This window comes from Scyliorhinus canicula, chromosome 13 (genome assembly GCF_902713615.1).
Source record: "Scyliorhinus canicula chromosome 13, sScyCan1.1, whole genome shotgun sequence".
NCBI lineage: Eukaryota > Metazoa > Chordata > Chondrichthyes > Carcharhiniformes > Scyliorhinidae > Scyliorhinus > Scyliorhinus canicula.
The window spans coordinates 142,266,331-142,338,419 of record NC_052158.1 but is presented as its reverse complement, the minus strand read 5'-3'; the positions used below and the strand labels follow the sequence as shown (position 1 = coordinate 142,338,419).

The 72,089-nt window shown below is 42.2% G+C and overlaps 2 protein-coding genes across 8 annotated transcripts; one reads left to right on the top strand and one right to left on the bottom strand.

The window, feature by feature from the left end:
- Positions 1 to 38,209: 38,209 nt before the first annotated feature.
- Positions 38,210 to 56,489, bottom strand: LOC119975885 (zinc finger protein ZIC 1). 4 transcript variants are annotated; one of them, XM_038815794.1, is made up of 6 exons: positions 54,010 to 54,239; positions 53,186 to 53,356; positions 45,200 to 45,328; positions 41,526 to 42,504; positions 39,782 to 39,945; positions 38,210 to 39,304 (listed from the first exon to the last, which is right to left on the bottom strand). In XM_038815794.1, the coding sequence occupies exons 4-6, from the start codon at positions 42,499 to 42,501 to the stop codon at positions 39,107 to 39,109; spliced, it is 1,338 nt and encodes a 445-aa protein (XP_038671722.1). In that variant the 5' UTR covers positions 42,502 to 42,504; positions 45,200 to 45,328; positions 53,186 to 53,356; positions 54,010 to 54,239; the 3' UTR covers positions 38,210 to 39,106. The 4 variants fall into 4 exon arrangements, with proteins under 4 accessions (XP_038671722.1, XP_038671724.1, XP_038671723.1 ...); XM_038815796.1 differs by lacking the exons at positions 53,186 to 53,356; positions 54,010 to 54,239 and adding an exon at positions 56,469 to 56,489; XM_038815795.1 differs by lacking the exon at positions 53,186 to 53,356.
- On the top strand, positions 45,101 to 61,738 carry LOC119975884 (zinc finger protein ZIC 4-like). 4 transcript variants are annotated; one of them, XM_038815791.1, is made up of 5 exons: positions 45,101 to 45,241; positions 50,226 to 50,259; positions 52,199 to 52,259; positions 56,077 to 56,685; positions 59,871 to 61,738. In XM_038815791.1, the coding sequence occupies exons 4-5, from the start codon at positions 56,214 to 56,216 to the stop codon at positions 60,305 to 60,307; spliced, it is 909 nt and encodes a 302-aa protein (XP_038671719.1). In that variant the 5' UTR covers positions 45,101 to 45,241; positions 50,226 to 50,259; positions 52,199 to 52,259; positions 56,077 to 56,213; the 3' UTR covers positions 60,308 to 61,738. The 4 variants fall into 4 exon arrangements, with proteins under 4 accessions (XP_038671719.1, XP_038671718.1, XP_038671720.1 ...); XM_038815790.1 differs by having other exon boundaries at positions 52,199 to 52,275; XM_038815792.1 differs by lacking the exon at positions 50,226 to 50,259 and having other exon boundaries at positions 52,199 to 52,275.
- Positions 61,739 to 72,089: the final 10,351 nt, after the last annotated feature.

Sequence of the window (72,089 nt, the reverse complement as noted above, 5' to 3'; positions counted from 1 at the left end):
GCCACGCCACGTAAAAGTCCTGGCGTTCCCGACACAAACAGCAGGAGAATTGCCAGGTCTGTGGCAATTGTACTCATAAAACCAGTTAAGAAAATTTGGATATATAAGATAAACGGCAGGACCAAATATTAATGGCAAAATGAGATGTGCTTATGGCACGGTGGCACAATGGTTAGCACTGCTGCCTCACAGCGCCAGGGACCCAAGATCGATTCTAACCTTGGGCGACTGTCTGTGTGGAGTTTGCACGCTCTCTCCATGTTTGTGTGGGTTTCCTCCGGGTGCTCCGGGTTCCTCCCACAGATCAAAGGTGTGCAGGTTAGGTGGATTGGCCAAGCTAAATTGCCCCTTAGTGTTCAAATGGTTAGATGGGGTTACTGGGTACCAGGGATAGGGTGGGGGGAAGAGTCTAGGCAGGGTGCTCTTTCGAAGGGTCGGTGCAAACTCAATGGGCCGAATGGCCTCTTTCGGTTTCACTGCAGTGATTCTATGATTTATTTCCCGTTAATTTTATACAGAACACTTGAGGTGAGTCAAACTCAGATGATACAAATTCCAGTTATGTAAAAGTTGTCAACCATCCCTGCCAGTGGAATAGCAGATCCCATGGAACAATGCCTGTAATAAACTGAAATTCCACACCAGTAACTCCAGATTAGATGAACTTCTCCAAACTTGTCACATGACCACGCCAACCAAGCTGAGTGGAATTAGATGACACAAGAACACAAAACCATGGGGCTAGCCATCATTTCACATTGAGATCACCTTGTATGTGCAAAGCCTGCGAGTATGGCTAAACCTGTGAGAAAGTTAAATGTGTTGTCGATCACAGAGAAGGTGAACGTGATACAGCAAGTGGAAAACCGGTCCACGAAGTGGAAACTAGACATCGCAAAGGAGATTCTACCATCCAGTTTATCCGACATTATGAAACATGAGGCAAACATCTTTCAACAGTTTAACAACCGGACACAGGGGTTAGCACAGATGCTTTACAGCTCCAGTGTCTCAGGTTCGATTCTCGGCTTGGGGCACTGTCTGTGCGGAGTCTGCACATTCTCCCCGTGTCTGTGTGGGTTTCCTCCAGGAACTCTGGTTTCCTCCCATAGTCCAAAGACGTGCAGGTTAGGTGGATTGGCCATGCTAAATTGCCCTTAGTGTCCAAAAAAGGTTGGGTGGGGTTATTGGGTTATGGGGATAGGGCGGAGGTGTGGGCTTAAGGATGGTGCTCTTTCCAAGGGCCGGGGCAGACACGATGGGCCAAGTAGCCTCCTTCTGCACTGTAAATTCTATGATTCATTCCAGCAAGGAAGAAGTGGTAGCCTTTCCCAACATTGAAGAAGCCCTGCTGACATGGTTCACGGCAGCCGGAGCAGAGTCCATTCCCATTTCCAGACCAATCTTACTGGAAAGGGGAGCCATCCTGGCAAAGAAGCTGGAGGTCATATGGAGTTCACCCTCAGCAACAGATGCCAGGACTGATTCAAGACAAGGCAGGGCATTGCCTTCTGCTTGGTAAGTGGTGAGGGTGTGGTGGTTACGGCAGCAATGACAGATGACAGCTCCAAAGTGGTCTCCTCCATGTCTTGATTGACTGTGCACTGTGAAACATTTTTAACACAAATGAAAACAGACTGTTTTCCATCTTTTGCCAAACCACTCTTTGACGTTTAAAGTTGAAACATATAATCATGGAAAGTAAAGCAAGGAGTGCGTCATCGCTATGCTCTGTGCCAACGTAGATGGCACCAAAGCACTGCTGTTCCCTGTGAGAGGAAAATCCACATTGCTTCACAAATGTCAACACTACCCAGGCAGTATGAGGCTAAAAAAATGTCTGGATGACCTCCAGCATTTTTGAGGCAAGGATCAGGAAACTGAACAAAATGTATCTGTGAAAGAAAAGGAACTTACAAACAACTTCTCCATACACCCTGTCCATACACCCTGACATTGGTGGCCTCCCCACACCACAGCCAGGCTCCAGCCATATGACTAAGCGATAATTAGGAGCCTGAAAATTCACTACCACTGGCCGAAGATCTCCCAAGTAATCAAGGGCATCAATAAAAAGCAGGAGTACAAACCAACTTTTCTGGAGGTCATGTTCATGCTGAAGGAGGCATGGAAGATCGCGAAGGAAGTAACAATTGCAAACTGCTTCCACAGAACCAGGTTCAAACCGCTCACCATTGCTCAGGGCATTGAGGACAAGGAGGAGCAGGCTGAGACCAACTAACATGGCACCAGCATGGAAATTCCAACAGAAATAGCCATGGAAACTTATGCAGAGACGGACGGTGCCACAGAGCTGACAGGTGATACAATCGGTGATGCATTGCGTTCTTTGACCGAGGATCTTGAAGAGGCTGATGACCCTGAAGAATCTGATGAATGACCCCCGACCCCACCCCACCCCACCTGCCACCTGTTTCCCAGGCCGATGCTGCAAAGAGATATTCCAGAATCTCGCATGGCAACACGGGAATACTGAAAACATGTTTGACTGCATTGACGCCATGGTGAATTGTATTGTGCACGTCTGAAGATACCACGTCAAGCAGAGTTTTTCCAGACATTTCCGACACGTCCGACATTTATCAATGCAAAGTTCCGGCCTTTTTACAAGTTCATGCCATTGAAAGGTGTGAACAAAAGAACAAAATCTTTTTCACATATTTATTGCTTTATTGAGTTTCATTTGACATTCAAATCCTATGTTTTTGACACAGATCCTGTTTGTAGCCATATCAGGTTACGGGGAGATGTCTTCATGTGGGAAAGCATCAGCTATCTCAAAACGCTCAACACAAATTTGTCGGTGGATCCCCTGCGATTTGCTGCATGGGGGTTTTACTGTATCCAATCTGACTTATTACATTCCTACATGAGCTGTCACTAAACTTCATGCCATCGTCTGTTTAGTGTTGAGAATACTCTGTCCAAAAATAAACTACATTTCCAGTTTAATGCGAAACAGCTTCGGCTAGGTTGTGAGCACTCTGGCCTTTGCATCAGTGGCTTGAGGCCCCATTGCAGAATATGGCCACATAATCTGGGCTGGTACTTCAGGGCAGCAGATTATACAGTGACACATTATCAGAAGTGGCAAAGTTTTCAAAAACAGAAAAAAGCATGAACATCAATGTCAACATTGTGTAAGTAACTGCCTGAACAATCCTAGATTTCTGTTTATGTGTGCTTTGACTGATTGACATGAGTTTACCAAAGAATCAATCTGGGTACAAATCAACATTGAACTACTCTCGCCAAATATAATTTCTGATTTTCTACTTGTGAGATAATAAGATCAAATTTTCCAACAGAAAAACCTTGATAACTTCATGAACTCATGACAGGAGACTTTTAATCAATTAGGACTAGTTCTGTAATAAGGCAATTTCTATTGAAAGGTTTGATGTTCAGTCCAATCTCATAATCCTTTGTACAACTGTTTTCTTCCCCGTTAATTTATCTGCTTCACATTTATATTAAGATATGGTATATTCTGACATAATTTCAGCCAAACAGGAAGCACGATTGTTTCTTATTTCATCAAGTCTAAATTAGCTAAATATTGAAATGAACCTTTGGGAAGCCAAACAAAATATTTCAAGCAAATAATGTGTATATCCAATGCTGCCGTGAGATAGGACACAATGCAGAGAAAATCAACATTTCAGAATATGAGACAACAATTATTGGAACTGAAAGGGGAGGTTATTTAGTCCTTAATAATAATCTTTATTGTCATAAGTAGGCTTACACTGCAATTAAGTTACTGTGAAAAGGAAAAGTCCCTAGTCGCCACAATATGGCTCCTGTTCAGGCACAAAGAGGGAGAATTCAGAATGTCCAAATTGCCTAGCAGCACATTTTTTGGGACTTCTGGGAGGAAACCGGAGCACCTGGAGGAAACCCACACAGACACGGGGAGAATGTGCAGACTGCACAGATAGTGACCCAAACCGAGAATCGAACCTGGGACTCTGGCACTGTAAAGCAACAGTGCTAACCACTGTGCTGCCGTGCCGGCCTTTGAACCTGCTTTCTCATTCATTAAGATCGTGACTGATCTGGTTGTGGTCTAAAGTAATGGTGGCAATGCCACTGAACTGGTAATCCAGAGGCTGAGGGTAATGTGCTGGGGAAAGGGGTTCAAACCCTATCATGGCAGCTGGTAAAATTTAAATTCAATTAACAAATCTGGAATTGTAAAGCTGGTCTCGGTAATGGTGACGATAGAATCATTGTTGATTGTCGTAAAAACCTATCTGGTTCACTCGGAAAATAAATCTGCTGTTCCTACCGTACCTGGTGTTGGCTACATGTCACTCCAGATCCACACCAATGTGGTTGACTCTTAACTGCCCTCTGAAATGCTGTGGCAAGCCACTCAGCTCAAGGGCAATTAGGGATAGGCAACACATCCTGGCTTTGCCATGAAATAATCCATTTTTAAAAACTTTACTTTGCCCGAATAACCCTCGATTTCCTTGACTATCAACCCTCTGCCTAACTCTGCCTTGAATAAGTTCAAGCTTTCTTCCTATGATGAGCCCCAAATCCCAGGAATGAGTCGAGTCAAATCTCTCTGCATTGGTTAAAAAATAATTATATATATTGTTTTCAAATAAAGAGACCATAACTGCAGCTGATATGGTCTCACCACAACCCTGTACAACTACAGTAAAATTCCCTACTTTTATATTCCATTCCCCTTGAAAAAAGTATCCCCATTCTCAATGTTGGTGGAGTTCAGCACATCAGTGCAAAGATATGGTTATAGTATTTGCAGCAATCTGCATCCAGGTGCCGAGTGAATGATCAAACTTGGCCTCCTCCAGAGATCTTCAGCATCACAGATGCCAGTCTTCAGCCAATTCAATTCACCCCACATGATATCAAGAAACGGCTGAAGGCACTGAGAGCTGCAAAGGCTATCGGCCCTGACAATATTTCGATAATGATACTGAAGACCTGTGCTCCAGAATTTTGCATGCCCCTCGCCAAGCAGTTCCAGTACAGCTACAACATTGACATGAACTCTACAATATGGAAAATAGCCCAGGTATTATGTCCTGTACCAAAATGCAGGACACATCCAACCTTGCAAATTACCATCTCATCAACCTACACTTGATCATCAATAAAGTGATGGAAGGGGTCATCAGCAGTCTTACAGCAGAATTCACTTAACAATAACCTGCTCACGGACGCTCAAGAGCGACTCAGCTTCTGACCTCATTACAGCTTTGGTTCAAACATGGACAATAGCGCTGATCTCGAGAGGTGAATGAGAGTAACTACCCTTGACAACATGGCAACATTTGACCAAGTATGGCATCAAGGAGGCCGATCAAAACTGGAGTCAATGGAAATCTGTGGAAATCTCTCCATTGGTTGGAGTCATACTAAGCACACAGGAAGATAGTTGTGGTTGTTGGTGTCAATCATCTGAGTTCCAGAATTTCACTGCAGACTTCTCCCGGGTAGTGTTCGAGGCCCGACAATCTTCAGCTGCTTCAACCTTCCTTCCATCATAAGGCTAGAAGCGGAGATATTCACTGATGAGTGCACAATGTTCAGCACCACGCGCAACTTCTCAAATGCTGAAACAACTTATGTCCAAATGCAGCAAAACCTGGACACTGTCCATGCTTGGGCTAATATGTGGCAAGTTACATTTGTGCCACACAAGTGCCAGGCAATGACCATCTCCAACAAAGATAGCCTAATCATCACCCCTTGACATTTAATGACATTACCAGCACTGAATACCCCACTACCAAAATTCTGGAGTTTACCATTGACTTGACAAAAAACAGAACTGGACTAGCCATATATATCCTGAATCCCCCCCCCCCCCCCCCCCCCCCCCCCCGCCCCCAACCAATGCCTGTCTACCAGCTACAAGGTACACGTCAGGAGTATCGGTAACTGCTGTAACTGTACCTTGCCTTTAATACATTGGCCCTTTAAGACCGGGCTTGGAACCCTGGGGGATTCCGCCTCTGGCTCCGCCCCCAGGAAATGGTATATAAGGTGATGCTCACTGGGCAGCAGGCTGTGAGCACACTTCTCGGCAGCTGTCTGGTTCTCTGGTAATTAAAGCCTTTGAATTACCAATCTTCTCTCCTGTGTCGTAATTGAGGGTATCTCAGCTGTGATCGAAACTTTTCAGCTGTTTGAAGTTACTCTTCAAACTAACATATGTCAGGCAGCACGGTGGCGCAGTGGTAGCACTGCAGTCTCACGGCGCTGAGGTCCCAGGTTCGATCCCGGCTCTGGGTCACTGTCCGTGTGGAGTTTGCACATTCTCCCCGTGTTTTCGTGGGTTTTGCCCCCACAACCCAAAGATGTGCAAGGTAGGTGGATTGAACACGCTAAATTGCCCCTTAATTGGAAAAAATGAATTGGGTACTCTAAAAAAAATGTACATTTTTTAAAAAACTAACATATGTCAAATGACAATTTAAAACGGTGCATATCTGGTTAGTGAGAGCTATAAGCTGCTGTTCTTCAAAGCTAAATTTTAAATGCAGTTAAGCCTGCCTATGTTGGACTGGACAAAATTTTAACATTATCTGTACCATAACTATATGGGAGGTTTCCTCATAAAAACTGGAGAATCAAAGTTTGGATGTAAAACATTTGCTAGGGAATTTACATTGGCACAGGACATTGTCCGTTGGCAGGTTATTGCCATAGGTTGATTTGTTGCTGTATAAAAAACAATAGTGACAAAACTGATTGTCACAGATAGTTGCTGGAATAATCTGGTATTGGTGACCAATAAAGTGCAGTCTTTGCCATTGTGGGAAACATAGACTTTGTTAGGATGCTGTTTTCAGCCGAGTGAGAGAGAGATTCAGAGCAGGCAACCTGACAGTGTGCAACTCCAGCATTAAAGTAAATTAGAAGCTTTAGTAGTTAAGTTAGATGGGGAAACTGGAGTCTTAAAACTGCAAAGGAATTTGCATATATGTTAAAGTTAAGTTGATTAAGTTAAAATATTGAAGGACGGGCAGCATGGTGGTACAGTGGTTAGCACTGCTGCCTCACGGCGCCAAGGACATGGATTCGATCCTGGCACAGGGTCACTGTCTGTGTGGAGTTTGCACATTCTCCCCGTGTCTGCGTGGTTCTCACCCCCACAACACAAAAGAGATGACCATGTTAAATTTCCCCTTAACTGGAAAAAAATAATTGGGTGCTCTAAATTTATAAAAGAAAAAAACATATCAAAGGATGTCATGAGTCAAGAGACCAGGTTCAAGGAACTAAGACAAAGAGAAGACCCCAGAAGTCCCAAGATACATGTAAAGACAAACTGACATGTGTTGAATCTTTATATTGTACCATATCTCAACTAGTAATGTAAAATATCAATCTTTGTTGCTTAATAAACATTGTTAGTGATTGTTCTTTTTTGTCAATAAGGTTATTCCTTAAGAAGAAGTTATTAATCTGGAGTTTACTATCGAATTCAAATCCCAACAATGGGTTATCTTTTGTTGAAAAATCAGTTACTTTAGACAGTCTTATCTTTGAAACTCAATCATGAGCAAGTGCCTCTTCAATATTTGCCAGATAAGCCGATATTTTTTGAGTCAAATGTCACTAGATGAGCACTGCGTAAAATACTGAAGATTAGAAGTATTCCTGAAACAGGCTGCTGGAATCATAGGATCAGGAAAGTCATCATCTTCAAAGTTCTCGCTATTCTTATTAATTTCAGTCACGGTTAGATTAAAGCTTTGATAGAGATCAGGCTGTTCAAAGTGTCAACTGTGATATTGTTAGACTGAGGAATCTCAGCAGAGATTATTCCAGCTAGCTCCATCAAATGTTCTTTTCCTTTACAGACCACACCTGCATGATAAAAGGCTGTTTCAATATTGTGCTGAGATAGAATATTCCAATGACTAGCAACTAACTTGAAGATGTCCTGCTAATTGACTGAGAATTCAGTCTTGCTTTATAGTCATAGTCTTGCCAGAAACTTCCCATATTGGCCACTGAAAAGTTGCATTCATCAGCTGATGATTTGAGTGGCATTCTTTAAAAAATCAAAAAAGTGTCAGATTCAACTGGTTGGAAATTCAGGTTGCGCAGGATAATTATCAATAATGATGAACATGTTTCTGAGCTGATGTTTTCTGATCAGAGATCACAGGTTCACCCCAAAGATTATAGAAGTCATCCAGGACATAGGAACAAAATGGTAAATGATGCCTTCAGCAAGTACCAAACATTTTGTAAAAGGGTGACTGCTCACTTTAACCCCACCAACTTATTGATATTGTCACCCAGAAGAGTCACACATTCCTTGCTCTGCTTCCCACCTACACACTTCCTATGCAAAAGCTGTCAGATGGTCCTGGCAATAACTTCCAGAAAACTCTTACTTCATTGAAGTTGAACATACAACAAAGTTAGTACATTTGAATTATTGCAGGCAGAGTTGATGAAAGCTATTCTTTTGTCATTTTAGAGTCATTCATTGGTTTATCTGTGAGTTCCAGCATGAACTGTTTCCATCTCCTGATCCATCCTGTTGGCTTTAGTGAGATCATTATATTTGATTTTTTTTCTGCAGTTTTGATGGATTTTTACAATAAAATTGTACTGAAATTCTGGGGAGATTTTAATTGCATACTGCCTTGAACTATTCATGAAGTTCTCCCCCAGTGTCACCATGTTTAGAAGTTTCAGGTCACTTATGAAATCTCATCTCCACTTCTGATCCATTTCAAGAGGGTTTCCGTTGTTCTTTAGTGTAAGCCCCATTGATGTTTGTAGTTTTTGGTGATGTTTGACTGAGTGACACAACATTTCTTTGCTAATTCAATCTGGGACTTTGACCTTTTGTCCAGAACACTGGTAATTCTGTGCTCATAGTTCAAATTCATATCTATGCTCCTTCTTTTATCTGAAAACATTTTCACAAAAATGGCTACTTTTATGGGTGTTAAAATGTTGCACTAGAACAGCATCTCTAAATAACAACCCGCATTGGAAGTGCTAGGCTTGTCAGAAGAAGGTCCAGGCAAGCCAATCTGTGGTCATTGAAATTAAATTAGAACAAACGCACCCTATTTGTGACTCCTTAACAACTATAAACCATTCCAATTTCTATAGCTTCATACCATCAACTTAAATATCAACATATTATGGCTGGTAAATACCTTCAGAATATGTTCATCAGCTTGTTTATGTCCATAAATAAGTTATAAATGTAAAGTGCAATAACCATCATGTTCTTCTTTAAAAAAATAGATTTCCTTGATATATTCAAAAACAGGTTTGTAGTCATTTTGTTGTTAATTTGTGATTATTACAAAATTATTCATTTTCTAATCCAATATAAGCTTCTCATCAGCAAATTGTGAAACAAATAAAATGCCACCTCATGGTGACTTAAGACACATGTTCAAGAAAATTAGGTGGTGACGAGTGAAATGGAAGGGCAGGAAATCCACAATGGAAGTTTTATATAGAACATAGAACATAGAACATTACAGCGCAGTACAGGCCCTTCGGCCCACGATGTTGCACCATCCTGTGAAACCCTTCAAAAGTCCCTCTACACTATTCCCTTATCGTCCATATGCCTATCCAATGAACATTTGAATGCGTTTAATGTTGGCGAGTCCACTACTGTTGCAGGCAGGGCATTCCACGCCCTTACTACTCTCTGAGTAAAGAACCTACCTCTGACATCTGTCCTATATCTATCCCCCCTCAATTTAAAGCTATGTCCCCTCGTGCTGGACATCACCATCCGAGGAAAAAGGCTCTCGATGTCCACCCTATCTAATCCTCTGATCATCTTGTATGCCTCAATTAAGTCCCTTCTTAACCTTCTTCTCTCTAACGAAAACAGCCTCAAGTCCTTCAGCCTTTCCTCATATGATCTTCCCTCCATACCAGGTAACATTCTTGTAAATCTCCTCTGTACCCTTTCCAATGCTTCCACATCCTTCCTATAATGTGGCGACCAGAACTGCACACAATACTCCAAATGCGGCCGCACCAGAGTTTTGTACAACTGCAACATGACCTCATGGCTCCGAAACTCAATTCCTCTACCAATAGAAGCTAACACACCGTACGCCTTCTTAACAACCCTCTCAACCTGGGTGGCAACTTTCAGGGATCTATGGACATGGACACCGAGATCTCTCTGCTCGTCCATACTACCAAGAATCTTACCATTAGCCCAGTACTCTGTCTTCCTGTTATTCCTTCCAAAATGAATCACCTCACACTTTTCTGCATTAAACTCCATTTGCCACCTGTCAGCCCAGCTCTGCAGCTTATCTATGTCCCTCTGTAACTTGTAACATCCTTCTACACTGTCCACAACTCCACCGACTTTAGTGTCATCTGCAAATTTACTCACCCATCCTTCTACGCCCTCCTCCAGGTCATTTATAAAAATGACAAACAGCGACGGGCCAAAACAGATCCTTGTGGCACACCACTAGTAACTGGACACCAGTCAGAGCATTTCCCATCAACCACCACTCTTTGTCTTCTATCAACTAGCCAATTTCTGATCCAAACTGCTAAATCACCCTGAATCCCATGCCTCTGTATTTTCTGCAATAGCCTACCATGGGGAACCTTATCAAACGCATTACTGAAATCCATATACACCACATCAACTGCTTTACCCTCATCCACCTGTTTGGTCACCTTCTCGAAGAACTCAATGAGGTTTGTGAGGCACAACCTACCCTTCACAAAACCATGTTGACTATCTCTAATCAATTTCGGCAGCAGATTGAAAATCTGCACCAAAAAGTATAACATGAGCTCAAGGTGACAGGAACGGAGAATTAATTGACCATTCTCTTGAAGTTTAATTGCCCAATGTCAGGAGGACTACGAGCAAATCCAGCAAAATTAGAATATAGAACAGTACAGCACAGAACAGGCCCTTCAGCACTCGATGTTGTGCTGAGCCTTGTCCGAAACCAAGGTCAAGCTATCCCACTCCTTGTAATTCTGGTGTGCTCCATCTTCCTATCCAATAACCACTTGAAAATTCCTAAAGTGTCCAACTCCACTATCACAGCAGGCAGTCCATTCCACACCCTAACCACTCTCTGAGTAAAGAACCTACCTCGGACATCCCTCCTATATCTCCCACCCTGAACCTTGTAATTATGCCCCCTTGTAACAGCTACATCCACCCGAGGAATTAGTCTCTGAACGTCCACGCTATCTATCCCCCTCAACATCTTATAAACCTCTATTAAGTCGCCTCTTATCGTCCTCCACTCCAAAGAGAAAAGCCCCAGCTCCCTCAACCTTTCCTCATAAGACCTATCCTCCAAAACAGGCAGCATCCTGGTAAATCTCCTTTGCACCCTTTCCAATGCTTCCACATCCTTCCTAAAGTGAGGTGACCAGAACTACACACAATACTCCAAATGTGATCTCACCAGGGTCATGTACAGTTGCAGCATAACCCCACGGCTCTTAAACTCAAGCTCCCTGTTAATAAACGCTGACACACTATAGGCCTTCTTCATGGCTCTATCCACTTGAATGGCAACCTTCAGAGATCTGTGGACATGAACCCCAAGATCTTTCTGTTCCTCCACATTCCTCAGAACCCTGCCATTGACCCTGTAATCCGCATTCGAATTTTTTCAATCAAAATGAATTACCTCGCACTTATCAGGGTTAAACTCCATCTGCATCCTATCAATGTCTCTTTGCAGCCTACAATAGCCCTCCACCTCATCCACTACTCCACCAATCTTGGTGTCATCAGAAAATGTACTGACCCACCCTTCAGCCCCCTCCTCCAAGTCATTGATAAAAATCACAAATAGCAGAGGACCCAGCACTGATCCCTGTGGTATACCGCTGGTAACTGGTCTCCAGTCTGAAAATTTTCCATCCACCACCACTCTCTGTCTTCTATATGATAGCCAGTCACTTATCCAATTGTCCAAATTTCCCTCTATCACACATCTTCTTATTTTCTTCATGAGCCGACCATGGGTAACATTATCAAATGCCTTACTAAAATCCATGTATATGACATCAATGGCTCTACCTTCATCTACACATCTAGTTACCTCCTCAAAGAATTCAATCAAATTTGTGAGGCAAGACTTACCTTTCACGAATCCGTGTTGACTGTCCCGGATTAAGCTGCATCTTTCCAAATGGTCATAAATTCGATCCTTCAGGACCTTTTCCATTAACTTACCGGCCACCGAAGTAAGACTAACCAGCCTATAATTACCAGGGTCATTCCAATTCCCTTTCTTGAACTGAGGAACAACATTCGCCACTCTCCAGTCCTCTGGCACTATCCCCGTGGATAGTGAGGACCCAAAGACCAAAGCCAAAGGCTCTGCAATCTCATCCCTTGCCTCCCAAAGAATCTTAGGATAAATCCCATCTGGCCCAGGGGACTTGTCGACCCTAAGGTTTTTCAAAATTGCTAATAAATTCCTCAGAACATCTACCTCCTCCAGCCTACCCAGCTGTATCACACTCTTATCCTCAAAAACATGGCCCCTCTCCTTGGTGGACACTAAAGAAAAGTATTAATTCAACACCTCTCCTATCTCTTCTGACTCCATGCACAAGTACCCATTACTGTCCTTGACCGGCCCTAACCTCAACCTGGTCATTCTTTTATTCTTTTATTTCTCACATAAGAGTAAAAAGCTTTGGGGTTTTCCTTGATCCGACCCGCCAAGGACTTCTCGTGCCCCCTCCTAGCTCTCCTAAGACCTTTTTTTCGCTCATTCCTTGCTACCTTGTAACCCTCAAGGAACCCAACTGAATCTTGTTTTCTCATCCTTACATACGCTTCCTTTTTTCTCTTGACAAGACATTCAACCTCTTTTGTGAACCATGGTTCTCTCACACGGCTATTTCCTCCCTGCCTGACAGGGACATACCTATCAAGGACACGCAGTATTTGTTCCTTGAACCAGCTCCACTTTTCATTTGTGCCTTTCCCTGACAGTTTCTGTTCCCATCTTATGCTCCTTAATTCTTGCCTAATCACATCATAATTACCCCTCCCCCAATTATAAACCTTGCCCTACAGTATGGCCCTATCCCTCTCCATTGCAATAGTGAAAGACACCTAATTGTGGTCACTATCTCCAAAGTGCTCCCCCACAAACAAATCTAACAATTGGCCCGGTTCATTACCCAGTACCAAATCCAATGTGGCCCCATATCTTGTCAGCCTTGTTGCTCGTTTTACTGGAGTGTGATTAACACGCCTCCGTTTAAAGGCCGTGTGCTTAACAATACTATGGCTCTGTATGTGTAATTATGCTCGGAGTCGCCAGGTGTCGTATTGAGACATCGTCACAAGTATATCAAGGTCAGGTTCAAAGTAATAAATCCGTACACCGATTAGTAAGTCCAAACGATTGGTCTTTATTATAACAAATATAATAAATACACATGCATACGCTAAAGAGACTAACTTACTTCTAATACTAAACAACTAAATACTTATCTAGACAGGAACAGGCAAGGTCAGGGAACAAGGCCTTCGTCCCGTTCTTGGTCTGCAACTTTCTGATTCGCAAAGTTGTCAAGGCTAGCAAGGTCTGGATCACGTAGCAATCGTTGTGTTGGCACTTACAGTTCGATGGCTGATGCTCAACGGCCGGTGATGAAACTGGAGTCAGGATGCGATGCAACAGGTCTGGGCCGGAGTCTGGAAGCAACAGCAGATCTGGGCTGGAGCAAAACAGACCGAACCATGTGCGGGACCTACTCTTATAGGTCCTAGAAGTCCGTACCCCTTGGGGCGGGTTCTTTCACCTGCCAGGTATCGATTGGGTCTCTCCCAATCGATATCTTTCAAACTCCCCAATCTGAGGGTCGTTCCTCGATGGGTGGGGCGGTCCCTACGGCTCTTTGTGTTGGTTGCTTTGGCGCCATTCTGTCTGGGCGTCTATGGAAAAGTATCCATTGATACTTAAATGTTTCTATTGTCCGGGGTCTGGATCTGGATCACCTCATTACTATGCAGATCTGTTTCCCATTTGCACCTTTGGCTGAAACTCTGCACCTGGCCAGAAACTGGTTTCTGTATGTGCAGAATGCAAAACAGTCTTCTGCAAGCTGCTTGTTCTCACTATGACTGTTTTTCCCTGCAGTCTTAGCAGTTCTCCATTTTGTAGCCCAGTGTCCATCTTAGATGGCTACAGCCTATCCACATATTGTGTCAGGAAACCCTCATACACACTGTACAAAAACTGCCCCATCCGAACTGTTTGACCTATAGAGGTTCCAATCAATATTTGGAAGGTTAAAGTCACCCATGGCAACTACCCTGAGACCTCCACACCTATCCATAATCTGTTTTGCAATTTCTTCCTCCACATCTCTGTCACTATTTGGGGGCCTATAGAAAACTCCTAACAATGTGACCACTCCTTTCCTATTTCTAACTTCAGCCCATATCAGTAGACTGATCCCCTCGAACTGCCTTTCTGCAGCCAGTAAACTATCGTTGATTAACAATGCTACTCCTCCACCTCTTTTACCACCTTCCCTACTCTTACTGAAACATCTATACCCTGGAACTTCCAACAGCCATTCCTGTCCCTGTTCCAACCATGTCTCCATTGTGCCCACAACATTGTAGTCTCAGGTACAAATTCATGCTCCAAGTTCACCTACCTTATTCCGGATGCTCTTTGCATTGAAGTCGACACACTTCAGCCCACCTTCCTGTCTGCCAGTACACGCCTGCGACCTTGATACCCTCCTCAGTACGTCACTACTCTCAACACTGGCTTCTGGACTACAGCTCATTTTCCCATCCCCCGACAAATTAATTTAAACCCCCCCGAAGAGCCTTAGCAAATTTCCCTCCCAGGATATTGGTGCCCCTCTAGTTCAGGTGCAAACCAATCTGTCTGTACAGGTCCCACCTTCCCCAGAATGAGCTCCAATTATCCATGTAACTGCAACCCTCCCTCCTACACCATCCCTGCAGCCACGTGTGTATCTGCGCTCACACCCTGTTCCTCAACTCGTTCACACATCGCACTGGCAACAAACCAGAGATGACAACATGGTTTGTCCTGGCTCTCAGCTTCCACCCTAGATTGTGAGCTATATTGCCTCTACTGTTCAATAAACAAATAGTGCCACTATAACAGGGTTGCAGAAGGCTCGACTGTTTGAGTTAATGTAGTCTGGTTGAACAACTAACCACCCAAATATATTAATAAAGTGGGGAGTGAGTTTTGATGTTTGAAAGTTTTATTTTTCTCAGAGTGGCACAGGATTCTGGTGATGGTCTTAAAACTCTGATTTTCTACAAAAGCATCCAATAGATTTTTGGCAAGATTGCGGCAGGAGGAAGGTAGTCTGGGAAATTACTAACAAGTCTGTTTTCTTTTGCTTCTCCCAAGCAATAGAAGAGAACAAGGTTAGATTCAAGCATATAAGTCCAGCAAGCAATGAGGTAAGCATGCTTTTGTCATCCTGGATGCATTAGTTTATCAGTCAGATTTTGCTGTCAAAATAACCGTGAGGCTAATATCGCTCACTGTTATTTATGCCCAAACAGCCTTTGGCAAGGGCAGATATGTTGTTAAATGCCAATATCCAAAGTTGCTGTCCTAGTTGCACCACTCCAACAAAATGGTATTTCATTGTATGCATCACCATTGAGATACATTGAACATTGCAAAGTGGCTGTATTTGCACAGTAGATATGAACTAAATCACCAGAGTTTTGTTGTGAAAAGCATCAGAACATTTTTAACAATGTGCTAATGTTTAATTCCTGTGAATCAATCTCTCTGGTTCTCTGGTACTGGAACCTAACTCACAAGTATTGTTTCAGTATTTGCAATTGCTTTTGGAAATCTTAAGAATTTCAAGTTTTTTTAAATGGTTTACTTTTCCTTTCTGTCTTTCTCTCTCTCTCTCTCTCGTCAAATCTATCTTTTCCTCTCCAGTTCTATTTCTGCACCTGATTTGACATTGTATGCAATCGCTCTAATTTACAATTCCTTCTCAGTGTTAGAAACATGCAAGGAGCAAGAGTAGACCATTCAGCCCCTCAAGCCTGCTCCGCCATTTAAGAAGATCATGGTTGATCTGAGTCATCTCAAATCTGTACTCCTCTTACTCTCAACAACCTATCAAGTATACCGTTTTGGATACTTGTGGGGGGGACGACTTACCGGGGTAAGCCATGGGGTACGGGCCTCTGGCACGGAGTCTGTCCCTGTTGCTCAGAAGGGAAGGGGGGAAAGGAGTAGAACATTAGTAATTGGGGACTCAATAGTCAGGGGCACAGATAGGAGATTTTGTGGGAGCGAGAGAGACTCACGTTTGGTATGTTGCCTCCCAGGTGCAAGGGTACTTGATGTCTCGGATCGTGTTTTCCGGGTCCTTAAGGGGGAGGGGGAGCAGCCCCAAGTCGTAGTCCACATTGGCACTAACGACATAGGTAGGAAAGGGGACAAGGATGTCAGGCAGGCCTTTAGGGAGCTAGGATGGAAGCTCAGAGCGAGAACAAACAGAGTTGTTATCTCTGGGTTGTTGCCCGTGCCACGTGATAGTGAGATGAGGAATAGGGAGAGAGAGCAATTAAACACGTGGCTACAGGGATGGTGCAGGCGGGAGGGATTCAGATTTCTGGATAACTGGGGCTCTTTCTGGGGAAGGTGGGACCTCTATAGACAGGATGGTCTACATCTGAACCTGAGTGGCACCAATATCCTGGGGGGGGAGATTTGTTAGTGCTCTTTGGGGGGGTTTAAACTAATTCAGCAGGGGCATGGGAACCTGGATTGTAGTTTTGGGGTATGGGAGATTGAGAGTATAGAGGTCAGGAGCACAGATTTGACTTTGCAGGAGGGTGCCAGTGTTCAGGTAGGTGGTTTGAAGTGTGTCTACTTCAATGCCAGGAGTATACGAAATAAGGTAGGGGAACTGGCAGCATGGGTTGGTACCTGGGACTTCGATGTTGTGGCCATTTCAGAGACATGGATAGAGCAGGGACAGGAATGGTTGTTGCAGGTTCCGGGGTTTAGGTGTTTTAGTAAGCTCAGAGAAGAGGGCAAAAGAGGGGGAGGTGTGGCGCTGCTAGTCAAGGACAGTATTACGGTGGCGGAAAGGATGCTAGATGGGGACTCTTCTTCTGAGGTAGTATGGGCTGAGGTTAGAAACAGGAAAGGAGAGGTCACCCTGTTGGGAGTTTTCTATAGGCTACCTAATAGTTCTAGGGATGTAGAGGAAAGGATGGCGAAGATGATTCTGGAAAAGAGCGAAAGTAACAGGGTAGTTGTTATGGGAGACTTTAACTTTCCAAATATTGACTGGAAAAGATATAGTTCGAGTACATTAGATGGGTCATTCTTTGTACAATGTGTGCAGGAGGGTTTCCTGACACAATATGTTGACAGGCCAACAAGAGGCGAGGCCACATTGGATTTGGTTTTGGGTAATGAACCAGGCCAGGTGTTAGATCTGGAGGTAGGTGAGCACTTTGGAAACAGTGACCACAATTCGGTGACCTTTACGTTAGTGATGGAAAGGGATAAGTATACCCCGCAGGGCAAGAGTTATAGCTGGGGGAAGGGCAATTATGATGCCATTAGACATGACTTAGGATGTGTTGGTTGGAGAAGTAGGCTGCAAGGGTTGGGCACACTGGATATGTGGAGCTTGTTCAAGGAACAGCTATTGCATGTTCTTGATAAGTACGTACCAGTCAGGCAGGGAGGAAGGGGTCAAGCGAGGGAACCGTGGTTTAAAAAGAAGTGGAATCTCTTGTTAAGAGGAAGAAGGAGGCCTATGTGAAGATGAGGCGTGAAGTTTCAGTTGGGGCGCTTGATAGTTACAAGGAAGCGAGGAAGGATCTAAAGAGAGAGCTGAAACGAGCAAGGAGGGGACATGAGAAGTCTTTGGCAGGTAGGATCAAGGAAAACCCAAAAGCTTTCTATAGGTATGTCAGGAATAAAAGAATGACTAGGACAAGAGTAAGGCCAGTCAAGGACAGTGGTGGGAAGTTGTGTGTGGAGGCTGAGGAGATAAGCGAGATACTAAATGAATACTTTTCGTCAGTATTCACTCAAGAAAAAGATAATATTGTGGAGGAGAATGCTGAGACCCAGGCTATTAGAATAGATGGCATTGAGGTGCGTAGGGAAGAAGTGTTGGCAATTCTGGACAAGGTGAAAATAGATAAGTCCCCGGGGCCGGATGGGATTTATCCTAGGATTCTCTGGGAAGCCAGGGAAGAGATTGCTGAGCCTTTGGCTTTGATGTTTAGGTCATCATTGGCTACAGGAATAGTGCCAGAGGACTGGAGGATAGCAAATGTGGTCCCTTTGTTCAAGAAGGGGAGTAGAGATAACCCCGGTAACTATAGGCCGGTGAGCCTAACGTCTGTGGTGGGTAAAGTCTTGGAGAGGATTATAAAAGATACAATTTATAATCATCTAGATAGGAATAATATGATTAGGGACAGTCAGCATGGTTTTGTGAAGGGTAGGACATGCCTCACAAACCTTATCGAGTTCTTTGAGAAGGTGACTGAACAGGTAGACGAGGGTAGAGCAGTTGATGTGGTGTATATGGATTTCAGTAAAGCGTTTGATAAGGTTCCCCACGGTCGGCTATTGCAGAAAATACGGAGGCTGGGAATTGAGGGTGATTTAGAGATGTGGATCAGAAATTGGCTAGTTGAAAGAAGACAGAGAGTGGTAGTTGATGGGAAATGTTCAGAATGGAGTTCAGTTACGAGTGGCGTACCACAAGGATCTGTTCTGGGGCCGTTGCTGTTTGTCATTTTTATAAATGACCTAGAGGAGGGCGCAGAAGGATGGGTGAGTAAATTTGCAGACGACACTAAAGTCGGTGGAGTTGTAGACAGTGCGGAAGGATGTTGCAGGTTACAGAGGGACATAGATAAGCTGCAGAGCTGGGCTGAGAGGTGGCAAATGGAGTTTAATGTGGAGAAGTGTGAGGTGATTCACTTTGGAAAGAATAACAGAAATGCGGAATATTTGGCTAATGGTAAAATTCTTGGTAGTGTGGATGAGCAGAGGGATCTCGGTGTCCATGTACATAGATCCCTGAAAGTTGCCACCCAGGTTGATAGGGTTGTGAAGAAGGCCTATGGTGTGTTGGCCTTTATTGGTAGAGGGATTGAGTTCCGGAGCCATGAGGTCATGTTGCAGTTGTACAAAACTCTAGTACGGCCGCATTTGGAGTATTGCGCACAGTTCTGGTCGCCTCATTATAGGAAGGACGTGGAAGCTTTGGAACGGGTGCAGAGGAGATTTACCAGGATGTTGCCTGGTATGGAGGGAAAATCTTTTGAGGAAAAGCTGATGGACTTGAGGTTGTTTTCGTTAGAGAGAAGAAGGTTAAGAGGTGACTTAATAGAGGCATACAAAATGATCAGAGGGTTAGATAGGGTGGACAGCGAGAGCCTTCTCCCGTGGATGGAGGTGGCTAGCACGAGGGGACATAGCCTTAAATTGAGGGGTAATAGATATAGGACAGAGGTCAGAGGTGGGTTTTACGCAAAGAGTGGTGAGGCCGCGGAATGCCCTACCTGCAACAGTAGTGAACACGCCAACATTGAGGGCATTTAAAAATTTATTGGATACGCATATGGATGATAAGGGCATAGTGTAGGTTAGATGGCCTTTAGATTATTTCCATGTCGGTGCAACATCGAGGGCCGAAGTGCCTGTACTGCACTAAATCGTTCTATGTAACCCCTGACTTGCCAAGAATCTAGCCACCTCCACCTCAAAAGATTTATAAGACGCTGCCTTCACAAGCTTTTCACGAAGAGAGTTCTAAAGACTCACGACGCTCTCCACAAATTCCATCCTGTCTCCATTTTAAGTGGGTGATCCCTTATTTTAAAACAGTGACCCCTAGTTCTAGATTCTCCCACAAGAGGAAACATCCTCTCCACATTCACCCAATCAAGCCTCCTCAGGATCTTATGTTTCAATAAAGTGTTCTGCTGTTTATTTCTCAATTATTCAATCTGGCTGCAATCTCAGATATCCAGTTTCCCTCATTGTGCTGGTATCTGCTTTGGCTTTCAGTAACTTGATGGGCAAAAGTGTTTTGTAGGACACAGAGGCAAATCCAACTAACAATGTTAGATGCCCCGTTTCTGAAGAATCTGGTCCAAATGAATACAGCACAGGTACAGGCCCTTTGGCCTTCCAAGCCTGTACTGGTCATGATACCACTTTTGGCCAAAACCTCCAGCACTTCCAAGTGCCGTATCCCTCGATACCCATCCTATCCATGTATTTGTCGAGATGCCTTTTGAACGCCGTTAATATATCTGCTTCCACAACCTCCCCTGGCAGCGCGTTCCAGGGACTCACTACCCTCCGTGTAAAAAAAAATCCTGCCTCGCACAACTTCTCTAAACTTTGCCCATGGGCCTTAAACCTATGCCCCCTAGTGACTGACCCCTCCACTGTGGGAAAGAGTGCCTGCCCATCCACTCTATCCATGCCCCTCATAATCTTGTAGACCTCTATCACATCGGCCCTCAACCTATGTCTTTCCAATGAAAACAGTCCGGGTCTATTCAGTCTCTCCGCAGAGCTAATACCCTCCAGACCAGGCAACGTCCTGGTAAATCTCCTCTGCACCCTCTCCAAAGCCTGCACATCTTTCTGGTACTGTGGCGACCAGAATTGTGAGCAATATTCCAAGTGTGACCTTACCAAAGTTCTATACAATGGCAGCATAACTTGTCAGTGTGGCGACCAGAATTGTGAGTAATATTCCAAGTGCGGATTTCCAAGGTTCTATACAATCATAGCATGTCTTGCCAATTTTTATACTCAATGCCTATCCAATGTAGGCAAGCCTTCCATTTGCTTTCTTGACTACCTTGTCGATTTGTGTTGCCACTTTCAAAGATCTGTGGACCTGTACACCCAGATCTCTCTTGGCTTTCTACATTCCTAAGAGTTTTGCCATTTACGGTATGTTTCCCCTCTATGTTCGGCCTACCTAAATGCATTACTTCACATTTGTCCGGATTAAATTCCATTTGCCATTTCTCTGCCCAAGTCTTCAAGCTATCTATGCCCTGCTGTATCCTCTGACAATCTTCAACACTATCTGCCACTCCACCAACCTTGGTGTCATCCGTGAACTTACTAATCAGACCAGTTACATTTTCTTCCAAATCATTTATGTATACTACAAACAACAGAGACTTCAGCACCGATCCCTGTGGAACACCACTAGCCACAACCTTCCATTCAGAAAAACACCCTTCTACTGCTACCCTCTGCCTTCTGTGACCGAGCCAATTCTGTATCCATCTTGCCACCTCACTTCTCATCACGTGTGACTTCACCTTTTGTACCAGTCAGCCATGAGACACTTTGTCAAAGGCTTTACTGAAGTCCAGGTAAATAACATCCACCGCCCTCCCATCAGTAATCATCTTTGTCACCTCCTCAAAAACTCGATCAAGATAGTGAGGCACGACCTCCCCTTCACAAAACCATGCTGTCGATCGCTAATGAATCCATTTGTTTCCAAATGGGTATAAATCCTATCCCTGTGAATTCTCTCCAATAATTTACCATCTCCCGACCTGAGCCTCACTGGCCTGTAGTTTCCTGGATTGTTCCTGTTACCTTTCTTAAACATTGGTACCACATTAGCTATTCTGAAGGCCTCTGGGACCTCACCTGTAGCTAATGAGGACACAATGATATCATCAATGCCCCAGAAATTTCCTCCTTTGCTTCCCTCAGTATTCTGGAGTAAATCCCATCAGGCCTAGGAGACCTATCTTAATGTCTTTTAAAACACCCAATACCTCCTCCTTTTGATGTGAAAATGACCCAGACTGTCCACATACCCTACCCAAGAATCATCTTTCACAAAGTCCTTTTCTTTCGTGAACATTGATGCAAAATACTCATTTTGTGCCTCGCCCATTTCCTCTGGCTCAATGCATATATTCCTCCCACTGTCCTTAAGTTCAATCCTTTCCCTGGCCACTCTCTTGCTTTTTACATATGAATAAAAAGCTTTGGGATTCACCTTAATCCGACATGCCAAGAACTTTTCATTTTCTCCTCCATGCCCTCCTAATTCCCACTTAAGTAACTTCCTTTATACTCCTCAAGGGATTCAACTGCCCCCCCCCCCCCCCCCACCCCCAGCTAAACCATACAAAAGCCTCCTTTATCTTTTTTATGAGGCTCATAATATCCCTCGTTATTCAAGGCTCCCTAAACTTCCATACATATCCTTCGTTCTCTCAGAATATGACTTTCCAGAGTCCTAATCAAGACTCCCTCATGTCTGATGTTGATTTACCCTCCAACAGAGGTCATTTACCCAATCAAATTCTTCAATTCCTGTCTAATGTTATCATAATTTGCCTTTCCCCAGTTTATCACCTTATCCCTATCCAAAAGTACCCTAAAGTTTTTGGAATTGTGGGCCTGATGGGATTTACTCCCAAAATGTTTCCCTACTGAAACCTCAACCACCTGACCAGGCTCATTCCCCCATACCAGATCCCTTCCATAGTTGGAATTTACATACTGCATTAAGAAGCCTTCCTGGGTACACCTTACAAACTCTGCACCATCCAAGCCCCTAACACTAAGTGAATCCCAGACAATATAGGGGAAGTTAAAATCCCCCACCACAACAACCCTGTTACTTTTGTGATTACTTTTGTTTCAACATCAGAAGTACAGCAGGTAAGGCAGATGAACTTAGTGTATTGATTAGTACTTTTGCACTGATCCAAAATTTCTCTACCTATCTGCTCCTCTACGCTGGCAGCTGTGGGTTCTGTAATAACACCCAACATTGTGATTTCCCCCTTCCTGTCCCTGAGCTCTACCCATTGTATGAGCCCTCCGAGTTGTCCTCCCACAGTACGGCTATAATATTTTCCTGAATCACTAATGCTATTCCCCTACCCCTTTTACACCCCCCTCTATCTCTCTTGAAGCATCCTCCAACATTCAGCTGCCAATCCTGCCCTTCCTTTAACCATGTTTCGGTGATAGCCACAACATCATAGTTCCAAGTACTAATCAATGCACTAAGTTCATCTGCCTTACCTGCTGTACTTCTGATGTTGAAACAAATACACTTCAGACCACTGCATTTGAGCAGACAGGGTGATGTTTTTGTTCTCTTATTTTTGTTTTCTATTTCCCCTTCAGTTATTACACCTACTAAGATAACGCTCTGATTCCCACCCCTCTGCCATACTAGTTTAAAACCACCCAACTGACTCTAGCAAACCTCCCAGCCAGGATATTGGTGCCCCTCCAGTTTAGATGTAACCTATCCTTCTTGTACAGATTTCATCTGCCCCGGAAGAGATCCCAATGATTCAGAAATCTGAAACCCTCCCTCTTACACCACCAGTTTAGCCACATGTTTAGCTGCACTATCCTCCTATTCCTAGCCTCACTGGCACGTGTCACAGGGAGTAATGCTGAGATGTACTGCTTTTTAGCTTACTGCCTAACTCACTGAACTCCTTCTGCAGGACCTCATTGCCCTTCCTGCCCATGTCGTTGGTACCTATGTGTACTATGACCTCTGGCTGTTCACCCTCCCCCTTCAGGATGTCCTGTGTTCTTTCAGAGAAATCCTTGATCCTTACCTCCGAGGGAGGCAATATATCATCCTGGAGTCTCTTTAAGGTCCACAGAAGCACCTATCTGTGCCCCTTACTATAGAGTTCCCTATAACTATCATTCTCCTGCACTTTGCCCTCCCCTGCTGAGCAACAGAGCCAGCTGTGGTGCCACTGTTCTGGCAGCTGTTGTTTACCTTGATATGCCCTCCCCCACAACAGCATCCAAAATGGTATACTTGTTAGAGAGGGTGACAGCCACAGCGGATTCCTGCACTGACTGACTGCCCTTTCCAGCAGTCACCCATCTGTCTGTCTGCACCTTGGGTGTGACCACATCTCTGCAACCTCTGTCTATGACGCTTTCCACCACCTGCATGCTCCTAAATACATCCAACTGCTGCTCCAACCAAATCATGTGGTCTGTGAGGAGCTTTCATTGGTTACACTTCTTGCAGATGTAGTCGACCGGATTGCTGGAAGCGTCATGGATCTCCAACATCTCAGTTCTAGCACTGCACCTCGCTGAGTGACATTTAAGCACTAGTTAATTAATTTAAAATAAATACTCATTCAGATTAAATTGCAATTAAGTATATGATCCCTGGCGCTAGATTTCTACTGTAAAATTAAATGCTAAATACTATCTTCACGCTCAGGTTTAGTGACTCCTCTACCTAGTTATTTAATTAGTTCTAATTAGTTTTTTCTATTTTTTTTTCAAATTTACCTGCTCCTCACCAATGAGCTCTCTCCCTTGTAGTCACCTGCAACAGGGCAAGGCCACTCATTGGAAATTTGAGTGTAACTAATCAAGGGGTAATAATCACCTCCTCCCACACAGTCTCGAATTTCCATCTAGCTTCAAATTCCCAGCTCCCAAACTCTCTTTCCGATGTGCCTCACTCTGAATGTGTCCTCTCTGTCTCACTGGGAATGTGTGAAGCTCAATTGCTGAGGAAGGTCAGGGCCAACAATCAAGGAATTGCAAGTCAAGTACAACATGAGCCAGAAACAAATTAACATATCCTCTGTTTTTCCTCACTAATGTTCATTGATTCCATCCTCAACACAACAATGCCCTATTGAACTGTTATGATATTTCCAATTGTAACATTATAGCATATTGCAACCTCTGTTGGTGAAGGTGCAAGTGCAGTGCTAATCTATGAACAAATTAATGTTCATCTCTCAAACAAATGGGTTTCAATAATGTTATTTACATTCTTTCACATCTATCAGACAGAGAATCATTTCTTACATATATTTAAAATTTATAATACAAGGACATAAATTTGCAGAGAATGTGTAAAACGTACATTGTAATACATGGGAATGAAACATTTGCATGCATGCATTAAAGTTTGAAATGGGAAAGAATCTGCCACATTGTTTTTAACTATCTTATAGAAGGATCTGTAGTTTAACAACCCAGAATGAGACTTGCAATTTTCTTACTCTGATTCATGCTGCTGAATTTAGTATCAAAATATATTAACCAAACCCAATCTTTGAATTTAACGGGTATTATCATTAACATAGATGGTACAAGTTGTAATTTTGTGCTCCATTTCTATTGTCTCCTTATTCTACTCCCTTTATTTTTGGTCCACCCTTTTTTTCTTCCACCACATGATGTATGTTGGGTGAGAAGATGGACAATAAAGCATTGCCACAAATTACCAGTTCAAAGTCAAACACAAGATAACAATATTAAAATTAATTAATGCCACACTTTTGCTGATTTTAATGGCATCAATTGAATGAAACATTTTGACTGATTGCCTATTGTGCCATAATAAATCCCAGATAGAATTCTAAAAAATATTGGTGACCATCAAACCTGTCTTATGTGTTGTGACAACTATCACAGTTTAAACACACAAAGTATCACTTCTGCGGTTCCAGAGTGCAGAAAACAAGTTAATTACAATCAATTTATTTCTGATTATACTTCTACAGCTACAGATCTTTAAAGCACAGCCTCTGTGTCTGTGCCAGACACAAGGCTGCCAGCTGTGCAGGAAAAAGTTTTACTATTGTAAAGCTGACCACATGCATTAAGATATATGTTCTGTTTGCAAGAACACTCCTTCTTTCAATGTTTGGGTCAATAAAATGATCCGTGGTATTTGATTTTCAAGTTTACACAAACCAAAACTATGCTTTGAAATAGCAATAAACCTAACAACCCCCAAGTCTACTTAGCAAAAAACCTTTTCTCTCCAATATTAAACACCTCTTGTGCATGATTTCTGTTCTGCGCACAAAAGCAATTTCTTTCTTTCTGTGTTCTGTGGTTCTTCTCGTGACAGAGTTTTCAGAAACTTACAAACATAGAAAATGCATCAAAGGCAAATGTTAACATTAAAGAGCACAAACAGTTTTGACTGTATAATTCATGTGTACTAGAGGCACAAGTGACTTATTTTCAACCAACCATACCGACGCTGTATATGACATATTTTATATTTTGAAAGCCCCCTTTTACAGAGATTCAGTAAATGCATTTTATTTTCTGATATTATAGCACAAGGGTGCAAAATAACACATTCAACAGCATTTGTGATTTGAAGTCTGAGGGAAAAAGGATTAAAATTAAAAAAGAGGTTAAAAAAAACGAGTAGAAATCTGTTGAATTATACAGGACATACAGTCAAAGTGCGAGATCACTCAACAACTCTATAAAACATTTCATGCACTGGTTTTATATAGCATAAAGTACTACATGTGAGCTGCTGGGATATCTCAAACACCCAATAGTATAAATTTGTGGAATGGTGCATCTCAGAAGATTTATATTAAGCTCATGCAATTTCATATCTCAGGCATTAAATCGTTATCTCCATTCATTACACCAGTGGCTACGCTTGATTTACTGTAAAGCACTTTGGAACATCCTGAGGGTGTGAAAGGTGCTATGTAAATGCAGGTTTACTTCTATGTGTGTCAACACAAATGCACTGATTCTATTGGCAGCTTGACCTTTTCAGTTATTAGTTGTGACCTACATCCATGTGTTTAAAATATACATGCATAAGAAATTTATGGATTTTGATCGTCAATGTGGAGGAACTATTACCACTGGCAGGAGGGTCAGCCAACAGAGGGCACAATGTAAAATAACTGGTAAATGAAGCAGGAGGAAGATGAGCAGAACTTTATTTTTTTTTTGTTCGTTCAGGGGATGTGGGTGTGGTCAGCTAGGCCAGCATTGATTGTCCATCCCTAATTTACCTTGAACTGTGTGGTTTGCTAGGCCATTTCAGAGGACACACAAATAAAATCTGGAATATGCTACCTAAAGGTCTGGTGGACTCATGGGAACAGAAGTAGGCCATTCAGTCCCTTGCACCTGCTCTGCCATTCAATTAGATCATGGTTGATCTGTAGTCGAACTCCATATACGGGATATCCGGTAATGCCTTTGCTTTACAAAAATGTATCTATCTCAGATTTATAATTAACTACTAATCCAACGTCAATTGCCATTTGTAGAATAGAGTTCAAAATCAACCTTTGTATGTAGAAATGCTTCCTAACATCTCTCCTGAATGGTCTGGCCCTAGTTTTTAAACTATGAGCCCTAGTTTTAGAATCTCCAACAAGTGGAAACAGTCTATCCTTATGTACCCTTTCTTTTCCTGTTAATTTCTTGAAGACTTCAATCAGATCACCCTTTAATCTTCTTAATTCCAGAGAAAATAGGCCTAATTTGTATAATCTGTCCTCAAACGCAACCCCTGAAGTGAGGTATAATTCCTGTAAACCTACGTTGCACTCCCTCCAATGCAAAAATATCCTTCCGAAGAATATCCTTCTGCCGCCCAAATCAGCTCACAGTGATTCCAAGTGGGGTCTAACCAGGGTTTTGTAAAGCTGCAGCGTAAGTCTGAGTCCTTATACTCCAGTCCCTTAGATATAAAGGCCAGTGTTCCATTAACCTTCTTGATCACTTGCTGCACTTGCTTGTGGCATTTTAAAGATCTATACACCTGAAACCCCAGGTCTCTTTGGACATCCACTGAATTTAGCTTCATACCATTTTAAAATATCCCTGATATATCCCTTTTTGGTACAAAATGGATAATCTCACACTTGCTTACACTGAAATTCATCTGTTACAGTTTTACCTATTCACCTAGTCTATCAATACCCCTTTGTTTTTTATGCTGTCACCTGCACTGTCTACAATGCAACCCAACTTTGTGTCATCCGCAAATTTGAATATTGGACTTTCTATGGCATTATCCAAGTTATCAATGAATAATGTGAACAATTGAGTCCCCGACACAGATCCCCGTGGGACACCACATCCTTCCAAGTTGACTACCTACCCATTATCCCTACTATCTGACCAATGCCACTTAACCAATTTCCCAGCCATGCCAGTAAATTGCCCTCAATTCCGTGGGCTTCTACCTTAGTTAACAGACCCCTATGTGCGACTTTGTCAAATGCCTTCTGAAAGTCCATATAAAGAACATCCATAGCCATTCCCCTGTCCACTACCTTAGTCACCTCTTCAAAAACTTCAATGAGGTTAGTCAGGCATGACCTATCTGTCATAAATCAGATCCAATAGTAACTTTCAAAATGTATTTAATATAGAAATATTTGGAGGGCTTTGGGGAAATAGTTGGGCAGTGAGAATAATTTGATAGCTAGCGTGATTTTTAAATGTTTGCTAAGATCCAGAAGCAATTTGTGCTAATATTAATTATTGAGTTAAAAACAATCAACAACAATTTTAAACTTTAAATTTGTTTTTGAGTTCCTTTCACCATTTGCAATTACATTGCAGCCAGTATGATGTTGTGAGACCATCTGCTCCCAAAACAGAAATCGGTACCAAAGTTGGTTTGCACAACATATTTAATGATAAACTAGTGTTTGAAGTATGTCTCAGCTCAAATTAATTTCATTATCCTCTGAGCAATGAATATCACTGTGAAATATAAAATTTACATTGTGCTATAGATTTCAATATTTAAAGAACTTTGAAAAATCCTGAAGTCATGATGAACACTATGTAAAGGCAAATCTTTTTTATTGAATGTAATCCAGAACAAGACTGGCAATTTGAATCCCAAGGCAATGAGCAGATGAGACAACTTTGGTTCCCTGCACCCGATGCCCTCAACACACATCTAAATGGTCCTCACAATGACGTCACTTGCGCAACTTTAACTGGGCTGGGATTCACCCTTTTGGGACTAAGTCCCCACGCCCACTGGAAAACGATCGAGAATTACTCCGGACTTTTTCCTCGAAGCCTGGGATGATTCTCCGTTTTACAGGGGGCTAGCAGAGCACCAGCGTGCGTCCCGCAGCTCTGGCTGCCAGCGGGGCCCTGCTGTCCAGACCACGCGGCCATGCATGCACACGACGGCTACAAGTGGGTCTGCACATATGCACGGAGGCCCACCTGAGGGCGGGTACAGCCGACATGGCAGAGCCACACAGCGGGCCCATGCAGAGTAAGGTAGGACCCCCCCCCCAGATCGTGATGGCCCGCGGTTCAGTGGCCCCCAATCGCGGGCCTGGCCTCCGCTGAGATTCCCTTCCCAGAGTCAGATACCCGCCCAATAGGACCGCCACCTCTGCCGCGGGTCCGAGTTCCTGCCGGGTGGTACCAGATGTCAACTACGCTGGCTGGAGTTCGGTCGGTCGACCGTGGAGAATCACCGCAGGGGCCTGTTCCAACGGCCCTCGACCGGCGCTGCGTCAACTGCGCGCGTAGAACTGGCGGTTCCACGGAGAATCGCGGAGGCGCTGTCGCACCGGATTTCCGGCGTGATTCTGGTGTGGATGGTCAGAGAATCCCGCCCCTGGTTTTCAACCAGTGGCTACACAATGCAGAGAACAGCTGGCCTGCTCCACCTACCCATGGCTGCAAACTCAAACACATGTATGTGTGCAAAAGTTGTGCAGCAAATAGTTATTTTTTTCAAGAGTGTGAAGCAGAGTGTCTGCTTCCTCAAAATATTACAAAAACAAACTTGAAACACCATGATATTACGTAGATTATATAGCACAGAAATATACCAATGGGTCCAATTGGTGCAGGTGGGATGCAAGCCTCTTCCCACCCACTTGACCGAACCCCACCAACAAATTATTCTATTCCTTTCACCCTCATGTGGTTATCTAGCTCCCATTTGAGTATAATGAGCCAACATTCATATTTTACGTCAAGCTTCACATCACATTGGTGTTTAATGCTCCTTCAGGAGGATGACCCTGAGAGGTCACTGGTGACCAAGGACTTCCATCGGATTGCGCCACAATTATGCTTGGCTTGGGGCTGCAGTGGTTTGCCATTGTCTTCTGCAGTATGGCAGCCTACCAAACTACCCCGCTCTTACTGCCTGCCATCCAGCACCTTGGGAGACTTCACAGGTTGGTGATCAACCTATTTGGCAACTTTATGAATGCACCGTGGCCACCATCAGGTCGTGAATCGGGACCTGAGCCCCAGCTTCTGACCCAAAAGGCCGCGACCACTGCGCCACAAGACATCCAATGGAGTCTACACTCCACATTAATGCAATGGCATGATGGGATCTTCCTGGAGGGCCACTTTGACCGAGGCGTTGGCGCGCATTGGCGTAGGCAAAGGCGCAACTTTACCCAGTGCAACGCGGCAACTGCGCCAATAAATGCTGAACGCGAGCGAGGTAGGTGCAATGAAAAGAAAAGCATGCCCCGAATGAAAAAAAATGACAAACGTTTGACAGACGACCACCCGAAGAGGGCGGCGCGCCGGAATTTCCTCCCGTCTTGACGGAGCCAAGTTGTGTGGGGGGGGGGGGGGGGGGTAGGAAACTTTGGCGCATGAAGGGTTGTTGGCGCACGACTGAGGCGGGCGCACGCGCCCTTGAGAAAAGGGGATGGGGGAAGGCGGGAATCTGCGCCGCGTGGAGCTGGTGCGGAAAGCTGGGGCGCGGCAGGTGATTGGAGCGCGCGGCGGGCGGGCGCAGAAGGCGCTCGAGCCGGACCGCCTGGCGCAGGTGAGCCGCGTGCTCCCCTCCTCAGCAGTCCACCGCTGCTGTCAAACCAACACAATCCAGGATAATTGTTTCTTTCTTGTCATCCTTATTTTCACAATGCGCATCTTTTGTGTGTGTGGCGGGGGGGGGGGGGGGGGGGGAGCAAGATTGCAATATCAAACCTCTGCTCGCCTCCCCTGAATTTGGTGCGCGCAAAGGGACGGGCTCGCCGGTAAAGTTTCCTACGAGAGGTGTAAAATTAATAAAAATAACGAGAAGATGGAGAGGGTGGGGGGTTTGAAGAAAGGCGGGGAGTTTTATGGGGAGTAACCTCTCACCCGGAATCAGTGCCAGAGAACAGCACACCAACGACTGCGAATAAACACACAGCGAGATGACAAAATTACACAACAGCCACAGTCAGGATCAGCGCAAGATGCCTCCAGCCAGCGGGCTCAGAACCTCTGCATCGCCTGGCACTGTACTTTTTTTTAACAGCAAATTGCTATCTAGCAGAAATATGAATCCACATCCCTGCATCAGTTCTTTACATCTCATGATGCCCCTCCTTGCTCACTAAATAATTGTTCGCAGCTTGCACGTGAACTCGAGGGTTAATTGCAAAAGCCACGCGTTTATTTCCGATGAATATTGTGTTTATGTAATTATTTGGAAGTTTATTGAGAACCATTATAGTAATAACCTTGCGTTTTGCCTTTTGTTTAGCCTAACGCAGTCTAGTCGTATAATAATTGTTGAATATTTCCCCTTGGCAAGAGTCTGCCTTGGAAGCAGGACCAGGGCCTGAGCACTTTCTATGTATAGAAAGAAACAATGTATATGCAGAAAGAAAAGGGCCTTGGCTGGACACACCGTCATCGAGCGATTTACTTTCGGAAAGTTGCTTGCAGTGAAATTGCGAATTGTAGCTGGGTGCAAAACATGACACTGCATGTCCCAGACCGGTGCATCATACAATAAACAATGTGCAAATACAATATACCATATAAACGCGAGATTTTTTTCTTTAAAGCGATGTAATGGAAAATTAAGCTGAAGTGCACGTTAACCTTTTATTTTGTGTTCAGCTTGTCTTTTGCCAAGCAGAAAACAGTCACACAAAATCTTCCATGGGGATTCACAATCTTTAATTTGCTACGGCGGTGCCACTGCTTCTCCCATCAGGGTTTTATGGCAGTTTCGAAAGTAATATTTTTCGTTGCTGCCTTCCTTGTTCTCGGTGACTGCGGGGAGGAAGTAACCTGGCAGATGACAACACACCGAAAAAGATTAGTGATACGGAGTGAAAAACAAGGCAAGCCAGGTTCTCCCATGACAGGTCCAGGACTTGTTGGTGAACATTTGCGGGGACTGCAACGCATTAACTTTTCCAAGTGATGAGTTGGGGTTAGACGCCCAAAGAAAGACACGCCTGGATCTTTGACAATTAAAATATTGGTTATCAAGCACACATTACCGTGTGTGGTAGAAAACATGTATTATTTTCAACTGCCTTTGTTAAGCATCACAGCACACCGTATGCGCCGGTTGCTCCCGTCTTAACGACAGAAAGATGGCCGAGATGAGCTCCCAAGTTCAAACAGATATTTTAAAACTGAAAACATTGCGGCGTTTTAATAAACTTCGCCTGTGTGGTTCATTCTAAAAAAAAAGTACTGTTCACAATTGAAATTAAGGCCCTGTATCATCATAACAATTAACTCAGGCTGGATAGCAAAAATAGTCATGGTATTGCAAACGTTTTCTAGCTGTCTATGATTTTTATTTCATCATATGAGTGCTAGTTTTATAAATATAAATAGCTAAAAAATCATTACTGTGTTCAATGTTTCTTTAACACACGAGAAAACACAATAGTACCTTTTCAGCCTTGTCTCGTGAGTGATTTTACACCGAAGTTAACTGCTATAAGCAAAGATAAAGTCACCCTCATAACGTCAGTGCTGCATACAAGGGAGTTTATAATGTAATATCGCCTCGCTAGATTCGAAATACTGTTCAGGCAAACCGGTGGAAAAGTATACATTAAGCTGGCAAAATAATGTCTATTTATCTTGCTTGCATCGTATTTACATTCACTAATACTATCAACATTACGATGTCCATGCGTTGCTAGTGCTCATTCACAGCGCTTTACATTATTGCATTTTTGCAACTACGATAAACCAAACTTCCCCATTCGACCTGTGCATCGCAGTGTTTCATAATTCCAAAGTTAATGGAATACGAAAAAAAAAGTGGTGCACAATATTATGGTAATATGCCCAAGCCAATTGTTCAAAGGAAAGGGATTCGTGCTTTGAACACTGTCTATTCAGAGCCTAAGATAGATTTAACAAGGAAAGAAAAGGCAACGCAACCAGCCAAAACTGTGCGCCCCGTTACCTCTGCCGAATTAATTCCACTACAGGTGCTTATCGCTCGTTGCTGCTGCTGGTGCATTCTGTTTACCTGGACCTATCGTTGCTGCGGGTTCCTTTACTTTGCGACACAATTCAACGATCAATCAGGTTGCCTTTTTGACACAGCCGAAATGTGTGCTGTATATTTGTTTTGAAACCGTAATAAGGGAACAGATATATGCATTAGTTGATTTGTTAAATAAATATTGTTAAAGCGAATCTACATTGACCCGCATTACTTCGACTGGACATTGTACGCTGTCAAATTGATTCGGCTGCGAGGTTCGTTTACTGTTCTGACACTTATTTTCCTGAAATGCCAATTATAATCATGTATACTATGGATATCAGCCATGCAAATACTAGCAGGTATTACATAAAGAACACATGCGCACACAAACACGCACATGCCTATATATAACATAAGACACGCATTGTCACTCCGCTTCCCCCTCGATAACCGCGGTCAGCATCCACCGACAGAACATGGATCCATCAAACAGAATTCGCCTTCAAAGGTGCAATTCACACACGACCGTGCAACCCTGATAAAGCCCAGAAAAAGTGCAGAGTTTTGTGAACATTGGAGAAATATATCCTACAAATCGTGGTCTGGTGGTGCATTTGAACGATTTGAGTTTTATGGGGACCGATATTAGAGTGACTTAGCGCGCGCGGCATCACACAAAACCAGCTGAAAATGATGAACAGTGCTTACATCAATCAATAAATTTAACGTTTGAATCTAGATAAATTATGTCCGTCTAATAATTATATCACAGGCCTATATCAAGGAGCCAGCAAGGTAATTTAGCATTTTAATTCTGGTTGCGTGTGCATTGCAAGTATAAATATGTATGCGGAGGGGACATTTAATATATACAGATGTAATTATTGTTAGGTCGCATTAGTGTGTGTTAGAAGCTGCCGTAAGTGACGGGTAACTAATTTGTCCTGCTCGGTGTCAGCGGCCAGCCTTTGCTATAAGGTCAGTAGATGGCGATTATAATAAATATTCACCAGCACGTGTAGCTCTGTTGGCCACATTCCCAATGAGCGCACTGCGCATGTCCCGCGACTGGCGACACTGCAACCCACCGCCAGTCCGCCAATTCAAAGCATGTTTCACTCTGATAGAAATGTCTCCCTGGCACAAAAGTCATTTCAGACGAGGAGCGCCGGGCAAATGTTTTGGGGTGTATTCTTGTTTCAGAAAAGTAACGGCGATGACTGTTCCTTTTCCTTCTCCGGTTACCTCGGTAGAACCTCCCCCCCCCCCCCCCCCCCCCCCACACACCACCCCTCGAGCTGCCGAAGCGGAAATCGTAACGCCAAATGCAGCATTTTTATGCTAATTCCCCTTAAACCCCCTTTTTGTGTGTGTGTGTGTGTGTGTGTAAAGTGCGTCATCTGGTAACTCCGTGCTATTGTGTGCTATCATTCTAAGGTTGGAATAAATGTTACAAATTGATGACAGCTTCCAGCTGCAGATTAAAAATAGCAGCGATGTTCCCACAGGCTGGTCGTGTTTCTTTAGTTAGTGAATTGCAGAGCTCTCAGGAGCCCATGGGCCCTCAGCTTGATTTCTGTAGGTAAACAAGGAGAAGTTGTAAATTCACGTAGATCGAAACAGTATGGTTTTTCCCCTCCCCCCCCCCCCCCCAAAAGAAACACCTCGGCTCAATTCGGGTTAACTTAATTTGGAACGTATTGTTCAGAAAGCGAACTGAGAAGCAAGCATGCATGGTGATATCCTCGTGTACACGCGCGCACATGCATGTCCATAAACCTATTTAATTGAATCGATTCCAGTTGCCAACAGTGAAACTGGCGGGTTGTGCGCGCGAGAAACTTCCACAAAGATGTATGCTGTTCCCCCCTCCAAAAAAAGGAAGAACTCGTTGCACTTTCTAAACGAGGTGGATCAGAGTGAAGAATTAATAAAATGGAGCCACACCAACTCTAACTATATCAATTAAAGCCTGTAGACAACAGTAGGATACTGCACTCATTCCATGCTGCAAGCGTACAGTTATTTCATCCCACCATTATAGACATTGATCGTCAGTTGTAGGCATCGAGATATTTCGGGCGCTTTAAGAATGGGCCTTGTGTAAGCCTATGATGTGCAGAGCGGAGACAGACATGCTTTAAGTATTTTGTTGTCTCATTTATTTGCCTCCAATATTGTATTTGTTGTCAGCAGCGATACACATTCCGTGTCTGGAGAACCAGCAGTGAGCACAGCACCGACCCGTTCTCATGTTATCAGTCTGCGCCTTTTATTTTTGCTAAATACCAAAGAAAAACGGCCATGTTCAGCTGCAAATAGGAAAAGGTACTGTGTTCAGCTTTTGGCTTCCTATACAGTACTATATTATATTTTCCAGTTAAACAGGGCAGAAATCAAAAATAGGTCTGAAAGCATTTTCTCCAAGTCAGGCCATTCACAACGAGTTTCCTTGATTTCTTTAACAGTAATATTCTACCGCAGACCCTCGTGGGTTTCAAAAAGCAATAAACCATGATGGGAATAGCAGTTTTTAAAAAAATAAATTAAACAAGGAATAAAATCCACTTGACCAATAACGTTGCACTTTTACTTCCAACCCCGCTTTGAGGTGTGCCAAAACGAAAGTCCAAAAAAAATCCACTGCTCTCTTTTTGATTATTTGGGCTTTGGTCGCAATGATTCGAATCGTTGTACTAGATTTTGCAACAACAACAAAAAAACAATGTCGATTGCGCTCGAATTCCTATTTGTTAAAGTTGCAAATGCTAAACTTTTGCTGCCATCGATTCGCCGAGCACTCGTGATGTTCGACAAACCAACGATGGGTTTGGAACAGAGAGGGACATTAAGGTAAGATTTGACATTCGCTACCAATAAAATAAAGCAAGCAAATTTAAGAATGTTTAGATAGAGTGGCCCAGGTTTTGACAGTCATGTCCCACAATCTGGAAGAGCGAGAAGCTACTCTGCTGTCCGTGCGATTTCGCAACCAGGCCAGGTTCAAAACACACTGTACCTTACACGCAAACTTTACTTTGTCAATGATATGCAATTATTGGCGCAGTTTCACACAGGTTCCAAATCCTAACTCCAGTGCATTTGTCTTATTTGCTGATATGTCACGAGTGCTCAGAGCAGAACTTGCAATTATTATTGGCATTAACCTATTAAACAGCACCAAAACCGGTTAATTGTTTATATTTACAAACATTACGTTCTCCTGCACGCCATAGCTGGCTTACAATGATGTGTATTTGTGTCACCCTTAATACTAAATACGTACACAGATTTAAAATTGGTTTTTTTTTTCAAATGTTTTACTTCACCTCGCTGGCTTTGATGGCTCTGCTGCTGAGATTCGCAAATTTGCCAATAAATAAAAAAATATTAAAATATATCTCGGCCTGTGCAGCAAAACAAATCTCTGCAAATGACCTTTTTTATATTGTTGCTCAGCGAATCTCCATCTCACTGGCAGCTCTGCCTTTACAATCCTTCCTTCTGCAAGGTGGCGCTCTATGATTTGGTTTTACTTTGAACACTGCGATGGCCGACTGTTACTGGCTGCTGAAAAGATTAATTTCAAAAGTGCCATTATTCGCGCGAACGTACATAAGGCCACGGCTTGGTTTTTTAAAAATCCACAAGCTGATAAATTACTAAATATTATGGCTGGAACATATGCTCGCTGGCTAGAATCAGCGTTCTGCGCACTGCCTGTTAAGACTATTCCAATCCGTTGTTGCAAAACACCAACACGACGTTTCAGAGTATGATTGCTGAACTAATATTTACGAATGTAATTGCATTTGGTGCTACATTGCGCTCTCTAGACCGGATGGACTTATCTCTTTCTCTAAGCCGTCTGCTCACCATACAGCACTGGCCCCTCTAACCCTAATCTTTGAATAAGCAGTTAAACTATCAATCTCATCTCGCGGAAGGTCAGTTTCTGTTGTGTACTCCATGGACATCACAAGCATTCGTAACTTTAGCTAGCATCATGATTTGTGTTGTCTGTTGATATGTTGTCTGCTTAATGGGGCGGTCATGCAAGCTACAATGAAGAACAAAGCCCAACAGTTCCAACAAGCGTAGCTAAGTTAGTGGAAGCAGTACAGCCTGCAAATCTATCAAAGTAAATAGCAAATAAGACAATCTGATTTAGTGAAACAGGCGTTCGGCTACAGTCATTAAACATAAGCAATTTCGATTTTTATTTTTTTTCTCTCACTTAGCAATTTCTATCAGGGCATCTTCGGATGGAACGGGATTTAAAAAGTGGATCGGAATTAAATAAGTAAAGGCGCATAAAGAAAATCAGATTACACAAAATAAATTGTGTTCTTGTAGATTTAATTTCGCACTAAGTGGTTGGGTTTAGAAGCATTGGTTATAATTCACAGAGAAGAACATAAATTAAAAATGATTTCAATTAATGCCAGCTATTAACGATTGTAATTGCAATGCTATGAAACCACGAAGGCCTCAGCTAATGGTAAAAACGTATAGATGCAGTTTGTTTGCCCCTCCATATGAAAAAGTTTGAGAAATCTGCCACAACTAAATCTTTAACGGGTGTTTGTCATGATGCCTAATTATATGGATATATTTTAAATTCCATGGTTTTCAAAAATAATGCAATATTTATCAACGCAGACCCATAAACAAACGTGTCTAAAAAGGGCACATTGTTCTTTCGCTAACTTCCTGTGAAGTCAGGCGGTTGGTGTCTTTACACACAGCGCAGCAATTAAATGGCAGCGTTAATATTTATGTCGGGAGCATAATCTTTTCCTCGCTAATATTTTATGGCTGCTATTGCAAGCTCTGAAAAGTTAATTTAAAATATTATTATATAGTGATGCAAAATTTTGGTTTTAGAAATTTAGGTATGAATACTAATTACGCAATAAACTAATATCAGCAGGGATTCTTGCATCCATCATTTTTATATTTCCAAAGGCACTTTTCTGCTGGTTTAATAGAGACGATTCCAGCAACGTAAAAATGTGTATATAATGTATACATAATATATATATATGATTTCACTCCCTGTTTCCTTGATTATTTTATTCTGTAATGTGCAATAATCTGCGGGATGAATAAAAATACTGAATGCAATGCATTGGATTTTGGAATCTTTAATATTGTACGAAATGTTATGGAACAGTTTGTAAACTAGGTTTTACATACGAATGCATCTTTCATAAATATCGAATATCTGTAACACGTAATACCGGTAATTTACGTACATGCGGATAAATATGGAGATTGGGGATATATACATAAATTTATCGCAACTGCGAAAGCAAGGAAGGGATAAATTCCTTATTTTGATTCAATATCAAGTCTTACATAAAACAAAGTTACATTTTAACACGGAGTTCCAAGCTTGCACTACGATTTTTTTTGACATAACAAGCAACACTTTGAACACTTCACTACTCCGACTAGACTTTGGGACGAAAGGTTTGCACTGGATACAAAAAGCACATTAATAACAATAGTATCTGCTAGCTTTCTGGTGCTCAGTTGAGACTGAAATACAAAGTAATTCACATTTTGGTACACATCGACTATAGTAACTTTTTTTGCCATCCATAAACAAATAGTTGCATTTTTTTTCAACCGTCGCCCAGATATTCAAATACCACGTTTGACAAATCCCCTGTGATATGCCTATGTACAAGATTCAAACATTAGACTTTTGAACTAGTAATTCTATATTTACAAAAAGGAAAGATAAAAGGCCGCTGCCATAGAACACATGCAATTTCGGAGCTGTGTCAGTTCTTTCTTTAAACCTAGCACTAGGCAATGGCTAGAGAAATAGCATCGTCCCTACATGCATTTTAAAATTCGCTACTATGCAACCTTTCAAAGGTTTGGGTTTCTTCCTGTTTTATTCCTCCCGGCGTCTATTGGCAGCTTTTTTTTGTCTTTGATTCCTCGCGATCGTAACTTTGGAGTCTTTTCTGAAAAGTTTTTTTGTATGCTTTTGTATTTTTTGATGTATGTTTACTTAAACGTACCATTCGTTAAAGTTCGATGAGAGCGTGCTGTGGTTGGATGTGTGGTGGACTGCGGACGATGTCGGGGACATTGAACTGTTGGTCTGGTTTTCTGTTGTCGGCGACACGATGGTGGGAGGTGTTGAGGACTCGTAGCCAGAACTAGCCGCAGGAGAAGGCTGTGACCCTTGAGAGGATGCTTCGTGGACCTAGCGAGAGAGAGGGAGAAAAAACATCCACGATATCAGACTGTAGACAACTATGGCGTTCCTGTAAAGCTTTGTTAGAAATTTGAAAAGAATATATATATGCAAGATACAGAGCTTAACAAGGCATTTCAAAAATTCCAACTCGTGTTTTTTAAAAATCTGTTGCAATATCCCAAAGTTGTTTAGTAATAAAGTCGCCAAAAGAAAATGCCCGAAATAATTTTTCAGAAAGGTGAAAACTGCTATGGCTGTCAACGATGTTCAGATTTGACCTATGATAAAATAAAATATGTGGACCAGACAAGGTTATAAAAGGGGGTGGTATCTCTTTAATTTAATGTACACAGTGTTGAAGCTGTCAGCCATTCAAGGCGACCATTGAATTTCCTTGCACCCCCATCAAAACGCATGGTACTTCTTTAATGCAACTATAAATACTTCGCGACCCGAACCGAGTATTTTTCTTTTAAAATTTACCTTCATGTGTTTTCGTAGAGAGCTGGGATGAGTGTAGGACTTGTCACACATTTTGCAGAGGTACGGCTTGTCAGAAGTGTGCACGTGCATGTGCTTTTTGCGATCGCTGCTGTTAGCAAATCGCCTGTCGCACCCTTCGAACTCACACTTGAATGGTTTTTCGCCTATCAACAATGACAATTTTTATTAATACAATTTTAGCTCTTCTCAGATTCACTATTCATATGTACACTCACACACACATTAATTTCACCCTCCTTACGACTCTATATATATATATACATATTTATCTCAGGAAAGCAGCCATCGTGAAAACAAGCACTCATTTTGGAATTCCCTCCCGTAGGAATCTGAAAACACGCCTCGCAAACCGTAAATATCTAGAGCGGATTATTTTTTCTTTTAAATCCATGCGAAGCACACAGCTCGGAATTTTATGAATAATGAAGAAGATTAATTAATAAATGTTGATTATTTGCTTAATTTATGATATCTTCAGTGGCTGGTTGCACGGTGTTGCAGCTGCCGTGGAGGCCTTGTGCGAATCTATGAATGCTTATTTGCCCATTCAGAATTGCAGTGATACGTTGAATAAAGTTGAAAATATGTAACAGGGGCTGTTTTAGATTTCTGTTTCTTGTATGCAATATCGTCCCTCTCCGAAACAAGCATCGCTCCTATGACGAACCAATGCAGCCCTCTGTAACGCAAACGCTGAAATAGCGTTTTAAAAAGATAGCGGAAATGATTATTTGCTAATTCTATTAACGTTTTCGCTTTAATTAAACCGTTTCCAGTTCTGTTTATTTAGAGTCAGCGTTAGTGGGCATCCCATGCAGTGAAGTGAATTGTTGCTAAGTGCCCCTGGAGGTTTTATAGTCGAGAAAGTGTTAAAACTCGACTTTGCAAAATCTTTACAACTACCTAACCATTATGTGTCATTAACATCGACATTGTTGTCCAGTACTATATTCTCTACAATCGCACATTGTGAACCAAGTTTTAACAAGGCTGTAAGCCCTGGAGAGCCCAAAATATATGTAATGGTATACATATATTATACGTACAGATACACGCACACACACACACACATATATATATATTACAATATTCATTCACACATAGGCACATGTATACGCACAAATATATTTAAATATATGCGCCAGCGTATACAAACGTTAGCATTTCAGTTATATATGCACGCTCTTGTATACATATTTAGATATATATATAAATATGCAAACACAGCATAAGGCAGAAAAGAGAAAGCGAGAAACAAAAAGATACACTCCAATTGCTGCTTCTGAATTGCTAACGAAACTAAGCAAACCAGCAACAGTGGCTATTTTCCGCTTCGGATAAAATTGTGCTCGGTAACAATTCAATTTAAAATAAACACTGATCACAATATATCTGCAGCTTTCCGTCAATGCTGGAATCATTAAGTAATGCATTTAATGTCCTTTCAGAACTACACGAAATCTAATGCCATTCTAAATATTTAAAGGAACGGCGCCCACAACACCAAAATACAGAGAGCACAGGGAGTTAAGGGAAATCAAAATACTTAAACATGCTAATTTTATTCTGATATAAATATTTATCTGCAAACGCATTTACAACACGCTTACTGAATAAATACTTGGAGTGTCCCATTTATTTATTTTTTAAAAAAGAAAAATATGATTGAAACGGCTATAAATGCTTCGCAGTATTTCATTCTCTCTAAATACAGTCACCATACCTGTGTGAGTTCTTTTGTGGATCTTGAGGTTTTCTGATCTGGCAAAGACTTTGCCACAGCCGGGGAATGGACAGGGGAATGGTTTCTCGCCAGTGTGGACTCTGATGTGATTTACAAGTTTATATTTGGCTTTGAAAGGCTTTCCCTCCCTTGAACACTCTTCCCAGAAGCAGATATGGTTCGATTGTTCAGGCCCCCCAACGTGTTCCACCGTAACGTGAGTAACGAGCTCGTGCATCGTGCTAAAAGTTTTGTTGCAGGATTTTTTAGGATTCGTCAACTGTTCGGGCTCTACCCATTTACATATGAGTTCTTGTTTAATGGGCTGCCTCATGTAACGAAAGAAGGCCCCGGCCCCATGGTGGGCCGCCATGTTCATGTTCATGGGGCCATAGCTGTGTAGCTGGGTCGAGGCGTAGTGGTCCGATCTGGGACTGGTGACCTGGCTGTACTGGTCGGCTCTGCCGTACATGTCCCCAGAAAAGCCTAAGCGCATTTGGCCGTTCATTACATGTGCATTGGGAGAAGCGTGGGTCGTCGCCTGCTCGTGAAGACCCGGGAACAGTAGGTGCCCCGCAGCGTCAGTATGTCCATGGGGTCCCGCAAAGCTGCCCGCAGCCGCCGCCGACGCGAACAGGCTGTGCCCGGCGCTGGCCGCCGCCGCTTCCCCAAAGCCCCGATTGCGAAAGAGAAAGTCGCGGGTCGAGTTGAACGCTGCGCTGCTGTACGAACTCACATGGCTGGGATGGTGACCCAGGGCTGCGGCGTAGCCCGGAGCTTGCGAGGTGAAGGCAGTCTGACCCGAAGCCAGATCGTGAGTGCTGGGGCTGATTTTAAAAGCGCCCATCCCGTCAGCAAAAGGATTTATCCCCAGCCCCACTTCTCGGTCGTTGACATCGCCTGTTGAGTGATGTCGGGATGCTCCGAAGGTAGTCACGCCAAGAGTCGGATATTGAGGTCCCGCGTCCAGAAGCATCGTCTGGCGATGGGGGTACAGAAGGAATAATGATAAAAAAAGAGCAAAGCTACAGGCAATTCACAACGAAACTTGCTTAATATAAAATAGTCTCTGAGTCTGTTTGGAGGACTTGCAAAAAACTCCTTTTTCCCCCCTCCTCCTCCTTCCTCCTCTCTTCAGCGTGTGGGAATTTGCTGGAGATATTTCCCCCTCTGCAAACGCAAATCATGCAATATTGTCTTTTGCGGTTTATCTTCCTGGGGAGAAACTTTCACCTCATCAGCCGGGCGGTGAGCTCGAGAATGATAGCGGCAATCATTCCTGCAGATAAATGAATTGAAAAGACAACACCATCCCCTTGATGAATGGGAGTTGGGGGAGGAGTCACGTGGCGCCCGGCGTCCCCGCCCATTGGCCAGGGCCGTGCTGCCCCGTTGCGCCCGGCCGCCAATCAGCGACTCCCGCCCTTGGTCCCGCCGCCTAATTGGCCCGCTCGCCTCATCAATCCCAGGTATTGTGCGCCCATGACAGTCGCTCCTGATAAATTATTGTCGAGCCCAGATTTCCTTTCTTTTTCTTCTCCTCTCTCTTTTTTTATATATATAATATGGAAAGAGGAGGGTGTGGGGGTGGAAGGGGTGGGTAGGGGGGGGGGGGGGGAGAGGAAGAGAGGAGTCCTGAAGAAAAAAACTCTTGTCTTCTTCGACTTCACAAATCAGTCACCCCTTGTCAGACTGTTTGAAATTCGTTAATGTGCCGCAACTCCAGACGAGAAATAAAGCGGGCGGCTTCCTTTGTTGTCCAGTATCTTTTTGATCGCCGGTGAAAATTCACTTACCCAGATGAGTGAGCAAAAAGAGAAAGAACACTCTTTTGAATTGGGTTAGGAAAATGCATATGTTTGGATTCAGTACAAACATACAACACTTGGTTGTTTTCGAGACGAAACCCTTGATTAACCTGTCTTTCCCCATGTAAAAGGCGATTGAAAACATCTTGCTTGGGCCTTTTTTTTCCACAGTGACACTGAATTGCCCTATACATATCTATAGGTTCCCAAACAATCGCAGAATAGCTGCAAGTAAGCCCCCCCCCCCCCCCCCCCCCCCCATTTAAAAATAAAAGATTTGGTGCTCTTTTCACTGATCAGGAACAAAGAGGGGGAAAATGGTTTATGAATACTGCCAGCTAAGAAAAATGTAGTTTTTTTTTCCACATCATGTTTTTAGTTTATTTCTTGCCATTCACGGCCCCAAATTTGTGAAAGTCCATCTTCTGTGTTCCTGCAAAGTAATTTAATTATTTACGTGAGGCCAATGGTTTGCATATTCATTAAGTCTAATTATATTCTAGTAATAGAAACGTAAAAAGCCAACAAAGAATCGGAATCGTTCAATTTACCTTTTGTTCGCCACTTCAATGAGTTTCCTTGAAGCTAAATCTGTGCGTTAAAGTCTTATTTTATAACAAAGCAGCCTTGCCGCATCCTTTAATAATTATCTCTGTTAGTAGACCATCACTTTTTGAAGGGCACTTTGAGATAGTTGCCGTGTTTCCTGCCCACTCTCTTCCCACTTTTTTTTCTTCTCGAACTACGCATTTATACGAACACTCAGACTTGCAGACTTCTAACTCACACATTTTTTAATATAAAAAGGTTTCATAGCAAGGTACAACAGGTTAACCTGGAAAAAAAATTATTCCCGCGAAGGTTTTGGCGTAAATGAAAACCCCGGCGGTTTACATGTCTTCCTTTGGCAGTTGGCTGGCAAAGGAAATTCCAGTCTTATTTTGCAGTCGCCTTTTCTTCAAGAAAACAAGTTTAACATTAAATGTTAGAAAGCTGGAGGAGGGGGGGGGGGGGGTAGTGGGGATGGGGGGGGGGGGGGAGAAACTCTACGTTTGAAGCTTTGCAGCAGCAAAGGGGTTTAAATGGGTGACTGTTGAGTGCCTATTTCCAGCTTACGACGATTTGAGGCTGTTCTTACTTTGTTGATGACTGTGAGGGCGACATGGTTGTTTGATAGAGAATTCCAAGTGCACATCTTTAGATGGTTTAATGATTTAGAATTGTCTTTTGCGAGGGTGTCTGGTGCCAGTTAAACTGGCTTTTTTCCGATGCACTAGATCCCAAGCTTGTTGTGCACATAATGAAATGTTATTTTTTTCTGCTTTAGTCCTGTATTTGCACCGCCAGAATTAAATGGAACGCGATATTGCCTTGCTGGGCGAGTACAATAGCTAACATCATGGCATTGCTCTAAATGATGCAATATGCCGAAAACATGGATATTAAAATCACAGCAGTCTAGTAGCAGAAGCAGGAGTAATTTGATTCAAAAAGATTTACTGCTCACTGAAAGAGTGTGCAAATTCTAAAGGGACACTTTAAGAGTCTGGAAAGTAAACGTTTCTCCGAGCATTATCTTTGGGCTACATCTCCTGATGTACAAAGAAGGGCTGATTTTAAAAGTTGTGGGATGGTGGAAGTTATCAAGTGGGATTTGCGGCGCTCTCCGCAGGAAACGCAGGCTGCTTGAGTTCAAAGCCACATGCACCGACGTGACATATAAGCCATTAAAATATCATCCTGACGGCTCATTTCTGCTTCATCATACATTCCCTAACTGCTTCCCGAAACCTTGAAAAGGCGAAATGAAGAATGACTACCCAGTCAAAGCGACAAAATAGATTTTTTTTTAAACTTCGAAGTTACCTGAATTAAAAGATCGAAGGCATCTTCAACAGGTGGAGGACGGTAAGAGAGGCACGTGTATTCAACTGACTTTTACTAAACGACTCCTGACCTCTGCATTTCCATCATCTTTCATGTAAATGCGATTGACTAAAAAGAGAATGGAGATATCAGTCAGATTTTTGTTTCCTCAGAATAGCCCTTGTCAGGGGCCATCATGTTGTAATAAAAGCAATCTAGGTGCGAATGGCTCTGAATTATACATTTCCATTCGAATGCACTTGTGTGTACCGATATTTTCCCTCGGATTGTCTGCAGTCGATGGCTAGTAAAGCATTTAGTTGTTCTGGGAAGGGGTGGGGGTGGGGGTAACATTTGCCTCGGGGTGGAAGTGTTAGTTTACAAAAGGAATTGTTTTTACTTGATTTACAATTCGTGGCTATTTCATTAAATCTAATTTAAAATTTAATTTTGATTTATATCTTGAAACGAAGTTAATCATTCAACCGTTTATTTGCGCCTAATATATACCTCGCTGTCATTAAAGTGTAGCTTTGCTTATGCGCATTTTGTTCGGTAAGCGAATGCATCTTTGAGTGCAGAGGAACTTTTCCAAAAAGTGTGCTGAGGAACGCGTGTCCTTTACCCCGCGTGCTCGATAAGCAAACGCTTTGGAGTATTGAGGTAATGAATTAGTGATTGCGTCCACGCTCCCCTTAAACACATATTCCCATTAATGGTATGCCATTTATGTAAATTCAATTGTAAAGCAAAAGTTATCTTGCAGATGTGTTCCTCGTGACTGACCCTAGCACCGCATGTTTAATTGATATCTTTTTTTTAACACAGATCTGGATTTCCTCGTTGTTTGAAACGTACTCTTGCCAAATGTCATCATGTACTTAGGGTTTTCTGATACAGTTCCAGTGCGTCAGATAGTTTTTCGTTTAGTAGACTTATCAGTATTAAAACTGATCCCAATCAAGTTAGTCAGTTTGGCTTTTGCGCTCAAAAGTAGCTCTGAAGTCCCCGACTTTTGAAATACCATATTTTTGACCCCTGACCCGTGACCGACCACATGTGCCAGAGCCACACAATGCCACATAATGCATACCTTCGAGAAAAATTAGCTGTGTTTGAAAGTAAAGAGTCGTTGGCCAGAGTGGGAAAAAAAACAATAGTTCAATATGTAAACGCTCTTTATCAGGACCAGGAAACGGAATGCCAATTTTTCTGCTGCTAAATCTATCCGCTAGTTAGATACGTTGAGATTCCGGTGCTAGATGCCTCAGTGCTCTGTCACTTACGTGTGTGTGTTTTAACATATTATTTTCTTATTATTCATGCAACCGAGATTGTGTATCATTTTTACGCGTGAACTGCAATAAACCTTCGTCGAAGCAAACCCCCAATTTAACTGGTATTCAAGAGATGTCTGGGCAAACTCAAAAATTCAGCTCCGCTCAAACTGTTAGTTTAAATAGCGCCCAAAGCCAAACATTTAAGCATTTTACATACTTCCGATTAGGCAGACACTCACATTTCTAGTATTTTGTTTCAAGTTGCCCATGGCTTTGAATTAAAATTCCAACTGCCTGAGGTTTGCCTGAGAAACTTTGGGTGGGGGCGGAGGGGATGTGGGGGGGGGGGGGGGGGGGGGATGAGTGGGGGAAGTTTGAAGGTCAACTTTGCTTTTATCCATTATCCGCCTGCTTGTATATACGTGCATCATATCGCTGTTGAGATGTGATTGGTATTTTAACCGATTTGTTATACAGATATTTCCATTTTCTGGAATTACTTTCAATATGTTTGTGTGCGTCGTAATATATATATATATATATGAGAGAGAGAGAGAGAGAGAGAGAGAGATTATTTACATAATATTCTCACATAAGTTCCTCGTTACAAACTTTGCAGGTCTTCCACACAACGTACCAAGGTGTCCCGAGACTGAAATAAAATATTCTGACACTAAGTCATTTATCTTATTATTTACTGAATTTGTTCTCGGGCTGTAGATAGTTTAAGGATTGCACTAAAAGTTCAAAGCTTCCGACTTTTTGAGAAGGATGAACTTTTTTGCCATGTGTCTATTTTTCGGATCGGGATAACTGTGTAACAAACAATAAGTCGGAGAGGCAATGCCATTGGAAATGCGCGTGTAGTTTTGAAATATATACCTTCCATCCATTAAAAAAAAACCCTCAAAAACAAGCCACTGTAAAAATCCGGCAGGACAGGAAAGTTTTCACATTTTACGTGGAAATGCAACAGATTTTCCGGGTTCGGCGGGGGGGGGGGGGGGGGGGGAGGGGTGGGGGGCTGCGAGTTCCTGAAGATTTTCGAGCGCCTAACTAGCAGCAACTGTAGTCATGTTTCATATTGAGGACACATATCTATAGCAAGAACTGAAATGCCACAGCCATATTCAGCAACTGAATGGGACATGTGGGGAGGGGGGGGGGGGGCAAATGTGTACAAATATAACAGAAAAATAAAAGGCAAATGCCTCCGATGGCAGTTGAAACATCAATGATTTCTTGTGGAAAATTGCGTTCACACAGTTAGTCATGTTGTTAGTTTCACTCGATGCATCTTATACATGAGCAGCTCTTCAGCTCTTCAGGACAAAACGCCGCCCCATTCGATTTAGTCAGGTACCCACTGCTACGCAATGTTCGTGCAGCAAAAAAACTGATTTGAAGAAATTGAAAGCAGTAACATAAACTAATCGTGTTAATTTGTTAATGTTGTTGCTTATTTTTAAAAAAAATAGATAATCACCCTGAAAGCATCCGCTCCCCAACTTTCAATTTTGCTTTATTGGACTCGCTTGATCTATCTCGGTCTCTGCTTATTCGAGTATCTGGCTCCCTATTCGTCTGCATCATTGTGCCAAAAAAGTTATTATGACTGCACTTTTTTGTAGGTTGTCAAACATCCCATTGTGTTGCTGGCTTGTCTGAAGTAGGTGCTAAGTAATGCAATGGAAGAGTCTCTGAGTAAAGCCCATACCCTTCCAAAATTGCACTCATCATGAACCACGATACTGTAGTGGTGTTTTACAGGTATAACCATGAATTCGAACAGCTATAGATGCACAACACTATCATGTTTCAAAACTGGAGTTGCTTCGGCACAGTTCTTGTTGGAATTTCTTTTCATTGACATAGTTTATTAAAAATTGAACCTACCAACTCCGGGTATTCCCCCATAATTTTTTAACACACCATACACACAATCAAATCCTATGTAAATCTAGGCGTCGCCAGTTCTAATACAAGTTCGACGTTTAATATCATCAGAGTATGGACTTGCAGCTAAATGCAAAATTCAAATTACATCCACTGAAATATGGGCCTGCATGCGCCTGAAGAAAGTGTTCGTAGCATTGGGATTCCCGTAGCTATGTTTAAAATTACTTCCTTACTAAACAACTGCTTTCCATTTTATCATGGCATTATTGCACACTCAATATATACCGAGGGACCGAAAGTTGTTATTTGCTCACTGTCTCCTGGAATAAACATGAATTCGGAAATGTTTAAAAGCATTCGTTGCCTGATGACACGACCAGTATAAAGCACTTACCTATGGAATTAGGATCAAACACAAACATTTAAAAAAGGCAGTGGGTCCCCTCTTAACTCGTGCTTTTCAATCTCCAGTCTCTATCGTTGTCACTTGCAGTGTTTTATGTGGTCACATACTGTACAAATCAGTGACAGTACATCCCACAAGCAGCTGTTTGCTGTACTTCAATGTTCTCCGCCTGGCAGTACCAGAATTAATATTTGACGACCATCGCATTGTAACAACAACCTTCGACCCAAAGTGCCTGGACTGCCATATTATTCTATGACACTTGCATTCTTTAATTCATTTACGGACGATTTGAGTGTAATGAAAGTTGGACGCAAATTTGGGATCAATTTAAGACTGAGTCTTTGATCTCCGTGATAGGTTTATGCCCTGTTTATTAATATCCGGGGTGGCAGGTATCGACATTTCAGTGTTAAATCAGAGGCACGTAGAGTCGGACCGTATCAGAAAGTAACTTTACCAAAATTAAAATATCCTTTGCCAACGATAGAGATGTAATGCCGAGACATAGAAGTCACCAGAAATATATTTCTCGATATGTTAAGGCCAAAGCTAATTGCTTGTGAAGAAAAGCAATAACTGGCAAGAGGCTGACCACAACTTTAAAAGTGTAGATGGTTTCCTCACAATTATTCTGTATTTACTCAGTGGAAATAAAACCGCTCAACCTGTGGGCCCACTAAGATCTATCATAATATTTCTGGCAATACTGATATGAATAACGCTCAAATGTGTAGAATTCACAGGTGTGTGTGCGTGTATTGTTTAAATTGACCTGTGATTGTAAAACATTAAAAAAAACAATAGCGTTCACAAATATGATGCTTTGCATCTACCACACAAATCAATCGCTGAGTTCAAACCTCTGAAATGTAAATCTTGCGGCTTTTTGGTGTAACAATTCGGCATCGATCCAATCTGTATGTATATTATATCGAATGGGTTGTGCAAGTTGTTGTATTTCTAGTTATTTTCCTTCGCTCTTTTGAGACTCCCAGCCATTCACTGATTATAGGTAACCTGAACTAGATCGCCTTCTCCGCCGTCAGCCCACCAGGTAAATGAACTAGCCATATATGAATTTACATATACATATGCCTATCTGAAATGGAATGTTATGTTCGAAATGTCGAATATTCTATACAATTTAGAATCTATGTGCAGCATATTTACTCCATGGTCTTAATAAAGGTATAAATTGTGATGTTAAGGGAAATATATAAATGATATATATAAGATTCCTAGTATTCTGCGTCATGGTGATAACTTGTTATCACACCCTAACTTCCTTCGATGGGAGCACTGTGGTAACGCACAGTGAAGTAAATGTCTCCTTCCGTCCAGATACTCATGGCTATGGATTACGACTATACTGCCCGGACAGGTTCCTCATCCTTTTACCGTTCCAAATTAACGATAACATTTTGTTTTTATTTTATAGCTGACGTTTGCAATATTGCATGAGAACATAGCAGGTATGGCATCGTCACTGAAATATTGCTCAGGCAAGATAAAACAATGAAATCAATCGGTGCTGCTTGGCGAATACTTTCTATAATGTCATTAACCAACCAACAGCCCCACAGTTATTGGTACATAAAATTAACATCGTGAGCTACTTGGGGGAGGGGTCTCTCTGCGACATCCTATATCGGACAAGTATATTATGAAAGGGAATAATAAATTGTCAATGCAGTAGATGTAAAGCGTAGTCCTGCTATCGGTCGTCCAACTTGCTCAATATTGATGATGCTTATTAACCGCAGTGTATCGTGTCGCACTGTATAGTTCCTGGAGTCCCTTAATCTAAGATAGTATCATTGTTTTACTATTGTTTCTCAATGGGGACTCTTTGCACATTTTGCACATAACCGTGCTACAGGACTTGTTCTTAATCTAAATTCTTTAACCAAATATTTACAAAATGCATATCGATGAAGGCAGCTATTTACCGAATTCTAACTATTGTACACGACAACTAACGTAAGCCATTCACAGCTTTTCTGTATGGAGTCATTTCTGGCAATAAGATGATCTAGCCCATTCTATCTTGCGGCTTTCATGATTTTTTTTTGAATGATTTTATGGGGAAACAATTGCCGTTCCCCAGAAATATAGTTGGGTCATGGTATTTGTTGACAGCAGGAGCCAGTAGATTCCTACATTAAACCTTAAGATTTAAATAGCAAGCATGTACAACCCCGTACACATGCAACCAAGTCAAGTTAATCTGTGGTTAAAAAAAATGAAGTATTTCCTTGTTCATTAGGCTAAACATTTGGTGGGTGGGTTGAAAGGTACAAATGCAACGCATGGAATCTTGGGAATCTAAATTACTAGGTTGCTAGCTGTTTTTTTTTCTCTCAAATCGAGTTGGTGATTAAAAGGAGTTTATAAAAATGTTGCATTAAAACTATGACTGAGCAGGGCTTCAATTTAAAAAAAAGGCAGGGGTTTCCTCAAACTGTCCATTTCAACGCATTCTCCGAAAGCAAATATTGCCAGAAAATAATTTAATTTGGAATTTACACTACTCCGTTCTCATTTAACTAAAAACAAATACCACGCCTATTTGTTGCATTTCCAATGTTTTCTTCTCCCGCCGGGCTTCACTTTGCACTAGGGTTCAATCAAAGTTCCTCAGCATCTCTGTTGGACTTCTTTAATGCTGATCCTGCAGTCAGCAAACCTGGAATTCTGCAATAATTTTCTGTTTATAATGGGGTACAGGAAGCTGCGAACTGCCCGCCATAAGAAGGGTATAGCGTCTGCCTCGTATTATTCTGTGACATCTTAATCACATAGTGAAATATCCTGTCGATAACCCAAGAAGTAGCAGCGCGCTCATTTCTGAGGACTTTTGTTTGGACTACAATATAAACCATGTGTCCAACAAAAATAAACTTTTCGGCACTTTATCAGCGTTTACAATCTTTGCAAGTAAATTAAACGGTAGGCTGAGAGGATCAATTACGGGAAATAAAGAGGTAAATTGTAGGCGTCTATATGAATGCATGCATTCTGGCACTATATACATTCTATACTTAAATCAAAAGTACAAAACTCGCCATCTGGTTAAATTTATATTGACAATGAAGGAATAAGAAAAGTGATCGGCAATGTATATTGCAGATAAAGAATGTGACTATTCTCAAAAGTCCGTTGTAGTGAAATAATCTTCCTGCCCAGTGCTTATATTTCAACAATCTAAATATGATAGGAAAAGTCAGAGGTCACTATCGCGTTACGTGTAATAGATGTATAATTGTATAGTATAATGGTATTACGCTCAATCACACGGTGCAAATTGGATGTTTTTCAATAAGCTTACTTTAGAGTTTCCACTACACCATGTTTGGGTTGTAGAAAACATTGTTGCATTACAAGGTACATAAGCACTGTGTTCTTTTCTAGGGGCGGTCACTTGCGACTGATAAACTGCTGGACAGACAACAACGGATAAACTGACATCAAGGTGGGGGCTTGACCAGGTATGCCGCGGCACAAGTACCAATCCCAGTTTAAGCCTGCAGTGTGAAGCCCTGGAGGCTGAAATACAAACGTGTCAACAATCAGAGATCCACATTACATTGCTCTCTATTACACGTTAGAGCTTTGGAGTGTGTTGGGTTGGGGGGCTGGGCATGCGGTGGGGGGCGGGGGAGTGGGGGGGGGGGGTTTAGACACTCCAAATTGTGCTGGTTATTAATTCAGTTGGGGATTACGAATGATGGCCTCAGACATAAATGACATGGGCACAAACAGGGGGGAAAAAAGATGCCAGCAATCCAAACACTTATTGTAAACAGTGGGTCAAATGTACAGAGTTATGCAGAGAGTAATGTAACTTTAAACTAGCCTCCCCTGTACAACGTTAAATATGCTAAAGCCTTTAACGCTCACAATTGAAATTACCACTACACAGTTCATATGAGTTCATTACATTTTGCATTATCTGAATGGCGTATCTTCAGCTAATTTACGTTTAGGGGGTTGGTGTTAACAAATTTATTATATTAAACATACTTGCCATGACTGCAGAGAATTGTTTTGAACAACTGTGTGATCCCCCCCCCCCCCACACACACACACCGCCGTGCCCCTACCCTTCCCCCACGTGTTCTCATTTGACCATACTTTTTTTTTAAATATTGTTATTTCTTGTTCTGAGTGTTTGCCTGACTCTCGATATATTCCTCGCACGTACAGTACTGCTTGCGTCTTTTTTTATTATTTATCTCCCACCTTAAATTTGCTGTTTTTCTCTCTCTCTCACCACCCACCCACCCCCCTCCCCCATCCACCCACACCCCCTCCCCACACACCCATCCCCCCTCCTCCCCACCACCACCATAAATTTCTGTCCACCCTATCACTCACACCTCCTTTTCAAAAACCTACCTTTTCTCTCTCTCTCTCTTTCTCTCTTGTATTGTAGGTCTGCTCAGTGCCAGACTGCAAGGCTCAAACCCTGTCGCAGATCAGCCTTTAGAACGACGGCCTAAATCCACGGAGAGCGCAGCACCAGTGTTTCCGCTTCCCTTTTTCACTCTTGCAGGACAAACTAAAGGGCTACACAGCGTACATATCTGAGTTAGTGGCCTGGTTTTGTTACCCTCCTCTTCACTGTTTTTTTTAAACTAAACGACTCCCCCCCCCCCCCCCCCCCCCCCCCCACACACACACACACATGCGAAGTGGTCAGACGGACGTCAGCTCTCAGGGCAAATTGAACGGGCGAAATGTAGTGAGGGCAAGTTACAGTTGCAGTCATAAATGGGGAGGGGTGGGAGGGAGGGATTGTGGCTAGCATTACGTTCCGGTATGAGAGGAAACATATGAAAAAGTGAACCTGAAATATGGTGCGCGATTCGGTCAGAAAAAGTCTCTCACTGGTGGCTCACATAGACAGTGGCGATCCACTGGCAATTTATCATTGCCCTATTTTTTCCCCCCATGCCTCCCGACAAAAAAAACTCCAGTTTGCTATCTCTCCCCCTCCCCCCCCTCCCCCACTAGCGTTGCGAGTTTCCTATCCGGAGATTACATTATTTACAGACTCTCGCAGCAAAGTGTCCCCCCGAACCGGATCTTGGAATAAGAAACATGCCCCCCCCCCCCTCTCTGAAATGAAGGACAGCAAAAGGCCGATTGTATCCATGTGATGCGGGCGGCAATTCAAATCTCTTGGCAATCAAACAGTATTGAAACCACAAGTAACTTACCAAGGGCTAAGAAAATACAAGTATATTCATTCCCTTGCCGCCTCCACCCCTTCCATCCCACAGCCCTCCATGAGGATCCAAACTTCCCCGGATTCTGGCTTCCAGATTGACTGTCTAACCCGCCACTGCAGGCAGAACTCAATAAGTTCGTCCACGCTGAGCAAAGTTACATACGCGGTCTCGAGGAGGGGGGAAAAAAAGTTAACAGATGCCGCTGACGGGGGATCTCTTTGATCGTCTGGAGCAGCTAAGAAGAACCAGCCGTCTGATTTTGTCCCAAAAACAAAACATAACACGGCTGGAAGTCGGCTAGTGTCGGGAAAGATTTTTTTTTTTAAATCACTCATTTCCCGCCTGATCATAACAGGCCATGCTCTAACCTCATTTTCAGCTCGTTTCTGACACTCTCCTTCCCTGCCCATTAAAACTAGATTCTTGCTTGACTGGCAAGGAGCTGGAGTGGGGAAATGAAGTGGTGTGCAGGGCGCGGCGATTGGTATTGCTAAGTAGGTGATGGTGTTTGACCGGCTCGACCGACGGATGTATTTCCCAACGCTTCAATTCGTCCTGCAAACAAGCGCCTCTCGAATGACCAAATCCCTGCTGCAAAAAATAAATACCCTTTCACTGTTCTTTGTAGGCTGCTGGACGGCCCCCACAAATGACCCGCTCCAAAACGTGAAGTTGACACCTAGGGACCAGGAGCTTGCCTAATTCAGTTTCAAAATTTAAGGAAAGTTGAGTATGCACAGAGGTTAACAACTGAGGAGCAACCTTCACCAAAAACCGTTAAATCCTGTCCCAATTTATCCTTGGTTGATGAATCTTATTCTCCGCTCACCCCCCCCCCCCCACCCCGACATACACACACACACCCCACGCCCCCCTCCCCAGAACTCCTAGAAATGAATTACAACATGATCAAGTGTCTAACGCAGTGGGGGAAAACGCTAATTATTCATTCTTTGCGGCTTAAAAAAAACCCCAAGATCCTCTCAACTTTTAACGATCCCCATTTTGTTGTCAATTTAAACAGAAGTGGCCTTCCGCCGTACAAAAAACGCTGGAGGTGGAAGGGGGTTGGGGGGGGGGATGATATTCCAGAACTGTTATAAGGTGGCGTTAATAAAATTAGTATGTTGCAAGAAACAACCAAAAAAAAAACATCCTGCAGCCAAAAAAGACTTCACTGTGTTCTCTGCACTATCCCCCCCTTCCAGCACCCCCACCCCCACCACTTGCTGTAATACGCATGTGCCCTGACTGGAGTCCGTAACTGGCATTGTCAATCATGTGAAACTGACCAATGGGATTGCGTGTTGCTCGCGGAGCTCGACGGGCTGCAAAGCTGTTCATGAATCTCAATTCAGTTTCTCAATGCGTCCTGCTGCTGCTATCCGTCTGCACTCTCTACACCGAATGGCTATCCACGTTGGCAAAGAACGAGTTTCTAAAGTTCGGTAACTTTAAAAAACAAAGTTTTTTTTGTTATTTTCCTGCTGTTAGGCATTATGAGCATGGATGCTTTGGGGAGTGCGATGATGGACCCATCATTTGCCAAACGAAACCCAGCGCTGAGATTAGTAGATTTGGCAGGACCTCACCACCACCATCATCATCACCACCCCCCTCAGAGCATGACAGGCTTCCCGGGGCTCAGCGGCCATCCCCACTCAATGGCACACACGCACCCTGGGGAGAATGCTGGAGAACCCCGCCTGGGGCCGAGTCCTTTCGGGCCTGAACACATGGGGCACCCTGCAGCCGCCGCTGCGCTTAAACTCAGCCCAACCCATCCCCACCACCATCACCACCATCATCATCACCATCATATGGCGGGACACACTGAGGCTGTCTCCAATCCAACTGCAGCTTTTGGCCCAGCGCAGGCGGCAGCTGCAGTCAGTTACTCGGTGTCTCACTCCCATGCCAGCTATACTGCCCAGGCCATCTCGGCAGGTAGAGACTTCCTCATCCGCAGAGATTTGACATCCTCAGTAATGCCAGGGCTCACTGATCAATATCCTGGCACAAGTTCTCACCACGGAATGTTTGTATCAACAACAGGTAGCTACCCCGGACACCATGGTCACCCCGAGGCTGGAGGCCACTCTCTATTCCCTGGACTGCATGATCAGGCTTCCCATGCAGCCCCAGCTGGACACCATCTGAACGGACAGTTAAGACTGGGGCTACCTGGAGACATGTACGCCAGGTCTGAGCACTACAGTCAAGTAGCAAGTTCCAGGAGTGATCCCTTTGCCTCTTCCCCTCTACATGGCTACGGTGGCATGAATATTAACATGAACCTAACTGGCCACCACGGTCCAGGTGCATTTTTTCGCTACATGAGACAACCCATCAAGCAGGAACTGATCTGCAAGTGGACTGAACCGGACCCTGTCACTAAAAGACCATGCTCAAAAACTTTTAGCACGATGCACGAGCTCGTTACTCACGTAACAGTGGAACACGTTGGGGGACCTGAACAATCGAACCATATCTGTTTCTGGGAAGAGTGTCCAAGAGAGGGAAAGCCTTTCAAAGCCAAATATAAACTTGTAAATCACATCAGAGTCCACACTGGCGAGAAACCATTCCCCTGTCCATTCCCCGGCTGTGGCAAAGTCTTTGCCAGATCAGAAAACCTGAAGATCCACAAAAGAACTCACACAGGTCAGTATTTTCGCAGGATGATTATCGTTATGTTTTACTTCATTTTCTATCGCCGAAAGTTAATGGCTATGTTTTCGGTCTGTTACCAGTGTGACTTCAGGCCAAATAGACAGCGAAGCTGGTCTTGATGTGGCTTGGAAAACAGCCTGATTTGTGGAGCATTTGTGTAAATCACACAGCTCTAACAACTTTGCCTTGCTGTGGGAAGTAAATAATTTGTAATGTATTCGCTGTAAACAGTCTTCCGGTTGCAGATGATAAAGCAGCCTGATAGCATTTCTAGTGAAATTGCAAGTCACCAGCTTTGTTCCTTACAGCTACAGTTAAAGATTGCTCCAAAATATGACACTGGACCTCCGTGGACACTGTTGTGCCGTTGAGTAGATTTCAGTCAAAGCTTTGGCAGAAGACTGAGAATTATTCAAGAGTCAATTGCATATTTTTCCCTGCTCGTTGTTGTTAGTATCCTTCTTCACAAATCTATTAAGTTCAATCATCATGTTCTGTAACAAATCTACTCATGTGCCTGTGCGCCCTAATTTATTTGGATTTTTTTGTAAAACAAAAATCTAAACACGTCAGAGGCCGCAGACTGATGAAAGCAAATGCACAGGCCTACGTTTTCCGAAAATGTCATTTTTTGTGAAACTGGGGCATGTGTCAAAAACATCTGCGAGTTCCACTTAGCAGCAAGTAAATTGTAAAGCTGCGTTTGAGCTTCCCAGAGCCTCAAGAGCCTACAAGTAATGAAATTGCACAGATAAAATGTTTACACTCCCTGGAAAAGCCTCCATTCATTGGGTTTACAGCAGCGGTTCGCCAGGTCGCTGGGGGAGTGCGGGGGTGGGGGGAGGTGTGGGGGGTGGGGAGGAGGACTCGCTCTCTGTATTGTTTGTGCGCGGCCTTGCTCGCCGAGGAAGCATAACAGGGAAATTCCCTTCGAATTTCTACCCCCTAAAAGCTGCACAGATTTCCATGTTTTATGATCAGCTCTGTGCTGGCAAGTCATGTTTCTTCGGTGTTTTCCTTTACGCCCCCGAGTTGAGGAGGGGGGGGGGGAATTGGGAAGGGGCGGTGGTTTGGGATGTTGGGGAATTGGGGGGGGGGGGGGGGGAGGGTAGAGGGGTGGCGCCGACGGGGATGGGGGGGGGGGGGGGAGGGAGTCGATAAGGGGTGAAAGATTCTCTGTAAAATGAGTGAGCACAATTTAATCCGAAGCACTTTGCTACACCGAAACTTGTAAACTCTTCCAAACTGTCCGCTGCTTGCTGCCTGAACCACCTCCTTGTATTTACTCTTTACGTAAGTGTGCAGTGTCCATTGCTTTTTCAATGGAATGGAGGTGAATGCACATCTTAACAAGCGGAGGTTTGTGGTTCCTTTTATCGGTCTGTGTTCTAAACTCTGAACGTGTTTTCTTTTCACTGTGTAACTTAAAGATGGTCCGTAGCACCTATAAACTACCGCCTTCAGTAAACAAAATGCAACCTATTAAGCGCTTTGGCGGAGGCAATATGTGGAATGGACATTTCAAAAATATGGCACGTAATGAATGAGTTGCTTTTAATATTTTTAGATAGTCGATAGCACAAATTGTGCTGTGGGCTCAGAACAGGCGCAGTGCGCGCGTCTGACACTTGATAGCATTGTCTGCGCTTGCCTAAACAAACTTTCCCAGCACTTCATGGACTTCAGCTCAGCCGTTTAGAGTGATGAGCACTTAATTTGCAAGAACAATTCATTCGCCCGACCATATTTCTCTTTAAATCTACTACAGTAACCCATGAAAGGACGGTGTGTTTCGCTGAGTCGAGTGGCCTACACGTTCCCATACTTCAGTTAAATAGCATTCTCCATATGTTGCAATTAATCACTGTAAGTGTGATAAATATTGCATTTCTCTTTCAGCTTAAAATTGCACACACTATTGTTGCTAACTTCTTAAATAAAAAATAGCAAGTATAGTAATTCTATTAACAAAGTAATTATCTTGTAAAATATTCATACCGTTTGATTGGCTCCAGTCCTTTATAGGCTAGTTATATTGAATTGAAATCCCGTTCCTTTTACATTATTTATTTCAACAAGCATGAAAAGATCGCCTCTGGGTGAACAGAAGCTTCAGTAGTTTTGTCACCTCAGTTATAAAATATTACCGTCCGAAGTCCAAAACTGGAATTAAACATATATGTTAAAAGATTGATTAGAAAGTGTAACCCGCTTGTAGAGTTCAGCACCGGCCAGGCATTTTTTCTCTCTAAGTTGTCTGCTGCAAAGTTTGAAGTCAATTTCAGGGAGGCTTTGGCCGACTTATTTATTTTAGTCTGGACTAAGCTAACTGGTGAGGTGACACTTAACAAGGATTGGTCGCAGTTAATCTTATATTACTCACTCCTTTATACACAGCATTAATAGTAAAGGAGGCGAAATGTGTAGCCAGGAGGAGTTTGGAGCTCTCGGGAATTGCCAGAGCAGACTTCGTGCTCATAGTTGTCGGACGCTCCAGACACGGCACAATAACAGTGTTTATGAGTCTGGGCTTCCCCATGGGTCCACTAACTTACTACCAGCTTGTACTACACTAATATCGCTGATTGGCCGTCTCAACCTAGCAAGTGAAGGTCAAATTATTCTAACGGCTTTCTGAACGTTTGGCTAATTACGGTGCAATATTAAATCGACATTTTGAGAATTCGGCGAAGGGCCTCTGCTGTAAAGCGTGCAGCCTTAACATTGCAGCCGCTCTGAATTATATTTACCACAGATTTACTGTTTTTAAATTCGATCTAGAATTAATGATATCGCATTGTTTTATTGGAATAATCACCCGCATCTTTTTTTTTCACTGACTTTTTAAAATTTTTCCCACCCCTGCTAATTCAGAAATCCATTGTAAGTCACATTGAATAAGTGACGGTTGTTTAGGCCTTGGCACGAAACGCAGCTTTAACTTTACCAACAAGGATACACCATTACGTCACACCAAATCTGCAAGCGCGTACCTGCAGCACACAACATTGCAATATGCATGCCTCAAATAGATAATTTTGCATTTCTTCAAATGTGTGTTGGTGATTAAGTTGCACTTTTAATAGCGGGTAATGATTTAATTTTAATAATGAATGAATAATACCTTACTTAACGTCTGTGAACTCATCACTCTGTCCCTTGTGGTTTTCTTTTAGGGGAAAAGCCCTTCAAGTGCGAGTTTGAAGGCTGTGACAGGCGTTTTGCTAACAGCAGCGACAGGAAAAAGCACTCGCATGTGCACACGAGTGACAAACCCTATAACTGCAAAGTAAGAGGCTGCGATAAATCGTACACCCACCCCAGTTCCCTTCGCAAGCACATGAAGGTCCATTGCAAATCTCCACCTCCCAGCTCGGGCTACGAATCCTCCACCCCTTCGCTGGTGTCGCCTTCTTCGGACTCAGGTCGGGATCCCCCGGCCTCGGCCCCCCAGCTTGACCCCATCACATCTTCCCACGCAGCTAACCTGAGCGAATGGTATGTGTGTCAGAGCACTGGAGCAAGCGGGATTCCAACACCTCCGAGCAATTCATCATCACCTGGACCAAGGGAGCACCCTTACAGAAACTCTGACCCCAGAACTATTCTCTAAAGCCAAACGGACATAAATCCACGATAAAAAAATAAATGACTCAGTCGTTGATACGGTGTAGCAATGCCATTGCTTCACTGGAATTGGGGAACTGTTTGAGTTTCTGGAGGCCTAGCGCCTAAGAAAACAATGTAATGCACTGGCATACACAAAAATATATACAAATATGTGTTAAAGAGAAAGTATCCCGAATGTAATCTGACACAAGTTGCAGCTTATAATCAAGAATGCACGTCTTGAACAATGCAGCATCTCCGTTCACTCCCAAGTCCTGCCAATACATATAGTATTGTTTTCACAAGATGTTGTGTAAAGAAAATCGTTGTTCCATTTCTCGTTGTTACCTTTCTTTCTTGTGGAAGGAAAATACACTGTAATATCGATTTGTTAAGAAAATGCATTGCAACTCTTTTTTTCAAAGCCAGGAGTGTGATAGAACATATTCGATACACCTGATGTGAATAGTAATGAACAAAAAGCCTTTGAAGGCCAAAACAAAATGGATACTGTCTCTTTAAAAGCCTGCCTCGCCTTTGACTTTGTTTAAACATTACTGCAAATTGCATTTTCGGTTTTAGACATTCTTGCAGAGTAAGTCTGTAAAAATATATAAATATTGGTATTGACAAATGCAGCGGGCACCTGTGTTAAATAATTCTTTTCCATTTTTCCGTTCTGTTTTCCTTGAAATAATTTATTTAAAATGTTACAATAAAACACGTTTTGTATAAATGACCCAAAGTGTTTTATTACAGGGCGATTAGACAGTGTACATTTCTTTTCTTGGATTATTTTAAATAATTAGCGCGTGTTCTGTAAATTATAGTGTTTTATAACTGGAGGTTTTGACTATGTAGGATCATTTTCTTTTTGTATTTTTGCTCCTGTTTTGATATACATTCGTACTGGTTTGTAACAAATTGATAATACTAGGAATACTGTTTAAAACTTTTAGAAAATGAGCCATTTGTCGTTAATATGCCTAGTAAAACATCGGTTCTGTCTTATCTCGGTGTCATACATATTTAACCACTACTAAAGAACAAGCTCTAACTCATTGATATAGTCAATTTCTGTTGTAGTCAAGGGCTACAAACATTTTCGTACTTTTTATTAACGCTGAACGCACGTTTTCTTTATAAATAAAACGCATTCTCTTCAAACTGTAACATCAGCGAAGCGCGTTGTCCCCTTGTGGAACCCTTAAAAATAGTTGGTGAAAAGTTGTAAGACCGAGGTATTGTTACGGTGAAATCCTACTGTTTAAGCAGAAAACTTTGGAATGTGTACTGAAGCCACATTGTACTTTGCCAATGTACGAATGGACTGTGCATTGTTTATAATTGTATTGTCAGAATTCACAAGTAACTGCGTCTTGTAAAAATAAATTTTGTAAAATAAAGTAAAATGGCTGTTCTTTACACTTTACAATGAAAGCTTCCTATTGCTGTTAGGTGAATGAAGGTGGCAATATATGATAGGTAATGGATAGATATGAAACATAGTCACACAGACCGACCAATGATGAACAGAAAATATATCACATTGATTTCTTTTTCTGATTAAAAATAAATCACAGAAAACGTTTAGTCAATACAAGAAACGAATGATAAACCACTCCTGTGCAAAAATAATTTCGGATCGGTTTAGTGCAACTATCCTATCATGGGCCTAAAATTGACAAAAGTACTTCTGCCCTGGGAATCCTTTGAGGTGCAAACTAAACTTTTTCTTCATTCAACCCAAATGAAAATTCAGAATTGAAATATGAGCTATTTTTCTTTTCTCGCCATCCCTTACACACATACACAAACATAGCTGGGGGGGGGGGGGGGCGGGGTAGCATAGTCGCTCTCGCCCCCCCTTATTGTGGCGTGGGGCCTTGCAAATGGGGATATAACGTATTGCACAGTAAGGGGACTAGGTTGCTATGCAAGATAAATAAAATGGAGTTAATATATTCGCTTCTCCCTCAGAGAAAGCCTAATCTACTATATATTCCAGTAAAGTCCGGACAGCTGTGAAAAGATATTAATAATCCAATCATCTTTTCCCCAGTTTGCTCTGTTACACCGCCAATGACTAAAGTCGTCTGGCTTCCTTCATAGTGCGTTAAATAAATTAGCTTTCTTTCTTTCCTTAATTGTGTTTTCCCCGAGATCCGGCGCAGAAACTATGCGTAGTCAAAAATAAAAGAAACTCCGAGAAGAAAGTTAAAAGAGGGGACAGACATCTTCTGAAAAACGTGGCACCCGTTTCTAAATTCACGTGAAAGACATAGGAAGCAAATTGAAACTTTTCTGATGAGCATAGAGCCAGACGATGAAAGAATCGAAGAATAACTACCGTCCATAAAAGTCGACTAATAGTATTGATGAAAAAAACTTTATTTATTAATCTACATTTTGATCAAATTTAGTGGCGTGCGATGAATTGGCTACAAAATAATAAGACTCATGAGGTGAACTTTTGGACAACGTTTTGGAGTCTTAGATGGTACAAAAAGTAATATTATATTCAATTTATAAATGGAAATTCATCAGGATGGGTAGGGATTCACCTTTAATTTTTCATTTACTTGTTGCAGATATCCACCCAGTTGCTATAGGTAATCCAAACAGCCACAACGCAAAAGCCTGAATATCCTTGTGGAGACATCAAAGCAAAAAATTCTACAAAGAAGTATTTCTTCGCAACGGTGAATCTTCATGGTGAGTTAGGATTTCTATGGCAATAGACAAGTCATACTTAAATACTGAAAGCCAAGTCTGGAGCGAGTCCAGTCTTTTCATTAAGAACGGAATGTGTACGTCTTAAGGATCATATGTAAGCAAGTTTTTTTTGTGTGCATGTGGTTATGTGTGTATATATATGTATATATATGTATATATATATATATGTACATGCATATATATTTGGTTTTCGCCGTTCATCTCATTGTTACTTAATTTTCGACAGCATAAAAGCCTCACGCGAAGCATGACTTGTACCAAATTGAAATAAAACCACAGTATAACTCGCGTCCCACCTCCCAGCAAAAAGTAAAAGAGACGGCTTGAGTCAGAGTGTCAATTAACTTTTTTTATTTCCTGTTTCTATCTGATAAAGTTAATCAGGGAGCGAGTTAAACTTTCTATAAACTTTTAAAAGGACGAGGAGGTTCTCTCTGCACGCCCCCCCCCCCCCCCCCCCTCCCCTCTCCCCAAAAAGAATGAGAAAGAATATAAAAGACACAAGGATTCTAATCAGACTCGGGCTGTTCAAAGAGCCGGGTTTTAGAATTCCAAAGTGTGAGTTTTATGGTACATCAGCACCGCACGCTAGGATCGCTATGGTAATGAACGGAGCAATAGCAAACTGCCTTCAAAGGAGGCACACTCGATTCGAGACACTCTATTAAGATACATTTGCGTTGACCTTTGGTTTCATGCTAGGTTAGTACAGTCAATCTTCACTTCATCATAATCTTTAATATTTTGGGGTTGGGACGAATTCTCAGGCGGATTAGGAAGGGACTGAATCGAGCTGCCTTGGCTCTTCGGAGAGGGAGCCCAGCGGGTTCGATCCGGGCCCTGTGAGCAGATAAGTTGGGAATTCGTCTTTTAGTAATTGTCTTGTTGTTTATTTTATACAAGTACCCAGTGAATGGCGAAAAATAAACACGGTGAAAAATAACCAAACAGTCGAGTCCTCTTTAGTGCAAACCCTTGTGGCTGAATAAAAAGGATGGTACTTTCTCTATTCAGGGCAGAAGTCTTTGAAGTGGGAGTTATTATCTAAGGGATTCTTCCATGTCGTCTTAACGACTCTGATGAAACGGAAAGCGTTCTTTGTCAGCGATTTGTTCTCCTCTCTGTCAAGCGTTTTCTGTCCGTTAGTTCTGAACCGTTGCTAAAGAGATAAAAGATGGAAAGACTTGTATTACTACCTTGAGCAGACAGGGCAATATTAGAACTGTTGCTATGTTTTAGACTGAACGGCAATTGTGTTGATGTTGTGCTGCCGGACCTGTTTAAATTCCTGAACAAACATTAGTGTATTTCAGAAACTTCAAAATGTTAGAATAACTATCATAGGAACTGAGTGACGACATAAAGGGTGATTATTTTGTAAGTGCTATGAGTAGGATAATTATCGATGAATTTCCTGCTGTTTGAACTTGCATAAAATAAAACACCCTGCATTAAACTCGACCCTTTTGCTTTCTTACAGCAGTGTAATATCAAAGTTGAGAAATGTTCATTAACAAATCCCGGGTTTTGCGTGTCCAACTCCTCCACGGTCGCCATTTTGTTCGATGCAATTTACTCCAGCGTTGTATTAAGGTTGAGTTGCAGTAATCTCTATTATTCAAAGGCATTATATTTGATTTTCCCGTTTCAGTTCCTTGCATTCTATCCAATTCTATTGGCGAAGTCGCCTTCTACTGCTTCGTTTTTCAAAGTCTTTATTTTAAATGTGAGCTAGGGGCTGAAACAAACTTTATTGAACAACGCATTGAAAGGTAAATCCAGCCGTCACAATAAAATAATCTTTATTGCACATGAAATTGAATAACTCATTACACATCGTCCTGTTAAGCTTACAACTTATTAGCAGAATCATTTGGCGCACTTGAGCCAATAAAAAGAGGGCACTAAATGTAGGTTACTTTTCCCTCACTGTTTACTATCCCTGAACGGATTTAGGGCCGAGTTCTCCTGGATAATAAATGAACCCCCCCCCCCCCCCACCCTCACACACACACCCCCACGCTCTACAATCGCTTGTAATGTCTGAAGCTTTTGTTTACTCTTCACTTTTTGATTATGTCGGGTTTTTTTTCCAAGAATACTGCAAATCGGCACTATACAAGAAGTGCTGGGCATTACATTGCGCCTGACACCAGCAAAAAAGGAATCTGTTAAAAAGCATTCAACCTGAAACAGATTCTTTCAGCCGTTTTTTTTTACAAATACTTGTTTAACAATATAAGCTAGCTTTAATTAAACTATTCATAGCTCTATCCCTGTCGCCTTTAAAACTGGCCACAATTCGTCCAGTTAGTTTCCATGTTAAAGTCCACATTAGGTTGGGCACCTAACTTTTAATCATGAGTTCTTTCGGGTGGGATTACTATAGCGTCGCGCCGCAAATCAATCGCTTCCAAATTTGCGTAAATTGTCAGTGAAATAAGTTAGCAGCCTCCTCGTTTCGCAAATAGCTGGTTCTCAACGTGACAGGCAAGTTGCAATTTGCAGGAAAGCAATTTTCTAATGAATTCATTACCATTATTACAGAATTTCGTCCAGTATATAACCCTCCCCCCTCAAGTCCTGGAATCATTTTTGTATTTTGCATGGACGTTTTGGGGCCTTAAATTGAAACCACGGCCTCAGGCAAATAATTCATTATTGTGAATAAAGTCGGAAGGAATTATTGGCAGCTGTATTAAGTCCATCGTGGTTCTTAATAAAATATCGCAATGGGTACAGAAACGCCACATCGAATTGCGGTATAAAGTGCGAGATATTTGTTTTGATCAACAGCTTCCACGATCGTGTTGCACACTGATGACTCTTAAGGTCAGCAAGTTCTTCCAGTAGTTACAGGGAGTGTGCTGACAGCGAGTCACTTAATGTAGATGTTAAATGGCTGTGAGGTGGTGGCGGGGGCGAGGGGCGGTATTTCCTCATATAACCATAACCGAAACAAAATATTAGGAATTGCGTTGTATGGTATTATATGTGGGTAAATCGCAACATGTAGGCGATAACTTCAAGATGTAACCTCACTCCATTAAAATGTTGGTTAATCGTACCATTTAACTCAATTTGTTTTGAGTCGTGTGGTATCAGGCCGACTGTGATGCTGCCCCAATCAATACAGAGCAAAGTAATTGAGCTTTTATATACCTATCTTATGAGCGTGTTGCAGGCACATGTTTGGCTGGGAGAATTCAGGCGACAATGAAATCATTTATATATTGGGCAGCCACACTCTGGCATATCTTCCATCAGCACTTTTTTGTTTAGTCAGTTACAAATCAGTGGAAAGGTTTTGTTTTGATGGAGATATTTGGAAGAGGAAAGTAGCAGCAACGACTCAACTAGCAAACTCATATCAGGTACATTAGAACCACCCCTTCCCCACCACCTCCCCAAACCCAGTGTATCACCAAAAAAAACACAAGCTCAATGCTACAACTCGGAGGACGCGTGTTGAAAAAAAGCTACACGCATGCGCTCTGTTTTGCGATATGGTTGATGGTGAAGTGAGCAAGCAATTTTTCCGGTGACTTAACAATTTTTAGTGCCGTCTCTAATTTATGAAGCTCGAAGGACCTCTTGCATTCTCAAATTATCAAGAACGGTGAAAATCGAAATCTAATCCCACATTCCCTATATATGTTCACACAGTTGCTTACTTTGAAATTCGTCCAAAATGGTGGCCAGAAAGAAATGAAGAGGTGACAACTCTTACTAATTAATCCACACGGTGAAAGGCTATAATGCTTGACTGAGGATATGCAGTTATTACACTTGACTATAGTCAACAAGAGATGGAAAGGCACGTTGGACAACATGGTGAGAGACGTGTGGCCATCATTAGTGGTTCTTTTATTGACACTGGCTTTTCTTTCTCATCATTGACAAACCATTTTGGAGGGATTCATCCCCTGTTGCTTCCTATCATCCACTCCATCCAAGCTTCTGGAGAGCATTAATTAACGTCCATTCACTGATAAGTCGTGACAACAAAGCAATGCATGTATAAGGCCTAGCACCCCTAAACAATGCGGAGACCAAAATGCAAAACTCCGAAGTGGGCAAAAAACAATCAACTCATATTTATACTCAGTATCTTACTTTTCGAGGTAATCATTTGGTATTGCAGATTTTCGATTTTGTACGGCCGTTCAAAAGCTCGGTGCCTTGCTCCTTATGTTTAATATGCATGGTACGTGACGTCAGAATGTATAATCTAAACAGAATTTTAGCATCCATCGGTTAAAGCACAATAACCTCATACTCACTCAGTAGTAATCTCCTGAGCCAATACCCTCGTCATGCTCTGCAAGAGTAGGCCAGTCCCGTCACTGCACTGCATTGATAGGAATTAGGTGAATGTGAATTAGGTCAATAATCAATGTGGCAATGTATAAATAGCAATTTAAATTTCCTCAAGTCCCTTAAGTTTTTAAAAAATATATAGACTTCCACGTTTATTTAGGTGTCTTTGTCGATCATTTAGTTTCAGGCGTGGATTCAATGTGAACAGTTACCACATCCATTCGATTTTTGAATATTTAATCTTTAAACGTGAAACAAGATATGATTTGAAACTTTAGGTTCAGAAGCTACCGCCAGAATGTAATTTGTATCCTATAGTTTAATAATTCTTGGTTATCGCAAACTAATAAGAACCAGGACTAGCGGAAGATTGCTTCTAAGGAACAATATTGGTCGGAAGCGATCACCCCTGGTAAAGATTCTGACGTCGTCAATGTCACCCACATGACTTGTTAAGACCGTATAGCTTCGGTAAGCCTTTGAAGTTGTGAAGCATACGTTGATTTATACAGATCATAATAAACCATGGTAACATAAGACATTTATGTGGTGAATACTGTTCCCAAATAGGAGAGCGAAAAACGCGCTGGCGAGTAAAGGCAAAACAAGACACTGTTTAACTGACTGTTAAACATTCAACTGAGACTCCACAGTATCTAAACGATAGTTAAAATTTATTGGTTCTCCCAGATAGGCAATAAACGTTTCAAAATATTTCAAATATATATATATATTTTTTTACTTTTACGGACATTCCTGAAGCACAATTAAACATCTATGTCTCAAGACCGATTTTCAGTTTTATTTGTCTGCCACCCTTTTATGTGAAAATGAAAAGGAGAAGTCTCCAAAATATCGTGAAATTTGCTCTCCTTTCCTTGCTTCGGGTCGAATCATGCTGAGGAAAAACGCACCAGCATTGGAATAGGCTTTAACATCAGTAAACCTGATATCCTGACTTTGTTTAAATGCTTAAAGAATTACATTTGTCGTGCATGTAACAAAATAATCAAGCGGGGAACTTAGTCTGTGATGTTGCTCAACAATAATAACGTTATGGTATATTTTTAGATATTGAAATGATAGAGGTATGTTGTTAAATTGGGATAGTTCTTCAGCATGCATACACAATAATACTCACATTTGATGCTTACACAATGCACACTAGGATTTCGTGCGTTGCACGACAATAAATATTTAAACTAATCTAGTTAGAGTTTTGCGGCTGTATCAATCGCTGGCCCTATTTAAAGTCATATATACAGTCATGTTTCCAACCAAACGTTGAATCGGAACTTTAAACCATGTTCGCCGCGAGAGATATTTCAGTGGGCCGATTGTGAAATGGCACGGTATCATTTAAAATGCCCAATATTTCAATTTGGCGTTTGAAACGCAGGAAGTCTGATGGAACATACTGTAAATTCTAATAAATCAACTGAAAGCAAGGTGATGTTCGCCTAAATGATCCCGACCAATTGATCCAGCACTGTTTTCTATTTTATTACCCAATCAACGCAAATACACATTTTATTTTCTTGACCTATTGGCAACAAATATTACAGCAATAAGCATGATAGGTGAGATCGTGTATTTCCTTCAGTTCATCCCAAGCCACGGAGAATTTAACTGGTTTTAAGAAAATGTTTTTTTTCGACACGAATATCGACTTTAGAAAACGATTGTTGCTCTGCAGTATTGTAGCTAGAGCTAAAATTTTGACTTTTAGTTCGAAAACCCAGATTTCGAATTGGCTGGAAATATCAACGCCTGCATTTTGGTGCAAGTTTTATTGGTTTTAATAAATATGACCACATCAGGGCCGTGAGATGGTGTGTCCGAGTTATAATAGTTTTGCAGCATGTCAGTTTATAGAAAACTTGGTATGCCCCTAAAATGTGAAATGACTTTGAAGTCCTTCCTCGGGGTATAGGGATTCAATTGCCATTCAAGTAACGCTAGGGTCGAATGATGTACATATGGTGATGTTCAGTTTCCAAACTTGAGATTAATAACGTGTAGTGGTGCTTTCCGAAGCTCAAGCATTTCTCTTGTACTTGCATCTGGTGCTGCTCTACACAAATCAATCAAGCATACAAACTTCATCTTTTCATAAATGACAAATATAGCCAGTCTGCTGTTTATGCAGCATGTCTTAATCGCAAATATATGTCAAGATGATTCTTACTGCAATGTTACTTTTGTACGATATCTCGTTTATGAATGGGAAAGTGCAAATAGAACATATTAGTTTCACCCATATTTGCAGGTGAATACTTTGATATGTATATCGGACGTGTGTGTGATTACATACATTTCAATGAATTATTTGAAAACAATCAAAACCACACACACACATATATACATAATATATATGTGTGAGAGAGAGAGAGAGAAGGTAAACAGTTGGAACATAGTTATATTTTAACTGCACTCGAGCGAATATGTTTCTGTATTTTTCTGCTCTTGCAATCGCATTTGTTAGAACAGGATTTTAATTAATTTAAGCCTCGTTTTGCAATTTTCCCTTGTCTTTGGTCAAACCAACTCCATTCCAAAAGTTTCAAGCTTACATTTTTGTCTCATTATATTGCGGTGAATTTGAAAGCTGTCATTTATTTATACATAGCTTTACAAATATACATTTATCAACATAGCTTTGCTAAAACTGTAAGATTATTGGAAATCCGAACATGTACTGAGAGGTGCGTTCAGTGAACGAGTAGAAATGCTCAAATTTATATTTCAATATATGCAGTCAAATAGTGGAGTGCCACATTGGAGAAGGAAAAAAAACGCCTGATTTCTTCATTGCATTTTTAATTACGGCTGCGAGTAAGGAGATTATTGTCATCCTGTGTTCATAAAAGAATCAAGCTCCCCTTTAGATTTCTAATTTCTGGAAAATAGAGGCTGACCTTTCAGAAGCTGTTATAGAAATACAGAGGTTCATTTGAGTGTGAAATATCATTTCATTGAAAAATAATGGAGTCGGTAATCCCACTTCCGGAAACTGTCCTGAATTATTTAACAAGACTCCTTTAATAGGGGATTAGTAGAAGCCTTAGAAAAAAATCTTTGCATTCTATTCAATGTCTTATTTTATGTTATTATTACTAGATATAAAGATGAACAGATTAGTATGCAGAAATCGTCCTGACAACACGCAGGTGCTATTCTAATCATTCAGCTTTCTTAATTAACGAATCATGTAAGAAAATAGAATAATAAAAACATTTCCGTGAAAGCTGAGGAGGTTTTGTTAGACGTTGTGTGAATGATGCCTTTAACAAGGAACTGGAGGGTCAGACAGCAATGGACTGACTTACGACCTTTTATGTGGAAACAATCTCCTTTAGGTTTTAACTAGCAGCTTGTACATGAAGGAGACTCGACTTTGTTTTTTAGTAAATTGCATCTATTCCAGATTCAACATAACTTCGTCGTGTTAAGTACATCGACAAACGCAAGCTACGTTCTAAGACAATACATTGAAACTATACATCCCCACTGGGCTCTTTTGCATGACTAGATGTCTAAACTGTGCACCAGCACCTCGAACAAAGTTTACTGCAGTTGGCGGAAAAAATATATGCATTGCTTTTTCTCACGTACTTGTCAAAGTGTGAACCCCAAGTATTTATATATTAGCGTTCTCCTTAAAATTGGACTGTCCATATGTCCTCTTGGCAATATTTTGCACGTGACGTGAAATTCTGACGTAGACACGAGGTATACGATACTGATAGCACAATTTAGTCTGCAGCTTCGATTAACAGAAAATGTGAAAGACAATGAACCACAGTGATTGTTTAAACATACAATATCAGCATTAATAATAGATTCATCCCTCTGCGTATTTACTCTGCATATTCGATTTTTTTTCCTACGTTCATCTTAGTGTGCAAAGGTTGTCCTATTTTAAATACAAGAACATTTGAAATCTGCTGACATTATGTTCAGGCTAACACTAATTGTTTTTGGAAGGTATCTGCACATGCGTATGTGCATATGCTATATATTAATACAGATAATATGTATCTGCATGTATCAGCAATTAAATTACAACGCAACTTCATTGTGATACTATTTGAGTGATTAATATTATTACTTCAAAAATGCCCCTGAGCAAGCCATGATGACTAAATGATCACATGCGTCATATGCTGTTAAGAATGAGAGGACCTATATTTTTCCTAATAATAGTTGGATCAATTGTTCTGTGCAGTTTACGAACTCAAATAGCAAGCCCGTTTAAGTATGATATATACAACCTCCCTTTCTACCTTTAATTGTTTCTATTCCCCCAAACTTGCCTGGCTCAGGCGATAACTGGTGTGTTTTTATATTCTTTTTCCTCATTTGCGCTACTTACCTCGCTCATTCTGACCACTCCCTTCCGTTTCCTTCTTCTGTATCCCCTGTCTTTTACACACATATCCGTGCTCAGTCTCTCTCACACACCGTGTCAATACTCATTTCTAAGATATGTGCAGCGGGTGTAAATCATAGGTTTCTAAAGAAGCGACTGAAAGTCCTCCAGCAGTTTTAAAACACAATAAAAGTATTAGGGTATCAGCCGCACTCCAAATGATCACGCGTTAAATTATTTTGCTTTCACGGATGAAGAGGCTTTCTACAATGTAAATCAAGCGCCTTAGTTATTAAGTCTGAACACTAATCTCTAACAACCTTTACATAATGTGGCAGAATGTGCCACACTATTTCGC

What these genes read in the sequence shown, in the direction of transcription:
- LOC119975884 (XM_038815788.1), top strand. Translation starts at nt 55,521, where the DNA reads ATGAGCATGGATGCTTTGGGGAGTGCGATGATGGACCCATCATTTGCC. An exon ending in CCACAAAAGAACTCACACAG is followed by an intron (nt 56,686 to 59,870) that starts GTCAGTATTTTC and finishes GTTTTCTTTTAG; the next exon opens with GGGAAAAGCCCTTCAAGTGC.
- LOC119975885 (XM_038815796.1), bottom strand. Translation starts at nt 42,501, where the DNA reads ATGCTTCTGGACGCGGGACCTCAATATCCGACTCTTGGCGTGACTACC. An exon ending in CCACAAAAGAACTCACACAG is followed by an intron (nt 39,946 to 41,525) that starts GTATGGTGACTG and finishes CATTGTTGATAG; the next exon opens with GCGAAAAACCATTCAAGTGT. An exon ending in CTCTACGAAAACACATGAAG is followed by an intron (nt 39,305 to 39,781) that starts GTAAATTTTAAA and finishes CTCTCTCGCTAG; the next exon opens with GTCCACGAAGCATCCTCTCA.